At 43.4% G+C, this 70,997-nt stretch overlaps 3 protein-coding genes across 5 annotated transcripts in view; 2 read left to right on the top strand and 1 right to left on the bottom strand.

Moving 5' to 3' along the window:
* The window catches only part of LOC147214298 (adenylate cyclase type 6-like), a 30,382-nt gene extending 1,303 nt beyond the window's left edge, over positions 1–29,079 (bottom strand). Inside the window, exons 1-25 of one of the 2 annotated variants that reach the window (XM_086141390.1) lie at positions 28,864–29,079; positions 28,509–28,687; positions 26,781–26,901; positions 25,773–26,661; positions 11,010–11,159; positions 10,485–10,606; positions 8,831–8,942; positions 8,433–8,560; positions 8,157–8,315; positions 7,923–8,064; positions 7,622–7,750; positions 6,121–6,149; positions 5,741–5,888; positions 5,546–5,643; positions 5,333–5,420; positions 5,092–5,208; positions 4,036–4,185; positions 3,740–3,915; positions 3,535–3,567; positions 3,418–3,447; positions 3,192–3,324; positions 2,834–3,097; positions 2,403–2,607; positions 2,107–2,231; positions 1–566 (exon numbers count right to left, since the gene is read on the bottom strand). The exon at positions 1–566 is cut by the window's left edge and continues 1,303 nt beyond it. In XM_086141390.1, coding sequence (XP_085997516.1) covers positions 438–566; positions 2,107–2,231; positions 2,403–2,607; positions 2,834–3,097; positions 3,192–3,324; positions 3,418–3,447; positions 3,535–3,567; positions 3,740–3,915; positions 4,036–4,185; positions 5,092–5,208; positions 5,333–5,420; positions 5,546–5,643; positions 5,741–5,888; positions 6,121–6,149; positions 7,622–7,750; positions 7,923–8,064; positions 8,157–8,315; positions 8,433–8,560; positions 8,831–8,942; positions 10,485–10,606; positions 11,010–11,159; positions 25,773–26,660 — 3,555 coding nt within the window. In that variant the 5' untranslated portion in view covers position 26,661; positions 26,781–26,901; positions 28,509–28,687; positions 28,864–29,079 and the 3' untranslated portion in view covers positions 1–437. The remainder of the gene's footprint in view (positions 567–2,106; positions 2,232–2,402; positions 2,608–2,833; positions 3,098–3,191; positions 3,325–3,417; positions 3,448–3,534; positions 3,568–3,739; positions 3,916–4,035; positions 4,186–5,091; positions 5,209–5,332; positions 5,421–5,545; positions 5,644–5,740; positions 5,889–6,120; positions 6,150–7,621; positions 7,751–7,922; positions 8,065–8,156; positions 8,316–8,432; positions 8,561–8,830; positions 8,943–10,484; positions 10,607–11,009; positions 11,160–25,772; positions 26,662–26,780; positions 26,902–28,508; positions 28,688–28,863) is intronic. The other variant, XM_086141391.1, reaches the window with a different exon arrangement.
* A 6,751-nt stretch (positions 29,080–35,830) lies between these two features.
* On the top strand, positions 35,831–54,511 carry cacnb3b (calcium channel, voltage-dependent, beta 3b). 2 transcript variants are annotated; one of them, XM_086141181.1, is made up of 14 exons: positions 35,831–35,951; positions 49,120–49,239; positions 49,377–49,499; positions 49,857–49,978; positions 50,224–50,276; positions 50,587–50,606; positions 50,785–50,865; positions 52,180–52,238; positions 52,375–52,475; positions 52,629–52,780; positions 53,166–53,261; positions 53,961–54,131; positions 54,213–54,260; positions 54,358–54,511. In XM_086141181.1, exons 1-13 carry the CDS (start codon positions 35,913–35,915, stop codon positions 54,240–54,242), a joined length of 1,167 nt encoding a protein of 388 aa, XP_085997307.1. In that variant the 5' UTR covers positions 35,831–35,912; the 3' UTR covers positions 54,243–54,260; positions 54,358–54,511. The 2 variants fall into 2 exon arrangements, with proteins under 2 accessions (XP_085997307.1, XP_085997306.1); XM_086141180.1 differs by lacking the exon at positions 35,831–35,951 and adding an exon at positions 45,294–45,360.
* Positions 54,512–60,841: 6,330 nt separating this feature from the next.
* rnd1b (Rho family GTPase 1b) lies at positions 60,842–69,255 on the top strand. Its single transcript, XM_086141179.1, has 5 exons — positions 60,842–61,100; positions 61,693–61,780; positions 68,298–68,407; positions 68,540–68,674; positions 68,970–69,255. Exons 1-5 carry the CDS (start codon positions 60,981–60,983, stop codon positions 69,213–69,215), a joined length of 699 nt encoding a protein of 232 aa, XP_085997305.1. The 5' UTR covers positions 60,842–60,980; the 3' UTR covers positions 69,216–69,255.
* Positions 69,256–70,997: the final 1,742 nt, after the last annotated feature.

The raw sequence follows: 70,997 nt of genomic DNA, 5'->3' as shown, positions 1-70,997 counted from the left end.
GTCCTTGCATATTTTCTTTTAAGTAAGACAGTTTTGTGTTTTCCTTCTTTATATCTCGATTTTTTTTTTTTTGCAAAGTTCAATGCAAAACTCCGATGCAAAACTCCATCTTCGTAAAATAAATAACAACTCCAGATAAAATACTTGTACTATTGCTCATAACCACAAGCAGAGCTACTTCCGTTCTAAGGCATCTGGGCTTCGTGACCTCTCCAACAGCTTGGGAAGAGCCTTCCGACACCAGCGATGTCTTACATGTGTGCGTCTGACTGTGTGACACGGTACAGACAGAGTGAGCTCTTCTCTGCTGGCCACCTCCGGTACCCCGTGTGTTTGCACCGAGCTTCAGTGTTCACAGCTGAGCTGACACCTCAGTCTCTCTGTATTCTCCATCCTCTCGGTGCGGTGGGAGCGAGCTGCGGTTGGCCGGTGTGTCGTTAGCTGATTGAGGGACCGCTGGTGAGGAAGTAAGTGGTCATTTCCCCCTTCCCCTTCACCTTGACAACACCTCGACAGGCCAGCTCATATCCGTTGTTGACCAGCACGTGATATAAGTCCGTTGTGACCTGAGAGGGAGACGCGGAAATCGAACAACACTTTCACTCAACTTGCTCTTGAATAAACATGGCATTAAAACACCTTTCTGGGTGTAAAATCCTATGAAACGGAGAGGTAGATATTCAAATGATTAAATATAGAACATCTGTATATCCAAGTGATTGATTATGCTCATTTAGGTTATTATTTATTACCCCCCAAAAAATGAATGACCATTTTAACTGTTATGTTCATATCATAAATCAAACTATAATTAGTTACTTCAAATAAATCCTCAGTTCAACTAATAAGCAATAAAATTTAGTATTGTTTAAATGAAATCAAAAAAAATGTTAATTCTGTCGCAGGTCTATTTGTCATAGGTATTGCGGCACCATGAGCTGCAGTAACATAAACTATGCAGCAGATGGCAGCAATATTCTACAATTTAATCTTGTGGTGAAAAACAGGACTTGCAGTTTACGAGCCTCTCCAAAGAACACTGTGGTTTCGATCTCCCTCTCGAAGATGATAATAATGTAGCGGTGCAATGGCCTCTGAAGGGAATTCAAATTAGACCTCTGCCTCTCCGGGGACATTAGCGCACCATTTATAGAACAGCGTGTCCTGTGCTGACAGGGATTCTTGCTCAAGGGTACAAGGGCAGAGTAAACGGATGAACCTCGGATACTCCAGCCGAGGGAAAATATCCTGACTCACTGTGCCACTTTGCAGCCCAATTAACCCTGGCATAAACTGCGATACTCTCATATCCAGCGCAGGCTTTGTCTCTACCGGCAGCCGTACTTTCGGCTCCAAAATGAAGCTTTAGTGACCAAAAAGATGCTAAAAATACAGTTACGGTGGTAGGAATGGATGTAAGCCGCTGTTGATAATCAGTGACATTTTGAAATGTAAATCGACAGGAGAGATTATCATTTCTTTGTAAAAACAGCGAACACCATGACATTCCTGGAATAAGCTGACTCCTGTTTATTTGGAGCACGAGATGAGAAGTTCTAGCTGTTGCAGATGTTCGGATCCGATTCCCCTTAAGGGATGACTTATGGAGTGATTGTTTGACGAGAAGAATATTGCAGGAATAACTCCAGCTAACCGGACTTAAAATGAACAAATATTTCAAGCAGAGAGAGACAGAATTTTCATCCAGTTGGTGTAAATGAGGATTTACTGTCTTTGCTGTTTGTTTAACTGCTCTGTGTTTTTTGGGATTCGAGGAAATAATAATGGACCTGACAATAAATCCATAAATCAGTAAAGTTCAGTAGTAGTAGTAGAAATTTTCTGAAAAAATAATAATGTTTTATTTTTTCATTAAATTCCTTTTTTTTTTTTTTTTTTTTTTTTGGGAAAATTCCTTTTTTTTTCATGAAATTTTCTTCGTACTTCACTAAACCAAGCAGTGTCAAACTGCTTTCTATTAATTCTCTTATCCAGGACACCTGCTATCTTTGCAATCATTTGTCTCCGTTGTATTGTTATTTTCTTCCTTTTTCAACCATCACATATAATCTTATTTAGAGTTCCCAACAATAACGTGCACGCTACCTGGATATAGTCTGGTACTCCTGTGCTGTCCATTCGGCTGGCCACATTAACCGTATTCCCCCAGATATCATACTGGGGTTTCCTGGCTCCAATCACCCCGGCTACCACCGGCCCCATGTTCAGCCCTGCGGACACATCAGCTGGCTGAGTTAACTCACAACAGTTACATGATTTACGCTTGATTATACTGTTGGAATTGAATCGCTTTAGTTCTGCTTTGACCGGGAGATGTTTTCCTCAACAGATGCCGATCCATAGCTATCTTACCAGATATTGTTTTCTTTGTACGGCCTTACCTATTTTCATCTGGAAGTTGTTGAAGGAGTGCTCGTTGATGTATTTCATCTGTTCCCTAAGCCTCATGGCGTAGTCCGCCAAAGCCAGGATGTGAGAGCGACCCTCTCGGTCATAGGTGGAGTCGTTGAGGCCCGAGGCTGCCATGTAGGTGGAACCAATGGTCTTGATTTTCTCCAGCTGACGGAACCTGTCCTCGCTGATGATCTATGGAGGAATAATCAAACGGGTATAAGAAACAGAGATGAAAAACGAAAGCGGGGTTCGGGTCCGTATTGAACAGCTTAATTGAGAGATCAAACGATTCGAACGATCAAGAAAATAGACCGGAGAGATAAAAACAAAAACATGTGGTGGTTTCTTTTTTTTTTTTTTAATTTTTATTATCTCAAAACGGTTTTCATGATGCTGTGATTTCTGAAACCTCTGTCACCTCGTCAAAATCGGCGATGATCTCGTTGAGCAGTCTCAGGCATTCCACTCCCTCGTTGTTTGCCTCCAGCTCCACGTAAAACTCGGAAAAGTTGCTGATGGAAGCAAACATCACGGCAACGCACTCACATGACTGATAGTACAACTCGTCGTTGCGCCGCTCTCGTGCAAGAAAGTGGGCGGCAACATCCTTGGGCAGGATGTTGTGTAGCAGGCGGCGGTTATATGCTTGCAGCTCCTCCATCTCCTCTTTCTCCTCTGTTGCCTGACAACGGACGGAGGGAGAAGTCTGAGAGGTGCCGAGGCGTGTTTTTTGTTCGGCTCATTTGAAAGCTCGGCACGTGAGGCGTTTCGTGTACCTGCAGCTTCCAGAGGAAGTCAAGACGGGCGGTGGACTCCATCTGCTGGCCGTGCAAATAAAGTGCCAGAACGAACACGGTCAAAATTACAGGGGTCATGACCTTTAGGGATACCTTGGTCACGCTCCGCAGGCTGGGGAAAGATGATGCCGACGACAACGGTGAGTGTTTCGTGTGGGAATAAAAATATCTGAGCGCGGTACGAGAGAAAGCGAGACGTACTTACCACTGTTCTGAGGTTTCATTGAAACTAAGCCTGGGAAAAGGGACATCATGTTAATCTATGAGAGCGATTGGAGTCACTGAACAATGTTTGAGTAAAAATAGCATTAGAAAAACTCACTGTTGTAGGGAATCATTAACAGGTGCTAATTGCCTGAGGGGGAAAAAACATATTGAAAATGTAGGACTTAACATGAGAAAGTAGGTCTTTTGTGAAGAATTAGAATTCTCTAACTTGAGAAACTAGAGCATGTCCAGTCTTAAACAGAGAATTGCGACAGAGCCTAACTACCATGTACGAATGTGCGTGATGCGCGGTTACTCACATGGTTTTAGCGATGACCAACAGGTCGGCGTTGTCAAACAGGGCCACATGAGGCAACTCGACCAGCAGAAGGAAAGTAAGCTGGATGAGCAACATCAGGGCCAGTTTCCCAATGCTGCTGATGTGCAGGAACACCGAGCATGCTAGCAGGGTCAGCAGTACGCTGTAGCTGAAATACTGCATCAGAGAGCGGACGGTTACAGAGAAAGAGGGAGGGTTTAGTAAAAAGTCAAACATACTTTGAGTGCAAACAAAGTGCACAATCAGACACGCATGCTTAAATGTTATGAGACTGACCTCAGGGAAATGGCAGGGCTCAGCATGAGTGGAGCACAGAGTCAGGCCGTCTTCTGCTGCTTTAGTAAGGTTATGCAGCAGGCACAGTGTCACTGATGTGTTCATCTTGTCAGATACACAGTCCTGCAGTTTCTCTGTGCTGCAGGTAAACTGGCGGGGAACAACAACAAGGTCAGCCAGCGGTTGGAAGCCCAAACATGTTACAGAGATAAACAGAAAATTTTCATCAATCTGTTTGAAGTATGAGGACACTTCGAGATTTATTTTAAGAGAAGCTTATGAGTCAGGCATTGAAAAAAAAAATGCTGACATTCTCTTGTCACTGCGGGTTGCCAGGCAACCCGCAGAGACTCCTGGAAATCACAAGCTGTATGATGCATTAATCAGTGTGTTGTAAAGGCGCTTGATGGTGGATTGATATCTTTGGACAAAACCATGCCGACATTTTCCCTCAAATACCAGTCTTTTTCCATAGCTCCAAGCAAACTGTCTTCATCCTACATATGCATATGAGTTCCCATCAAACTCTCAGGCAAGAAAGACAGTATGTCCCTGCAATGTCAAGCTCCTCGTTTAACAATACATATGCAAAAAAAAACAAAAAACATTTGGTTTATGTAACATTGGCAAATGTAAACAAAAAATGTTTACATTTTTTGTTTACATTGTTTACATTTTACGTTAAAAATGTTTACATTTTTACATTTACAATGAAAGACAGTATGTCCCTGCAATGTCAAGCTCCTCATTTAACAATACATATACAAAAAAAAAACAAAAACATTTGGTTTATGTAACATTGGCAAATGTGGTTAAAAACAACCAGATGTCTTTAACATGATCTGCCCCAGTATGGGAAATAGCTTACTAACACTAACCAACATGGACTCTAGGGTAAATTTGTCCAAGGTAAAATAATAAATAAATAGATTAAAAAAAGCCAACATAGTGCACGCCATTGAAATCTCATGTTGTGCGCCTATTCCTCATTTTGCCCAGGCAGTGGGTTATGACCGTTACATGATGACTCGAGATAAAGTGAAGAACTGACTGTACCATGTTCGCAAAGGAGGAGACGAAGAGGAGTAGGATGGTGAAGACACCCATCAGCGTGCTGTTTGCACGCGACTGGACTATTTTCTTTGTTATTGTCTGTAAGGCAGCTGGGAAAAACTGAGAACAAGAAGAGGAGAGAGCACAATAAAACAAATTGTAAGTGACGACATGCGATGGGGATTTTAAACAGAGAATGGCTGCAACATGAATCACTGGAATTTTGAAGAGTTTTCTCCCTTACTTTAATGCAGGAATAAATGGCACAAATGAAGAGGATACTGCATAGGATGATTAAGATGCTAATGTAAAGACCAAGCATTAGTATGGTTCTGTGGAGGACAATAAAAGAGGCTCATTAGGATGTTTAACTGTAATAAACAGACTACAGACCGCAGTTGCTGTCCATAACTCAGTAGAACTAATAATATTCAACTCGGTGGCAAAGCATACTTACTTTGGAAAAATGATCATCTGAATGAAACAGATGCAACAGAAAACTAAGAGTGTGCAGGCCACATATCCTCCAAAACGATCGTCGACCTTTTTGGAGTACTGACAATAGAAAATCATTGAGAGGTCAGCTCCATGAAGTCTTCATTTCAGTTAATGTGAAAAAAAAGAAAGAAAAACGGTGAAGGTCAACACTGACCTTTTTCTCCAGGTCCATAGTTTGAAATGTGAGCAGGAATTTCTTGACATAGTCCTTCCTGAGCTGATCGATGCTGCGGGCGTCAATAGCTCGTCCGAGAAACTCGTCCACCTCGTCTTCGGGGTTCAGGGCCTCCTGAGCACAGCGACTGTGGATACAATAGGCGAGTGCTTTGTTTGCATCAGCGTGCACATGTGTGCCAGACTTTGTCTATGCAGTGACAGGTACAATGCTAATGTGCTATTCCAGGCGGTTAAGTGCTGATAGTATAAATCAAACACCAGATATTCAAAATCCGACCGCGACGCTGAGTCATCCGGTCGACCACCAATAACAAATACCCCTCTTATTATTGACATATGACAAAAAAAAACACTCACTTGTCTTTGCTGGATGCTTCATCAATGCCCTGAGGTGAAGCAAAAACAGAGAGATGCAGTGAACGGTAGAGGTAAAAAAAAAAAGAGACGGCACAGGAAAGGGAAAGAACGAAAAAAAGAACACATCGTCATGTAGCCAAAGTACAGCTGAAAAACAGACAAGAGACATCTGCACAGCTAATCCCCTCAGAGCCAGACTGATGTTTTAATTAATGCTTTGAGGCTTCAAATTACACCCACTTTGCCCCCAGGGGTCAAACCCTCTGAGAAGTAGAGGACAAAAGGAAGAGAGGGAAATAATGTGGAAGAGAAAAGTAAATGAGAGTTGTTGGATAAAGACGTGCAGGAAATAAGAAATACCAATGAAGAGCTGTATCTCGAGATGCAGTTTTGTGGTCTTTTCTAGTCAATTATGTGCTGAACGCCCCGCTGTAACTCATTTACCTTGAAATCAAATTGATCGATACTTGTTAATTACAGTCTGAAGGGCTTCGTAACCCAGGTCTTCAAAATAGGATATGTGTTAGACCGGTTCTGCATGAATTGCGTGCAACTTAAAGGATCGTGCACTGCACATCCTCAGTTGCGGGCAGTAGTTTACGAGGAAAGAGAAGCGATTTCTACCACGGCCTGCGGTGATTTAGGATTTTTCGTTCTACAATAAAAGCATCTGTCGGTTCATTCATCCGCTGTCGTTCACCGCTTGTTTAAATTTCAGAGCCGCTCGGCAGCAGTCTGGGTGTGGCTGGCATCGGAGTGCACACAGCGATCTTTGCAACATCACATGACGCACAGAAGTTGCAGAATGCAAGTACCCGCTTTTGGCTGAACGATTTTCTGTTTGATTTCTCCATTTCAGATTCGGCGGCCGCTGTGACACAACACACGAGTGGGTCTTGCGACACACGATCGCCGATACGCTGGTGCCGCGGTAACCGTCTATTATCATTCTTTTCAACCGCGCATGTGCCCGCGAGTACAGCAAAAAAGTAACAAAACCCTAATTCTGCCACTGATTTCCCCACTGAACTGAGATCTCTCTGCTCACAAAAATTACAAACGTGTGGATATGCGTGTTTTTTTCTTTGCCGCTTCCTCATTTCCCTCCTCGATAGAAAAATGCGGCGGATTACATGAGAGACTCGGCTCTGCGATCAACCGATGACCGTCCAAGGGATGCCTGTTGACCTTCCCACCCCTATAACTCACTTTTTAATTCTGTAATATGGCAGTATATAACACGGAAAAGTCTCTGTTTACTTTCATCGAACTAAATGGTAAAAGTCGAATATTCTTTTGTATAGGAAGAAATGGAGCATTGTATCGCGTGTTCCCTGCTGAGCCTCACAACAGGTCCTCGGACTCACGATAGCAAGGACAAATAAGAACAAAAGCAGCGAAGACATAGAAACGAGTAGAGAGAGAGGCTGACACGGAAAACTACTACAAGAACAGGTGACGAATGCTGAGCTTAGTGCTCCTTGGATCCTGTATATCACACCATCTGCCGGAAGACTTTGGAGTCCTTGGTCCTGGAGAAGGATCTATCAGGCACCCAGCGAGGCATCAATCCCTCCGCTGAGTTCGCGCGTGCCCGTTGCATCTTGGCCATCATGGCTTTCTCGTCTTTCTGGAGGTCAAGAAATCAAACCGGGGTGGGTGTTAAGAGTGGAAAAAACATGGTCCGCCGTGTCAGGTGACAAGCTATTATGTTGTTGGTGTGAAGTGCAGGCCTAGTGTGAATTTTGAAGGCGTTCAGAAAGTACTCAAGGACATGTGGATGTGTCTGACCGTGCACTGACCCTCTTCTGGCTGCAGCCCAACACCAGAAAGGTTTCGATGTTGTTCTCCTTCAGGTAAGCGTTTCTCTCACCGCCGAATCCGGGCTCAACCTCGTAGTCCTCGTTCAAATACTGAAGCGTGGCTTTGGTGATGTGGATACGCCTACACACAAGTGGGTAGGGAAAACATATCGGGCCCTGACACAGCGCCGCTGCAGTAGTTTTTTTTATTTTATTTTTCGGTGAGGAACTTACCCTGCCTTCCCTCCAGCTTCCATCTGGTTGGCAAGTGTTACGTCATTGGACCAGACGTCAAACTGCCACTTCCGCAGGCCTAGCACCCCGCAGTGAACGCGCCCGCTGTGGATGCCCACCCGCATGTTCACATTGACGCCTGTCACCTCTCTGACCAGCCTGCGGATGCACAAACACGCGCGTATATGTTCAACTTTGGGGGTCCGGCGAAAATTTGAAGAAATTGGGAGATCCAAAACCGACGGCGAAAGTCGCCGCGCTGCGTTTTTCACTCACGAGATAGCTTCGATCATGTCCACCCCCATCTCCACGCAGCAGTGGGCGTGGTCCGCCCGAGGTTCAGGCAGCCCTGACACACAGTAGTAACAGTCACCAAGGATTTTGATACGCAGGCAATGGTTCTCCTGTGCGGCGAGAACAAAAAGACACACGCATTGTCACACAGCGAAGACACAGCGCGCCCATGTCAAATATGGAGCTTTCTATGCATAATTTAGGTGACTCATCAGGTCGAGTGCCGTCTAATTGAAGTGTTACACAATGCCTAAGTGACCCCCCCCTTTACAAGTACATCATGTTGGCTTTGTCATGGCGCAAAAGTACGAGCTGTATCTTTCTGTAAGTGGATCAAACTTCTTACGGGGTAAGTGGTATCAGCAGGTGACAGCGCTTACCGAGGCTAGCTTATCAAAGCGAGCGAACAGCTCATTCAGCGTCATGACCAGCTCCTGGGCGGTGCACTGAGACGCCAGGCTGGTGAAGCCCTCGATGTCTGCGAACAGAATGCTGTGGGGGGCGGCGGCGGCGGCGTGGGGGGAGAGGGCGTGAGCGCCCAAAATAGACAAAAGGAGGGAAAAAAAAAAGAGGAACAAACAAGAATGAGTTAAGTCATTGAAATACAGAGGTAGTTTGCGTGATCTACCGCCTCGTTCCCTCCTCACTGTCCAGCTGCGTGGCGAGCAGAAGGGAGATAATGAGGCAGACGTTTGTTAAAGATCTGGCTCTCATCAACTGCGCCATTGTAGGTCACCTCCTCCAGCCCTTCCCTCTGAGAACCACCAGGCCCAGGCCCACTGTCTGCATGCCATTCATTGCTAGCTTTTGATAGTATTGAAAGGGGAGAATAAACACAACCACAAGGAAGTTCCGGTTGAGGACGACAGAGGGCGCTTTTGGCCCTGTGAGGTCATCCGGAAGGCTAAAAAGGGGCCCATTATAACAGAAGCCTGGAGCCCATGGTAAGCTGTGAGTCACTCGCGGTGCATCGAACCTTCTGCAAAAATGCTAAATAGCTTCCGAGCGGGGATTTGCTGCTGAGTAACAGAAAAGACAACTCCAAGTCGTTGTTAAAGTCCACTCAATTCATCGGCAAATATTGGAATCGAAGGAGTGACAGAGGCGTTCATTTCTGATTTCTCTGTAAACTTTGGACAATGATTTTTAAGTACTGAATTACTCAAAGCTGGCCTGAAGATCTGTAGGTGTTCAAGATTGTACTTAATAGTCCGACAATACCTACCCTAACTGGTGCTGGCTCGACCGAAATAATGTGATTTGATAGGCCCGTGCATGTGGGCTGGGTATATGACTTGGCATGTATGCATGACATAACACTTATAATTTATGAATTCATTTACTAATCAAATTCCTGTTAAAACAACTTCAGTTGCTGACAGTAGAACTGACCGAGACAAAACATCAAATCTAACCAAAACTATCCGCGAGGCCAGATGCGAGTGGGAATAAAATGAGAAGATATGCTTTTGTATGCTACACCTTGGCAGTTGTGGTCATCCCATTGCTTTTGCAAAAATGTTTTTTCGGATCAGGACTCTTCGCCTTTCACGAACCCCATCCCACGGTAGAGAAAGAAGATTACAACGGGCCGTGCATCACCTGCAACTATCCGTGTCACCTCTGAGAGTGATCTCCGCCGCACTGTCATTTCAGTGTCACGTATCGCCACCTCCATCACAACCTGAACCTGTCCCAGGGGGAGTTGAAAACAGACCGACGGATAAAGAGTCCGGATCACCCGTTACGAACGAGTTACATCCGTCCGTAGGTCGGATTCTGTGGCAAAGGCTGAAACAGGGGGCCTTGAATTCTGCCTCCTATCATTTGCTACAGAAAGCACAGCAGTGTGCCTTAGTCAATATTGTTACTGCAGCCGGTGCTGTCAGTGTCAATAAACAACAGCATGCATAATACATGCTGTCAGGGAAATAGCTCTTTGAGTGACTGTGTAACTGACACATCAGTCAGTAGAGTCAGGTCAAAGCCACTGGTGCCGTACGGAGGCACGTATGATTATTTGTCTGTGTTTACCTAACATTGTCGTGTTTTTGGATGTAGATCTTATGGAACATCATATCTTCTTTCTTGGCATTGATATCAGCCTTCATCTCCATGGCAACGTGCCTTGGCAGCACTGACAGCAGTAGGCGCTCCTAAGAAAAGGAGGGAGAGGGTGAGTGTGAGGGAGAGAGAGAGAGAGAGAGAGAGAGAAAAGAGGGAGTGGGAAATTAAAGAAAGACAGAGAGAGGGAGCCCATTTATGTTCATCAGTTTCCACCGTTAGAATGCTCAGTGAGTCACCCTGCCTCACTGGCATCTGCGTGGGAATGTGTTAGTCAAATACAGGCGAGCAGGGATGCGTGTTATTCTCTAAAACATATTGTTCTCCACACAAACTGAGACAAACAAATTAGAAAATAAAAACTGAGACACCCACTTGTAGATATTTTGCATTTGGGTGCGTGTGTTTTTCCTAACGAACTCAAGTACAGCTGGTGCTCCATCTCATTTGCCTGAATATGCACGTGTTTTTGTGCATATGAGCGCATGCATGCACCTGCTGCTGGTTCTCCCTCTGCAGGTGCAGTCTGGCTTGGATGTATCCCCTCGTCTCCTGAAAGGCTTGTCTCTGGGAAACCTCGGCGGGGTAGTGGGTGCAGATCCCGATCATATTGGTGCACAGGAAGATCAGTATGTTGGCACTCATCTGGAAACACACGAGTTCAGCGACACAACGGGAAAATTGAAAAAAAGACACCATTGCGGTACAAACACGTCACATTTATGGAAATGGCAACTCGACCTGACTTGGGTAAGATTACAATCTAACCTGTCGTGCAATTTTTCTGAAAGCAAAAAGTTTCAAATATCTGCCATGCCTGGAGAATGTGAACACAGAACTGTGGTCGCTCTGAAGGAGGACATTTCCCTGCTGGCGCTCTTTTGAAACACCAGAGATAAAACTTGAGAGGGCTATACATGATGTCTAGCCGAGTAGTTGGACTCCTCTATTCGATCCACTTCGACTAGTTATTTGCAGTTTTCGCCGCGTCCGTGCACACGGACATAAAGATTCAAAACCGTTTTTCTAAAAATCAAGTGCTTCGGTATACTTCTTTTTTTTTTAAAACTGCAAATGATGATCCCAAAACAGAAACGCAATAGCCTTAATAAACTCCGCTTTACGGCTCTGACCTCTTCACCAAAGCTGCAGCCACATTCTTCTATGGCCCGTTCCACCATATGCTAAGCTCTCAAAGACGGCGCCACACCAGCAACGATGTAATCCTTTACATTTTGTGTCTATAATGCATCAAACCCAAAAACACATCACTTTCCCTCGAACTTAAGGCTTCGACGTGAACTTCCATATTTACCGAGTGACATAAGAACTATATAAAGGGGAGCTGTGTTGAGTCTCACCAGAACAGACTAGAAAAAAATGTTGAGCGAAGTTCAGGTTTTGCAGTTAAACCAAAGTTGGACCTTGTGTTTTTACTACAACGAGATAAAAGTTGCCTTAAACCAAACAAAAGAGATGGGACTGATTCCATGTGGTTTTATCAGAGTCTGTATTTTTAGGACATCTGTGTCGTAAATGAACAAAAAGAAAATACAAGCGGCAGTGATCTAACACGCGAAGCCTGCGGTGTAAACTCGGACATGCGGTTCGTACTGTAGCTCAGTCCCGACTGCATTACGGTACAGTGATGCATGAGAAAGCAGAGGCAGAAAAATGTATAACAGCATTATCTGAGGCTTGAGTAAATGAAGTCAAGATATAGTGTACAGTTAGCTTTGTGGGGTCATCGACCTTAAAAGCGTTCCTCTGCACTGCAGCAGCTGCTTTCTATGTGAGCCTGTAATTTTGGATGTGTGTTGGTAACCCTGTGCAAGTCTGTTAGTGATTTCTCCTCTCACTGCTTTATAGCCAAGACTGAACATCCCAAGCAGAGGCCTTAAGCTCTGGGCTTCCCCTCCCCTCCGTAACACACACGTCCTCTCCACGCTCTGCTCGCAAACACACTCCAACCTGGAAAAGTCACTTGATCCATGACCAGAGCGCTGAGAGTTTCCTACGTCGGTGATATCAATCGCCAATAAGGAGAAAAAGATACATGCGAGCGTGTTCATATACGTAAAAGTTGATTTTAAAACAGCCTCGATTTCCGCATTGTGATTACACCGGCAGATTTCAGAAGAAAAATCTCACCATCAGCACCAGCATTTCTAAAGAATGACTGGTATGTTGCCAAACCCGTGTTTGTGTGTATTTGTATTTATGTTTATGGCTGAGATAGCGGACGAGACACAAAACAGATTGAGGATCATTATCTACGTACATGCATAAACTGCATATTTCCTTACAAGCGTGCATTCTTCTTTTTTTTTTTAATGTCTATAAAAAAACTCTGCCGAAAGTCAATTTCACAGGTGCAAGAAGCGTCGAACGATCGCAGGTCTCCTACCGTACTGGAGGTTTATACTGTATACACCAGAAGTCACTATTTGTTGTCACAACAAGACAGGACGCCATTCGCATGGGACAGTAGCGAGTAAATTTCACTGTTGTCAAGGGGGGCACTGGTGACCTCCTTTTCGTCATCTGAAAACAAATATCTAACGTTAATTAGAGCAAATCACCGAGCAATAACAAACGTACTGATGGTTAACAGGTGCAGAGGCACACGGGCCTTTCATGTGCCGGATCGAAAACACGTCCCAGATGTCAGCTATGTGGCGAGGATGTTTAGGAATTACAACAAAGCGGTGAAGTAGTACCCTTTTTTTTTTTTTCCCAGCGATTCTACTTGACAAAGCTTTTAAGAGAAGTAAGATGTGCCTCTTTGTGAGAATCCTTGATATCATTTGAAGGTCTTTTTTTTCATTGTATAAAATGAAAATCAGCCAGAAACAACCTAAAATTTACAGAAAGTCCACCGACTTTATAAAGGATTAGCATTAGAGTGAATATTTCACAATTGTTACAGAAGATGAATTTTCACAAGGGAAGATAAAATACTTGAATCGGTTTGACTCTGGCACTTACAGAGGATAATGCGGACCATGAGTCTCTGGAGCCTTCGTTTTGGGTTCGTAACCAAAACGTGCGAGAACAATCGCAATCAAAGTATGAATTTGTGTCGCGGTGTTTCTCAAGTACACCATCGGGGTCGCGTGACCGATAGGGCAGGGCTTCTCGATAGTCCGACCTGTCTCCGTTGTCTTGAAGGGCTCGGATATGGTCCGACCGTATTAATCCCGAACAGATGGCTCTGAGCAGAATGAGTCCAATAACGTTGTTAAGTGGTCTGTCTGAGATACGCGGCCACCTGCAGTTCCCAGGGCCGTGCTTCTCGGCGTCGCACTCGTTTTAAATTTAGCTAATTCAGCATCACCTGCAAAATGTGATCAGATTTCAATCCGAGCCGAGACTCTCCAATCAAAGTGATTTTGGCAGTCTGGCGACCGGTGGAGCGCGCACTTAAAGTGGCTTAGCGGGTCCCACATCGGGGATTCGGCGGATCTTTGTCAAACAAGGACGCGTATTTGTTTTCAAAAGCAAAATGTAGATGCAAGAAGCAGCTCACTGAAAAGTAGAACATGGACTGCGACCAGGTTCGGCGTTTTAATAGCTGAACAACAGCTGACTGACTACATGTGGGATTCTGGCTGAACAGATAAAGACGGATAAAGTGAGAATTAATTGTAAGGAAGAAAGCTGCTCAAAACCAAGTTATTTGCCTGTTGGTCAGATTAGAAACAGACTCACTGACATAAGCTTCCGAATGAAGCGCGTGTGTCGGAAATGTATTTCCGTGCCTCCTTTACTGTCCGTCAGCCTTTTGTTCCACAGCCGTGTTGTATCGGCCGTTGCACCTGCACCACCCCGACCAGCAGATCCAGCACGGAGCCATTATTTTTCCCTACGGCCCAATCTTTAAACACCGAATCAAAGGCAGCAGCTATTCGTTAGCACCGAAGGACTCTTTAAAACACCTATTCTACACATTTGAGTATCTTCCCCATGATGCCTCCATTCATCCTGCAGACTTCACACTCTCAAAAGGCGAGTCTCAAGCTCAACATTTACTCAAGAAGAAAAACTTTTGGCATTGAAGTTAAAAGGAGTCCAAACATTGGCTTATAAGGTGCGGCTCCTGGTAAGGTGCTTTACAAAGCGAGGCAGGCGGAGAGAGCGTGTTGAACGACGAATGAACGAAAGGACCGGATCGCATTTTTACTTGGCAAACACACATCAAATCCACTCTGTTTTTGATAATATCCTACAAGACAATTCCCTTCTGCACAGGCCCAGTTTTCACTGGAAGGTCATAATCCACTTAGACAAAAGCTTTGCGCCACTCAATATGGCCAACTGACCAAGGCGTATTAACGTGAAATTTGGGACCGCTGTGCTGCAGTCACTATCCTTATCCTCCGGTTAGCTACGCTCGGCACGGAGCGTCGGGGAGCAGATCTCATATTGGTCTTGAATTGTTGATCGCTAGACAAACTAACTTCCTTTGCAATACGGTGAGAGCTATTTAAACGGAGAGCTGATAAACACATGTACGACATACAGTCACGTTTTGAATAAAGCCATTGTCCAGGTAATCAATGTTTTATCCTGGATTATTTAAAAAGGGCTGCAAAAGAAAAGATAAGTTTAGATAAGCCAGCAACCCTGAGCGCCACCGAAGCCCAAGTTTAAACTTCCAAAGGCCAAAGCGTTACAACCAATAAATCAACGCACTCCAGGGAGTGACGCCGACGAGGGGGATACTGTCCAGCAAATGACCTTTGATAGGCATCCAGAGGTTTAAAAATGTCTCATAACGAGGAATGTTAAAGTGTGGCCACAGACTGCTGAAATGATAACATGTGGTCTCGGAGCGGTAAAAATAGACAATATTATGAGACGGTGTCGCGCTGGTTTCGGATCTTATCGCGGGTTACTATAAAGCTTAATTTCAGACATGGAAAAGAAGCCATTCCTTATAAAGATAAATGTTGCAGCGAAGTGGCGGTAGCTGTCTTTGGCATCTTGATTTCCTGAGAGCTGTGCTTATGTCAAAGATTGGGCCAAGCCAAAATTGGTCTCAGGCGACCGGAAAAGCCGCAAAGTAATCTTTGTGAATTTCTGAGCGAAACGGCTAAATAGAACCGGACCACGGCCCCACATAAGTCAGAAAAAACAGATCGCACAGGTTGTAATTGTACAACGTTTACACCGTATCTTTGGGCGACTGTGAAGATGACAGTGAAAATGATGTATACCAAAAACAGGGAACTTGGTTGGCCGTTGGAGAGGATATAGTTTTAACTTTAGATGTACATTTTCTTTGCTGACGCTGCAATGGTCTGAAGAGCCTAAAACAGTGAAGGCTTCGGACCCCATTAGTCTCTTCAAAGACAGTCGCGCAGAAAAGTGTGCAACCCTTTTCAAAACAGCAGCGATCGTTCCTTTAAATGTATTCCCGAGTTTCCAAAATCAAATTGAAAGCAGCTCCCCACCAGGTCTGCCGGTTTCCCTGACCTCCAGTCAGATTTCTTAAAGCTGATTTCTTAAGGCTGATTTACACGAAACTTGGCTGACGAGACGAGTCTGGAACCAGGAAGTACATTCGGTCTTTGTGGCAGATCCGGATAACTTAGTAGATCAGGATCAGGATTCAGATCACAAGGTAGGTGCTTTACTTAAAAGTTTCAACATTGTGACACTTAACTTTTTCACTATTTCCACTGGAAATATTATGCAGAACCTCAGGAACAAAAACATAAGGTGTCATGTATGACATGTAGTCGTTATAATATAAAGGATATTATATATAATATAATATCCTTGGATATAATATAAAGAAAGGGCGTCTGGCTTTAGAAAATGATATTCATTTGCTGTATCCTGCACGTGTTTATTTTTTTCAGGGGAGTTTGGCGCTTACTTTCATAAAAAAAAAAAAAAAAAAAAAAAATTGTATTTAGGTTTTCAAAAATTCCATCATCTGTGATGTTATCTGTGATGCAGCAACGGCACGTCTTAGTGTAAACATTTGATACACATTTGATATTCAAATGGTACTAGAAGAATCTCGTGACCGTTGCGAGAGCAGAAGTAGAACGAGCACAGCAGCGATGCCTCCCTTTTGTTCTCCCTATTCAATACTGGATTTTATTGCGCAAAAGGTGAAAATGTAACAATCGATACAAGGGGCAGAAAATTGTGTTGATTTAGCTTGAAATGTGAGCTACTCCAGGGTCTGTTTGTCAGCGGTCTTTGCTGCTCGGTGGTCCAGGGTCAGTGTTTTGCTGTTCACAAACAGAGAATTGGGGGGTGAGGGTGGGTGGGGGGGAGTGGACAAAACACTCCTCCCAGCTGTGTCCTCAGTCACCCTTCATTTCCTGCCCACTCACACCCTCACAAGCGCAGCTGCAATTACAATGCGGTGGCTGCAAGAACACAAGATTTGGTTAATTAGCCTAACCAACCAAGCACACCCATTCAGTACTCTCTCAGCTCCTTGCTTGGATTTGAGCTATGTGAGGGAGTCCAGACTCTTAACTGTGTGACCATGAGCTAAACATCTAGGAATTCCCTTTTAAGCTTCTATTGCCTTCATCTCCTTTTAAGCACAATGTGCAATATCGAACCCCTGGCCGCATTTCATTTTGACAGAGAACAAATGTAGCATTGCAAGATAACATGTCTGTTTGGCCCGGGGTAACTTTTTCAACTAAACTGAAACTCATTTAAGCCAGGCATTGGTTTATCACTTAGCAGGTTCATATTCTCTTGGGAAAACGTATGGAGAGTAAAAGAGTGGGAGGATGTGTGGTGTGTGTGGTCCAAGCGGCTCCCGCACAAAACACAGAGGAGTTTAGTTTCACCGTTCATTTAGATACATTTCCTCGACAAGCCACCTCTGCTTTACCGTTTTCAGCACGATCATACCCTGTTCTATCTACCTACCTACGCTATATTTAATATTGACTTTTACTACAAAGCATACAAATCAATCATGTGACAAGAACAGCAGGTTCTAGTTTAAACAGTTGAAACGTGTGAGCAGTTTGATAACTGCATCAACTGGTTGGCGTTCTTCGACGGTTATGCTGAACTCAAGCGAAGACGACATATACCTTCAGGGTCATTTTCAAGAAACGTCAAGAAATATTTGTGAGGCCCGATTCGTCAGTGACATTTCACAGAAATAAAGGCTGGCTGAAGAAATTTTGCGTACGGCCGACAGGCCGAACCGCTCCTGTGTGCATCTCATTGTTATTTATGATGACCCGTCCTCACTGCTCAGCTCTCTGATACTTTCAATTACGAATGCATAATGCATTAAAAATGTGTGTCAGACACATTACATGGTAAACTAATGCAGACTTATTATTATAACTCCTCTTTCTTTCGCCGCTGCTCTTTCTTTTTCGTATAATGACAAAGTAGATGGTGGCCTTTTTGAAAAGGTGTCACTGTTAACTTTTATGTACAGACAGAGAAGTGACAGTTAATAAAAAACAACATGCTTGTAAAGCATGCTGCACTCTTGAGTCAGAGGATAGTGTAAAGGCAAAAGAGTGTAGATTCACTTTGATTTACACTGAATGTATGAAATGGCGTCATAGTTTTTGTATCTGACATCACTCACTGAAAAAGGAGCTGGTAGTGAAATGGTAAGGCTCTGCCCTTTAAATTCACAACTATCGAGAAAAGTGTATGACTGGCCATAAACATGTATTATTAATAGTAGCTTATATATCACTGATAATACTAATAATAAAATAGCGTGAGTATTGTATTGCAAATTTCCGAAGCAAACTGTCCTTTTACTCCCGTTCTTATACCGGACCCACTTGTCAATTCCGGCTTTGTTTAAGAAGCGTCTTCCTGCTGCATCCAGACAAACAGTGTGTCATTCCAGTTTTAACAGAGCAATTGTAAAGAGATAGTGGAATGACAAGGTAGTTGGCTGGTGTACAAGTGACCTTTGGCAAAGCTATTCACCACCCAGTCACTAGAGCTACGACAGGGTACACTACTCTCCATGGGATCCAGAGTAAACTGGGCCTTAACAGCCTGGGGGCTTGCATACCACACCGATCAACATTTAACACCACTAATGGATTCCCCATACATATATATATATATATATATATATATATATATGTGTGTGTGTGTGTATAAATTTGTTGGCAGAAGAGTAAAGTTGTTTGTAAACCGTGAGCTTTTATTAGACGTCTGCACTTCCTCATCCCCGACTTGCCGTGTTATTATTATCTTGGCCGTGATTTCCCTTTTCATTGGTTTAAGAACAATATTTAATTTATCACTAATTGTAATTGCTTCCACCCATGGTGGTGGAAATTATCTGGGCTTATATCATTGCCTCTAGTTGTAATATAATATCTGGGTGAGTCACAAGCCCTCTGCTTCTCTGAAAGAGGGGGATTTATTATTTGAGACGGTGCATTGTTTAGCACCCACAGTACGCGATCATTAGGTTATCACTATTTCATAAAAGTCAAGTTAAGCTCTGTGTCACACAGTTTTGCGCAACGGACCACAGAGTCCACATCTTGTACCCTTTGTGCGTGTTTTTCAGTAGGTGTACATGTGTGCCCTTAACATATGCATGCTGGACAGAATGGCAGATTTTCTTGACATAACTGGAAATGAAATGAAAATAGCAGGAAATTGAGGCGGTGTCTGTGACATTAAAATTTAACGACTGTTATAGGTTGGCAAATAAAGCAGGAGAAAATTTACACTATGTATATATATATATAAATCAATTGCATTTTATTCAAGCAGCAATTTGTGCTGGTGCTAATGCCCTACATATGCACTACCGTGCTATACTAAAGGCCAATTAAATCTATGAATCATCACCTGAGTCGGGGAGCTCAAAAGATCAAGAGATGATTTAGATCGGCACTTTTGAATTAGACAGTAGACAGTATTAGCTTCTTTGCAGGCAATTATGAATAATTGCATAAAGGTTAAGGTTAACAGTGAGGTAGCGCTCGGGTCTTTCCTTATGCAACTCCTGTTCTCTGGCCTAAATGCATTATACACGCCTCTGTCATGACAGCGACATTTCATCGATTGGTATCTTTTTCACCGGTGTTAAGCAGAGAGATCAGTATCTTTCCATGAGTCCCACATTCGTTGACCCCATAACAATTCACCAAAGGAACAGGTTTTTCCTCTAACGCTGGAACAGCATACAATAACAAAAGACTGGATGTACCTTTGAGACATCGCTCAGTTCTTGACCCACCTGTCACAAGGTCCTCTTTAGAAGACTCCATTTGGGATTTGGTTATCCAAATATATCCTGCTGCACACAAAAGCCCAACTTGCGTTTCGGATCCAGTTAATCCATGTATGACATATTTCATGCTGGCAAGTTATAAATTCTTGGAGCACAACAATGGTTCAGTAAGGCACATAATCCCCTATAAGACATACTGTATAAGCATATGGATAAGCAGCTGTTCATACTTAAGTTATAGAAATACATATTGCACTGCAAAGAGTTCCCACTCGGGCCCAAATGCCCGATGTAAATTTACTTGGTGCCGCATCGACCCATGAGAGAGGATGACATAAAAACAAAGGGACAGGTGGTCTCTCAAGGGAAGCACTGGGAGGGCCAAATGAATCTGGTTTGAACCATGTGATGTATGTTTCTGTGTGCATCTGTGCGTTTCTGCATCCCTCTCTCAAGCTCGCTTATGTGTTTAATGTGTGCGTGTGTGTGTGTGTGTGTGTACCGAGAGCATAGCCTGTCACATGCTTGACTCCAAACTGCAGTCTGAACACTCGCGTCATGTTGTAAAATCAAATAGCGGCTGGCTGGAACAACGTAGAGCCACGCGGCACCATCGCCCATCCTCTCCACTGAGGACGGCTTTTAGTCTGGCTACATCTGCACAATCACACCTGACTGTGTGCCCCTTTCCAGACAATGATTAAGACACATTGTGTGATAAATAGGTCATCAGTTTGGAGTATTGCGGGCACAGACCAAAGGCTACAAATTAGACCACATGCAGCGACTGGAATACAAAATGCTCTGCGCCCTGATCTCTGAGTGGTGCGTTCATGTGCCTCAGTGAGAATCAGAGACGAAGTCGGTCAAATTTGCTAACAAAGAAATAAACCCGTTTCCACAACCCAAATTTTTGTAAAGACAGCCTAAATGTTGATATTCTTAGAAGTAGTCATTACTTACATGGGCTGGACATGCCTATTATCAAATTTTAACTTTGCAACTGTCAAGTGCACTCTTGAAAAGCTATCATGGACACAGAGTTTGCCCAAAAACAAAAAAAAAAAGGGATATAACCTCCAAAATAGTCTCAGCCACCTCTGCAGTACTTCCTGCTGCAGTACTGAACTACACACAAACCCATATTCGATCAAAGCTTGTAAACAGTGACATCATCTCGGATTGTAGGAGTCTATGGAATTATTTGAATTAAAAAGACAAATGGCATAAATTGGAAGTAAACCGCCAGCACTCGAGGTCAGACTGGTCTCTTTAGATCAAATGAAGCTCAAAAGACAAGGCAGGCAAAGTCCAAGTAAACAAAGATGAAGGCGCCGAAACTGTGAACTGATCGTCCGCTCTGACCCGTCATTATTCTCGTTTCACATACTATCTTATAATTCAGAATCTTTTTTGGGCCGATGAAAGATAAAGTACATTTTTGGATGTGTAGTTGTAAAGCTACCTTTTGTATAGATTAATTTCCTAAGGACAAGTATGAAATGTTACTTGTTTAAGTTTGCAGTCAGTGAAATCAATGGGGGGTGATGACCGCTATTAGCAAAGGCTGATGCAACTGGAAATTATATCTGCCTGCTGCTTAGGGTCAAACCGGGAGCCTCGTGAGCGGAGGGGACGGGGGGATGACACAAAAATAAATGGAAATGCAGCAAAACCCACTTACGACCTTGGCTCGACTGAACTACAGCTAGTGTCAGTTAACTTTTAAATTCCACTTTCAGTGGTGGTGACATTCATGCACTGCCCCTTCAAAAAATACTATGTCATTTGTCGTCACTTGCCCACGACCCTTCACGTACCGATGAAACGAGCGCAAATAATGAGCATCCAGCCATGGCCTGACCATCATTAGGACAATGTTTGGTTTCAGAAAGGATGATGCCAAACGAAATATAGGTCAATTTAAACATTTTTGGGAAGAGTATAAGGAGAAATGTTCCAAAGTGTTGAATAATAATGTTTACTAGATTCAAATTAGGGTAATTTTTGAAAAAAAAAAAAAAAAAAAGTGAGATAAGTCATATCATCTTGCCCTGTATGCTACTTAGTTTATCTTGACTTTTGGAGCTTTGTACAGGAAACCATTGTGGCACTAATTAAAGTGCTAGTTTGTTTTTACCAGTTTGAATCAATTATTGGCCAATAGCAATTCAATTTCATTTGATCCACCATCATTTCGTCAAGTCGAGGACACCACTCCGTGGTTCACTTCCATCATCTCACATGCAATGTCCCGAGGATACCCGCAGAATGGTCGGAACTTGATTGTATTCATGTGAACAGCAGCAGAGCGTCTTTCTTAGAGCAGTTGCCGTGCTGTCAGAACAAGTTCCTCAATGCTAGGTAATGAAACATGGAAATCTACATCAATCCCCATGAATCCTGCAATCTCCATCTCAGCTTGCTGTGAAATAAAAGGTCACTCCATCTGATGGGGATCTTGTGAGAAAAGAAGTATGACTCAGAGGAGGAAAAAAAAAAGCGTAAAAAGGAGGGAGAAAGAAGAGAGTAGACTGGCAGTCCTTTTACAGTTGGATGCGTCAGCTCAGCTCCACATTATTTCACCCTGCCGATGCATGGACACCCACTTGTCACCACTGTACCCCTCCCCACTCGCCTCCTGCTTCATCGTGGAGGTCTTTCACAAAGACCCTTTTGTCCTTGCAATCATCGCTCTCATATCTTCTCTTCTCCGATTCTTCACGGACTTCTCCACGGGGAAAATACAAATAGGGAAAAACAGAGGAGGCTGGAGGACGATGAAGTCCCAGAAGAAGAAACCCAGCTTTCTCAGATCGGGGAGCTGGGCCATGCGACGCCAGGAGCGGCTACGTTTGAATGAGCAAACATGTGCGATATAACGGTCGTGAAAGACTGAAGGGAGTCCTTCTGCGATCGCAATAACGCATGACGATTGTGGCTTAACTGAGGGAGAACGACTCGTAAAAACCGAGAGCTACTTCTGCTTCCTTCAGACTACATAAAATTTGAAAAAAAACAAAGATATGAAGAGATTACTGTTGATATTCACAATAAATGCAACAAAAAACCTCAAGAAATGTTGATTTATGAAAGGGTGTAAGAAATCACGCAGGACAGGCTCCCGGACCATCATTGATCGCTCAGAGACCTGGAACGCAGTGGGCCGAGGGCCCGGGCCCTCAGGGTCCGTAGCGGTCCATCAGCAGAGCAATGCAAGTGACTCAACTTGAGCTTAAAACAAATATGTATGCCGCCAGGTTGTCCCTTCTCATGCATGGGTGTGAAAATCATAAACTGATCAGGCCCATTGACTTGTGTCAATATTGCCCTCGTCAAAGCGTCTCCTCATTCTGTCAACTGATAGCTTGATATTGACGGTTAGTAGAGAATGCGATGGCTGTTTGTTCACCTCGCGCATATAGCCAGGTCGCTTCGCGAGAGAAGCAGGCCCATGTCATAGGGCTTGATGATACGGGAATAAATCATGATATCCAGAAGCCCTTTGGCTTCAAATATCTCTGTAACAGCATTTCCATTACGGCGGGACACAAAACACATTCATATACATACACTGTAATATGCAAGAGGCGCCGATTTAATGGCAGGGTATTTTTAGAGAACGCCGCAACCCGTAAAGCGGGAACCTCGCTAGCACTGAAAAACTCTGTTTACTCCTATCAAAATAAACAGCAGAATGTAACACTTGCCGCCCGAAAACACCCGCATAAAACTTGTTTCCAACAAGTGACCCTCAGCTTCAGTAAATTTAAAAAAGGCAATGCACCGTCTGATGACTGTCTTGAAAATAACTTGGGACCAAGAAAACAGGATATTTTTTCTTCACAACGAGTACACCCTTCCCCCTCCCCCCGTTATTTTCTCACAAGAAAACGTGTTTTGTTTTATCAATCCAAAGGACTTTGTAGCACTTGGACGCAGCCTGATTGTTCCCATGCCAGTATTTCAGTTTGAAAGTACTTTAGCGGTCAGATTAAAAAATGACAGTGAAGTGTGTTTTTTAGTTTGTTTCGTTTTCATCCCTCCCAAGTGCCACGGAGTGGCTTTTTCACTGGGCTGTTAATTCTGTCACACTTGTAAAACATGCGTGACGTATTACGTCATGAAAATAAACTAAAGTCCAGTGGGAAAACAAAAGGGTCTGGTTGACTGTGAGGTCAGAAGATTGGCCATTTTGAACAAATCCTATACAAAGGTATATATAATTGTACAGCGGGACAATGTTGAAAGGGATTTCTTTTTTAAAACTTCATTGGGTTCTTTTTATCTATTTTAAACAAATGAAAGAAAAAAAAAACAGTTTATAACGTTGTTTGAAGATGTGCGACATATCAAAAAAATATTATTATTGCAGATTTTAAAGTGCTGCAACGCAATAGTGGGCTTGTCTCCTTCGGTCAGAGCACAGTGTTCTAAATGTATAATTGAAGTTTTCCAGATAAGTGATAAAGAATGTCTGCAATTGCATATAAACAAAGATCTAACCTTGAATTTGTTGCTTCACATTTGCCGTAGCCATTATTACTTTCATCTTAGCTGAGAGAGCTGGAGGTTGAGCGGATTATTATTCCACGTCTGTTACTATTAAAAGGAACGATCAACATGTAAAATTCTGCACTCAGATGCTTGATGTCTCTCTATCTTTTATGGCATTTCTAAACGGTGTTCGTGTTCCATATCCATGCTATGTTTTATTAAAATGAACATGCTTACCATCAGACCGACTGTCAGGATGTACAAGAACTGTAGAAGGAATGAATAATCCCCCCCCCCCCCCCCCCCCCCCCCCCCCGCTTGTATCGGTTAATATGTATCTCCCTTTTTTTTTTTTTTTTATATTTCAGGAAACCTTAAATGAAGAAGTAAAAGTCGGATTTTCACACCTAATTCATTGCATGGTTCCATTATCCAACCCCACCCTGTTTCGTTTGACTACAATAGCTTCCTTGTTTTAGGGAATTGAGGTCTGACTGGCACCATGCTACATTATCATGATATTCCTCCACAATGCAACTAAACGGGCTCATTCAACCCAGATGACCTTCACAAACCCCAACAGAGTTGACAATGGCTGCCCTACAGCACAAAACATAGGCTCATTAAAAATCTCATTTGAAAAGCTGACGAGATCCACAGCACCATCTACTTTTAGTATGTCACCTTTGACATGGAAAAGCGACTGAAGAGTCAGTGCAATGTTTGTCCTATATTGATGGGAAGGGAAAGTAGGCCGTTTCCACTTGTGAGTATAGAAACAACACTGTGTTCAAATGCAAGGTGAGCTAAAAGTGTGAGAAATATCTATATATTCCCTCATAGATTTGAATGTAAACAAAAGCCTGATCAAGAATTAAAAGGGGAGAAAAAATCCAGTTATGAGAGATTTTGATTTATAAGCAATAAATGTCAAAAATAACCATTCATTATATTTCTTCTTTGGCAATGTTATAATTGCAGCAAATCCGCACCGATACATTGACTCACAAGAAAGCTGATATAAATTGCATCTTCTCCTTATAATTTTTCCTTTTTTATAGAGCAGTGAGATAATTTACATGATGATATAAATAGTACTTTCATATCATAATAAAACTATCCGCCATTATGAAGGAATGTCTGTATCACTTTCCGCCATAAATTCACGGACATCTCACTTTTACCCTCCGCCCCCTTAATTTTGTTGTATTTTCACCACCAGCGAAATAATGTTTACACTCGGCACTTCTGGGTTTGTTTGTTTATCTGTCAGCAGAGGTAAAAAGAAACAAAAAAAAAAAAAAACAAGAGGAAATTAAATTGAAGTTCTCTAAAAAGAGACACTGTAGATATGACCCATTGAGTAAGTCTGGGTACATCTACATATTTTCTTTTCACTTACACTAATGTTGCAAGGTAAAGCGCATTGTTTGTCAGATATATATATGTATACATAATATTTTGTAAGACATTTTTCTGTTTCATACAGCACCCCGGCCTCCCGATCCCCAAGTTCCCCATCCATTTCTGCAGCAACTTACCTGTCTGAAAATGAACTTGTCCTCTTGATTGCGCTGCCAGGCAATAACTATGTGTACGGTGGAGAGTACAGCTCCACTGAGCACAGCGGCTCTCATTCTGACTGGCAGCAGTGTGTAGATAATGTAGATGAAGAAGACCGTCCACCAAATACCCTCTGAAGCGCTGCGAGGATGCACCATCAGCACCCCGAAAACTTGCACAAAGACCAGCACCCCGATCACCAGGTAGCTCACGATCCACATGTAGTCCTGATGGAAGCCATTGCGATTGCACACCACCATCATGGCCAGGAACAGAGCCATGGCAACAGAGAGCACTGAGATGTAGAACACATCGGGAGTCGTGTGGATGCAGTGGAAGGTCAGCATGATCCCACACACCAGTACCAGCACCCCCATTAGCATAGTCAGAGAGCTTTGGTTGAGCCCGAAGAAGTAGCGCTGGTACAGGCGCTCGAGCTTGGCTGACTGAAATTTCTTGGACTGGAAAACCCACATGACGTGCATCCAGCAGTCCGCTGCGGTCATGGTCTTGCCCTCTACGAGTTCCCCCGGCTCTTCCCCTTTTCTGTCCTTCAGTTCACCATCCTCGATGCCAAGGTCCACGGCCTTCAGACCCAGATCGCCGCCGTCGCCCATTCTTTTCCCATAGTGGTCCTCCTGCCATCCGCAGCGCAAGCCAAAGCTGCCCCCACTTGTTCCTGATCCACAGTGGTAATGCTGAGGGGCCAGATTAGGGGGCTCATGGTCCTCTGGGTCCCTAAGGCAGCTCATGTAGCGTGGGCTGCACAGGGACGAGCTGTTCTTCCTCTTTTTGCCATTCCGCTCTCCCCATGCTGTCTTTCGTTCATCCACTCTGCCAGCGAAGAGGCCCCTGGCCCACGACATCCTGAACACACACACACACACACACACAGACCATGTAGGGCTGACCCTCGAGAATTTAATCGCGACATTTCGCACAGGTCGGCTTTGGGAACGCGGGAATAGCGGGGTAGCGTCGCTTACCTGTGTGGGCGTCACTGTGTGTAAGAACACTTTGCTCTTCAGCCTGCAAGCTAATTTGTCCCGGTGAGTCTGCAACATGGGCTCCGAGGGGTCAGAGGCATCAGGGGAGCGTCCAGCTGCCCTGCTTTGTGGAAACAGTCGGCGTGTCAGCCCTGTGCACCGTCAAGTACCTCCACAGACATTCTGTGCTCCCAGGAGAACACACAAACAACCTCTACAGTGTTGTGGAGATAACATGGCTTGAGGACCCGCAAACACCGCTACATAGCACAGAAAGATAGAAAGTGTTTATTTGTGGGACGGGTTGTGTTTTTCTGTTCTCCATCAAGGAGTGTGACTATCAGCGGGACGGGCGTAATAATAATAATCTCATCACCTTCTCCCACCTGACAGGGAGGGAGAACTTCCATTAAAAAAAAATAAATAAATAATGCTGTTTATATAACATTTTGCTGAAACAAAAACATCTCCCTCAATCATCGCCTCAATCGGCGCTGCCGTTCAATTTATCGCAATCCAAGAAGTTGAAAACTATTCTTGCAAAAAAAAAAAAAAAAAAAAAGGAGAAGAGCCGACTTTAAAAAAAATCGAAGACGATAATGAATCCTGGAGCGTTTACCGGACGGATCGCCGGAGCAGACAGCCGGCTCCTCTTGGGTTGGACAACGCTCTGCTTTCAGCACAATCTGCGCCCAACATCTTGAGTGGGCAGGGGTGGGCGCGCTTTACTTGACAACAAAGGCCTACAAAGTGGCCACCAATCACAGATCAAGAGCTCTCCGGTCCGCATTAAATGGCCCATGCTTCCCCCATTAGCTCCGATGACTGTGCTCCGCTTCTGGCAGACTCATGTCAAGGACACTTCCGATATCTAAACTTAATAAGCAAATCTTTCCCGAGGGCCGACCCCGGGGGGGCAAATGCGACGTGTATTGGACACACGATCACAAGTTTGTCGGTGGACTTTCTCTCTCACACCTTCTGTGGGAGTTTTCATTCGGGGAGGATGGATGGATAAAAATGGTTTGAATGTTTTCCTTTGAGCATGTGAATATTGCTTCAGATGCTTGATGCCCAATTGAAGTTCCTCAAAGCTCAGGATGCAGGATCTCCATGTGAGCATCCATCCCCCTTTTATGTCACCATGTGGAGGATTCACCTTGATCCAGCGGCGACCCCCCCTTTTTTTCTCCCCCCCCCTGCAGGGATCAAACCCCCACTGGTCCCCCGCGCTCACCTTTATGACAGGTCAATCCACGGCACAGATTGCACGACATCTTTCCACGCACGGATCCGGATCAGGCGATTTTTAATTCATACGCCATGTACACCTCAGCAACCCCATCCACCCACCCGCTTTAAAATAGGGCGATGCTTTCCGACACGTCGCTGCGGAGCAGCCGACAATCTCCGTCCGGTACACCGACGCACGGCACCGAGGAGCGGCGGGACACCGAATGTCACACTCGGTACAACCGAGGCCCTTGTGTATTCTTCTTTTTTTTTCCACGGACATCTCCGGGATCCCCCGGGTTGAGCGGTTGCGGGCGGCCGGCTGAGGCGCGTTACATAACAGGACGCTTCCAAGTCCCCCCCCCCTCCCCCCCCAACCCCCCCGGAGGCGAAGTCGACCACCTCATCACGGTTATTTAAAAAATAAACGCATGAATAAATAACGCAGCTCGCTCCGGAAAGTGCGAGGTGATGGGTCCCGACGGTTAAACTCACCGGGGAGCGGGACGCTAGTCCGTCCGAGTGACCGAAGCTCAGCCGTCCCTTCGCGGCGGGGGATGTGCGGCCGGCCGCTCTTCATTCGGCACTAGAGAACGGGGGCGACATCGCGCGGAGTCGGATCCGCTCCCTGCAGATCACTCCGACCGGAGGCACCGGCCGAACGCCGGATCAAACTAGTAGAACACACACACCATAATGTTTGTAAAAAAGTATAACCCCGCCGTGTTTAGTGTGTTTTCGCCGTCTTGGTCAGCTGTTAGAATCCGCCCCCGCCGCATTTCAGCTCAGCCCGCGACGAATTCACGCTGTGCTTTGAGGGGGGGGAGAGGAAGAAGAGCGCCGTACTCACCATCTCAACCCCCCCGGGAGGGACCGTGGCGGAGCGGCGGGGGCTCCGCTTCGGGCTTCGGACGACGGAGGCGGCGGCGGCGGCGCCCGAGAGGGAGGGAGGCGGCAGGGGGAGGGGGGAACACCGGGGAACAGCGCGGATAACCTTCGCTCTCACCCCCAGCCGGAGCTACAGTGTTACACCGCTACGCACACACCCCCGCCCCCCCCTCCCTTGTTTTACACACACACACACACACACACACACACACATGCACACGCATACGCACAGTCACACACACGCCGGATCGCCATTCGTTTGCTCACGACGCCCTCTAGCGGTGATTGTGGTGCAAACCTGCTCTGCACACTAAAATCCGACAAGCATCGTCCGCTCCGTTTTAATTTTTTTTTAAATTGCATTTAATTGCGTCGATCTTGCATTTTCAATGCGTGAAATAAAAGTTTTTTTGATGAAAGGTAGAAAACTCTTACGAGCGTGTCAACACAGCGCCATCTAGTGGAATAGGTTCTTAGTGACCTGCCTCTTCTTTCAATTATTAAAAACATTTTTTTCCTTTCTAGGCGTTGCATCAAAAGTGTCCACCAAACTCCTGCAATCTTGACGAAACGTATGCACAGAAACCGTTATTGTTTCTACGAATATAAAGCTATTAACGTATCATTTCACCAATTACCATTTAATTGTCAGCGCTAGTATTATTACTGGAAAGAGATCATTTGTGCTTATTCCTCCCAACCCCACACAATCCCTTTGTCTCAACCACACCATTGCTTTCTACCCGTCTTATTTGTGCTTATTTATTCCTATTTGTGATTATTTATCCATTTTTATATTGTGTCCTTACTGAACTACCCATGTATTTTCTGTCTTACTAACACCTTGACAAACTTAATTGGCTTCACTGTGGACAGCAAAGTAAGAAATTTCATTCAAACATTTATTTTCTGTTTTTCCTATTTTCCAAATGCATTAATTCTAGATGGTTGAATGAATACATTGGAATAAATAAAATAATAAAAATGAATACAATAACAAATTGATTGATAGTTAGAGACAAGAGGAAGAATATAAAATTCAAACCCATTTATACTTTTCTACAATTTACTAGAACAATTAAAAGAAAATTGAGAGAATCCTATTACTGAGCCTTTCAGTAACTGCTTCCTCCTGACACTGTGATCTTCAGCAAAAATGCAGGTCAAGAAGATTTCCTGCGCACCGTGACTTTGAAAGCAATGTCTTCCTGCCAGGACTTCAGTGCTACATGTTTCGTTTGGATGCAAGGAACATATGTATTTCATTTGTATGCCACAGAGCCTCAGCCATTACATCACAGGTGAATATTGTCAAATATGATCACTTGTCTCAGAGAATGGAAAAAGAGGCAGAGCAGAAATCTTTTTTTTTTTCCCATGGTTGGATACATGAAAAAAATATTGAAACACCTGGTGTGGAAATAGCCAAAACTAAGATTGTTAAAAGTATACCTGTAGCATATTGTTTATACTTTTCTGTCACAGAATAGTTGAGTCAAGCAGTCTGAGTCACCGATCACATGCCTCCTCCAAAATACTTCTCTCTGGAGAGAAAAACACACACACACACACCTTGTGTCCAAACTATCAAATGATTATTTTCCTTTTTTTGGAACACACTCTTTCCATGTTACCACCCTGTTGTCAGGAGCAGCTTGCATAATGTCTTCAGAATAAAAGCCTCATGATAAATATTATTTTTAAAAGACTTATCTGAAAAATGTTTTAAAATGCCTTTTGTCGTAATGTATATCAAAAACATTTGAAGACTATATATCCCACCTGCTAAATATACGGAAGGGAGAGGCCCAAATTCAGCGTTGTGACACAGGATCTGACGACAGGATCTGCCGAAACAGAAATACTTACTATCGCAAGTTCCACTTTGTTCACTCTATATTCAAATTCTGCCAAAATACATTCAAAAAAGATGAATCCCTGAATAGTGGGCTGCCAAGCTATGGGAGGTTGTGAGCCCACGCCGGGTAAGCTTTGTGAAAATGCAGGATAAACTGGAAAATGTTCCATAAAGTTGATGTTTTACATTAGGTGCAAATGGTACATCATCTGTTAGGTGTACAAATGAGGCCTGCAGAGGCTCTCGCTGATGCTCTGACTTCTACTACCCCTGGTAATCATAGTGACCAAATACAGAATTGCATTGGTTTTGATCGAAGACAAAGTGCGGAGGCGAAAATGTGTCTTTTTTCTCTAAAATTGTGTTTCTTACCTAAAAAGACAGTAGTTGATAACACATACACATCAACAATCCTTCTCTCATGATTGGGAGACTTACCTAAGTACTATTACTACAACAGGTTGAAGTGGCTTCTAATGTTTTGATTATAAGACCCCTATTCATCTTGCAATCAATTACCCTCTACAGTAGCGTTTGTAGTGCGACAGAATCAGGCTTCCTCCAAAAGAATCAAAAAGACAAACACACTGAAAGCCCAGGATGCAACACAAAATCTAGTGGATTAAAACAATGTTAGTGATCCAGTCTCTCCATTCATGTCTCTTATTAGTGTTGACACGCTGATTGTAAAATCAGGCCAAAATGCATGAAGTGGTCTACACTAAGTACCACACTAGTTTAGTAACCCTAGGTAGCTATTCTCTATAGTAAGCTATTTATGTACTATTTAATGTGCATTTGAACATTATTTATGCTATAGCATAACTTATCATCTGCATATTTCCTCTTGTAAATTATGTGCACAGTTCCTACCCATCTGTAAAATACATACATAGCTCCCAATCTGTAATCACCTGTATATTATTAACATAATATGGCATGTTAGACTGTTTATTACATCTGCACCTGCTCCTTTTTTGCACTCCTAGTTAGATGCCTAATTGCATTTTGTTGCTCTGTACTTGAACATATGCAAAGATAAATCTCATCTAATCTAATTCAATCTGTATTCCGCTTTGTGTCAATAAGATTAACCTTGTTTAAGGTCGCCGCAGTGCTGTGAGGGGAATGCGCCAGTTCGCAAGACCCTTGATGGAGAAATCGTCTCCACCGGCCAACGGGATAGGCTTTTCCGCAGCGGTTTGCTGACCCTCCCACAAACATGCAAATACAAGCGACTCGGGCCTTCGGTGGTTTAATTGAACACAAATTTTGACTCATTGTTTTGATGTTCACCACCTCAGGGAGGAAAAACAGATTTGGCCAAAGGGCCTTCCTCTCAGAATTCCAACATGGGCTCTTACTGCTCAGTGACTGTGTGTAACACACTGATCTGGTGAGTAAAAAGGAATGAATTCCCAGCTGGATGTCGGGTCTGTTTGTGAGTAATATCTACAATGATTTTCACACATCACCTTTGAGTAAAAAGACTGAAGCCAGCACAGAAAAGTCACTAGTCTATATCATCCTGGTGAAGTCTGGAAAACGAAGCGGCAGCAGGAACACCTCAGTCCACACGCAGGCAAGAATTATTGTTACGAGGTCACTATCCAACCAGTAGCCCAGCAGAATAACATCAGCTTTTTTGGCTAGAAGGTAATAGTGAATGGAAAACAGGAGAAGGCTCTCAGGAAGGCGTAGCCTGCTGCCAAAATAAAAGTCTGAATAAATAAAGAAATAAGCTGTTGTTTTTCTGAAGTGTGTTTTTGTTATTCTTATTTTTGAGACTTCTTGGCAAGCCCACATTTATACGCTTCCACATGCTTTGATATAATGAATATCATATTATTACGCTATTATACTTCCTCTGTTTTGGGATCTAAAAGGTACATTCTATTCTATTGACTTAGATAGCATGCATACTCAAAAAAGGGGATGCCAATAAATTATGGTTATCTTTATTATTATCACAATAGCAACGACAAATTAAAATCAACAATACCAACAACAATAAAAGATATTACCTTCTTCCTCTTCTTCTTCTCCTTCTTTCAGCTTTTCCCTTCAGGGTTCACCACAGCAAATCAACCTTCTCCATCCAACCCTCTTCTCTGTATCCCCCTCTCGCACACCAACTACGTTCATATCCTTTCTCACAACGTCCATTAAACTAATTCCAGCATTCGTCTACCAAAATACAGGGCTGTCTCAGAAAATTAGAATATTGTGATCAAGTTCTTAATCTTCTGTAATCCAATTACAAGTACAAAAAATGTCATACATTCTGGATTCATTACAAATCAACTGACATATTTCAAGCCTTTTATTATATTAATATTGCTGATTATAGCTTACCTCTTAAGAAAACTCCAAAATCCTATCTCAAAATATTAGAATATCATGAAAAAGTATTTTTTGTTTTTTTAAGTGCATTACAGAAGATAAAGAACTTTATCACAATACTCTAATTTTCTGAGACAGTCCTGTATATTGGTAGACGGATGCTGGAATTAGTTTAATGGACGTTGTGAGAAAGGATATGAACGTAGTTGGTGTGCGAGAGGAGGACACAGAGAAGAGGGTTAGATGGAGAGGGTTGATTTGCTGTGGTGAACCCTGAAGGGAAAAGCCGAAAGGAGAAGAAGAAGAAGGTAATATCTTTTATTGTTGGTGGTATTGTTAATTTCAATATTGTTGTTGCTATTGTGGTAATAATAATGATAACCATCATTTATTGGCTCCCCCCTTTTGAGTATGCATGCTATCTAAGTCAATAGAATAGAATGTACCTTTTAGATCCCAAAACAGAGGAAATATAATAGCATAATAATATGATATCCTGTATTTACAATCCGTCCTCTGTAAATGACCGAACCATCTCAGTCTGGCTTCTCCGACCTTCTCTCCAAAACATTTAACATGTGCTTTTCCTCTGATAGACTCATTCCTGATCCTATCCATCCTGGTCACTCCCAAAGAGGACCTTAGCATCTTCATCTCTGCGACCTCCAGCTCTGCCTCCTGTCTTTTGGTCAATGTAGCTCTTTCTAGTCCGTACAGCATCGCTGGTCTCATCACTGTCTTGTACACCTTTCCTTTCATTCTGGCTGATAGTCTTCGATCTCTTCGTACCCCTGACGCTTTTCTCCACCCATTCCGACCTGCTTGGACCCGTCTCTTCACCTCTTTTCCACACTCTCTACGCTTTGGACTGTTCACCCCCAAAGTACCTGAAATCCTACAACTTCTTGATCTCAACTTCCTGTAGCCTCACTGTTCCACCTGAGTTCCTCTCATTCACACACATATACTCTGTCTTTCTGCGACTAACTTTCATTCCTCTCCTTTCCAGAGCATACCTCCACCTCTCTAGATTTTCCTCTACCTGTTCCCTGCTCTCACTACAGATCACAATGTCATCTGCAAACATCATGGTCCATGGAGATTCCTGTCATTGTTAACTTGACCAATCCAGTATGAGATTATTAAGTTTGATTCGCATGTCTGGTTTTGGCAAAAGTTTTACACCGGATGCCCTTCCTGATGCAACCCTTGCCATGTATCCAGGCTTGGCACGGGCTCAGGGAGACACTGGCCTGTGCCCCTGAGGCTGCATTCATAGATATTATTATTATTATTATTATTATTATTATTATTATTATTATTATTATTATTGTTATTGATGATAATAATATCTATATCTATTAAATCTATATATCTAATAATATCTATTAATGATAATAATATCTACATTTCATGTGTGTGATGTCTGTATTTTCTAATTCTTACTACCTGGGGGGGACCAAAACATTTCAATCCATTGAATAAAGTCCCAATTTTTTTCTCTAGCTTTGCCATGCATATTTTTCTCGGAGTAGTTAATGTTTTGAGGTGTTATGAAGAGGGTCTCAAATAGCATTTCGGCTCATCAAGGGGTCGGAGTCAAGCATTTTGCTGTGACAGCTGAGTAATTGGAAAGGGTATGATGTCAATGTGTGTGAGCTGTGTGTGTGTGTGTGTGTGTGTGTGTGTGTGTGTGTGTGTGTGTGTGTGTGTGTGTGTTCTATTCCACTATTCCACAGTGGCTTTCTCTTGCCTTTTGAGATCACCAGCAGCTGCCCCGAACTGGTCGATTGACCTTGTGTGGACGGGTGGTGTTTACAGGATGGGAACAGGCCAAAGTGCTGGATCAGTAAAAAAATGAGAAGACCCACCCCTTCCATTACCGCCTGGCCCCAACTTCAGCCAGGGACACACATCTTTTTTTTTTTTTTTTTTTAAACAAGTGACCTGCTCTAAAGCAGAAAATGCAAAAAAGGACAGATACCCTTGTATACATCAGCTCTTTTCACCCCATCTCTGCTGATGGAGGGTGGCGCAGCTGTGTCTCTGCAGGGATGTGCAGGTCCAGGCCTCCTGACTGCCACCACGCTTGGGTGTGGCTACAGATGCAAAGAGGGCACTTTTTTTTTTTTCGCCTGCTGTGTGAAAACTCTCAACCAGAGAGGGCAGCAAAACCCCGCGTTTCTGAGCGGTCCCCACTTACTTTTCCGTTTACTTTTGCACGTTTGCTCCGAGAAAATGCTCGGATGCTGAATCCAAAATGAACGCACGACTAATAATAATAATAATAACAATAAAGAAAAACACTCATCGTTGGGGTTGTGAGAGCTGATGCAAAACACGCAGACGAGCATCACATTGTGTTTAAAAATAGGATTTCTTCAAGTGGTTGCGTAAATCCCCCGGCGTCTAGGTCATATTTGAAAAGTGCAGGTCTTGCATAATTGATTAAAAGGGCTGTAATCCATCCAGCCCTGCACCGCCTGGAGCCCCGGGGCTGAGTCCACGCAGCCTTCATGCCCCGCATCCACTCCACAAACTCCCTGATCCCAGACTTGCATCCATACGAGAGCGTCCAGTCTGCAGCCGAGTGGGGTTTATTCTTTTTTTCTTTCTTTCTTTCTTTCTTTCCCTCTTCTGAGAATGTTTGAACCAGACGCACCGCTTTCTGCCTCCAGGTGATGCCTCTGCTGTGATCACTGTGTGCTCCTTTCTCACCCACCACACACACACACACACACACACACACACACACACACACACACACACACAAGTTGGGCTGACGTGACCGAAATCCACGTTAACTGCGGATGTCCCTGACCAATTCAAGCGTCTTTCTGCTCAACGAGGTGGGTTCCTTTTTATTTATTATTATTATTATTATTATTTTATGTTATTTTGGTCCCTCTCCCTTGTCAGGAGAGTGTCTGGGATTGCGATCTGTGTGTCATGGTTGGACTAAAAAGCAATGAAGAAGTAGGTCCTCGGCGGGACAGCGGAAGGATAATTAAATGGGAGCGGCTGACCTCGGTGCCAGTCCTGGACCTGGGGAGGAGAGGGAGGAAAGGGGGGAAAGGGAGGACAGGAACCCGGGCTTGCGTCGCCTCCGGGACCCGGATGCATCCCTGGGAGCCGGTGAACATCTTTCTCACAAAAAAGAAAAAAAAAAAAACAATAAAATGCATTAAATCATCTGGAGCAACAGATGAAAACCACTGTCCTGTCTGCTTCTGGGCCAATCTGGTTTATGAAATTACAAAGGCAGATTTTATTATATATCAATTTTGCTTCTAAATTCATTTTACGATCATTTGAACGTATCTTTTTATTTATTCATGTATCTTCTGCATCGTTGATAACCCCTTCGAGGGGCAAGAAATTGATTTTCTGTTACTATAATAATTTTGTCATAACATAACACGACAAATTCACACCTTTCCACGGTGTCTGTGCTTTTGACACAAAATGCTAGGAGTATGGAGGCTTCCAAAGCGTAAAGTAAAATTGCAGAGTAGGTTTCTGCTCTGACAATCGCTATTTCAGCATCCAGTGATGAGATTCTTGTCAGTATTGTTGGTTTAATGTAAATTAATGTAAAATTTTCATGTTCCTATGTTGATTAAGTCACACTCTCTCAGAAGAATATCGCTAACCTATATATATTACACTATTAAAAAGCACAGTGGTGCGTAGTGTTCGATATTAGTCTATTTTCACCATCCCCGATCAAATCGGAAAGTTCTCTGTGTCCGGTGTAGTCTACTGCCCGGCAATGACATTAGACATAGAATATGTAATTGCGATTTATTGTGTCTGAATTCATGTTTAAAGCATATGCGCACTCACTTGTGTTTCTGTTAAATACCATTTAAAACTTCTAATCCATGACGTATTGGGCGGGGGAGTGCTTTCCCCCTCACAGATATGATGGCGTTGAATATTTAAACACTCATCAAAAATTCACCTTCACGTTTGAATTTTTTAAAGTTCATTTTCTCAAATGAAAATATGAAACAATGGATGGACGCTCGCTGCGGCGGTAAATCCATGATCCCGGAAAAACCGTCGGTGGCCGTCTCACTTTCTTTCCCACCCGGAGGGCCCGGATTTTGTTCAAGGTTGTTGAAAAGTCGAAACACATGATAGCGACCGTGCCGCAAGACTCATCCGGCTGGGAAAAGGTCCTCGAGAGAGGGAAGATGATTGCATCACTTGCTTCAGTGTGTCTCTTGTAGGCAAACTGCAGGGGGTCGGCTCGGCGTCTCAGAACCGTTAAAAAAAAAGATGGTGCCGCTACACAGTTTCGTCTCGAGAGCTAGAGTGGTAAAAGACTCACCGTCGCTGACAGGTTATAACCCGCTAAGGTACAAAAGGAAGATAACTTGTGTTTTTTTTTGTGCCATGTAGTTTGAACACCTTAGTATTTCGAGGCGTATGACAAATATCTTGTATTTTTACATTGAAAAAAAAAGAGTCTTGTCCATTTGTCATAAGGAAATCAAACACAAGCCGGTCGCATTTTAAAACATTTAACTTCCCCACATCTAGCTCATAATTATGTTTCATCAATTTTATTAATGGTACTGTTGCGCACGGGGAGGATTTACAACACCTATTTCCGAGCGGTGACTCACCGGATTATTATTATCTTTCTTATGTTTCACCGGAAACATTTTCAGTCACGGTTTTCACGAGCTTTTAGCCAGATGTCGCGCGTGAACTTCTGGTGATCTCACCTAAAATGCTATCAAACATTATGATACATATCCTGACGAGACTGCGCGGCGCTCTGGCTGGCGTCTCTCTCGCTGCATCTCGCATCTAGTCTGTTATCCTCATCCTCCTCTTGGTGTGCGTGCTTCAAACAAGAATCTGGGGGGGGGGGGCACGCGCTGTACCTGCATGTCTGAACCCATCAGGTACCATGCGAACCTCACGACAGGATTTGGCAGCTACCGGGTGTCATGTCCCTCCGCTCGAAAATCAAAACACAGCATCCCGGGTGCCTTAAAATAGCTGCTCATCTATAATGCACCAGCAGCTCTGCCCACAGAGGCGCTTCAAGTGGGACAGACTGACAGACATCTGCACTCACTGCTTGGGTGCAAAGATGCTTTTTCTACCTCTCTCTCTCTTTCTTTCTCTCTCTCTCTCTCTCTCTCTCTCTCAGCGCAAAGCACCACAGAGTTAAACTTCCCAACCTTCTTTCATTCATGTTTTATTCACATTTATTACTGATACAGAATTCAAATGGATGCCTTTTCCTTCTGTCTCCTTCTTTTCTCTCTCCTTTCTCTTCTCTCCGCCTCACTGTTTCCTGCAACCCATTCTATAAATTATGAATCTCAACTTTGCTGGGGATTTTCTCAACACCAGTAGTCGTGGTTTTATGGCATCAACCCGGCTTCTCTTTAGATAAATATTGTTGATTATAACATACATCTCATGTGAGACGCTGCGGTGTACAAATTCCTCAGTGTAGAAAAGGTACGCCCTCATCCACGTGGGACATTTTTATTTTTATTTTTTTTTCATTTTCATTTCAGTGTCTTGCACGCCTGTACATACCAATAACATACACTTAGCAGCGGAGCAGCTGTCAGAGATCAGCCAGCCATGGCATCAGCAGAAAACACTCCGAACAGAAGGCCTCGCTGGGACATCTCCATGTGTCGAACAGAGACAACTAACATGAACCCCGAATCCCCACGGTACCGCGAGACCTTTTTTTTTTCCCCCTGTCTAAACTTTAGGATTTTATCGACGGGCCGAAAAGACGTGATGTGACGGGACAGCCGATCCGTTGTCTCTGCCTTTATGAATTCGAATGCCATCGGTAGTTATTTTTCACCCTGACCTTTTTTGATGACGTGAGACATTATATTAAATGGAGGGAGGTCTTGACGCGAAGTCTTCGGAGGCGGTCGTTCGTATGGATCGTTATTGAAACTGATTTTCAGAGAGATTTTCATAATGCTTGCGTAGCAGTTAGCGCTTCCGCCTCACAGCGAGAAGGTCGTTGGTTAGATTCTGACCGGAGTTTGCATGCTCTCCTCGTGCCTGGGTGGGTTTATTCTAGGTTATCCGCCGGGTCCTCCCACAGTTATAACGCAATTTCACCTAAATTGCCTAGAAGTGTGAACGGTTGATTGTCTCTATGTGTGAGCCCCGTCCGTCGCCCAATGGCAGCGAGGATAGGATCCAGTGTGAATAAATGAATGATTAGAAATTGTAATTACTCATGGTTTTAGATCTATACATGCCGGGTGTCCACATAGCCACGGTCATGATCTGTTGGGATCGGAAAAGAAGATTTAGTCAAGAATGCGATGATTTCAATTTTTTTTCCCCCTTTTGAGAAAGGATGAGGTGAAAAATGTGTATTGATTTTGAAGCGTAAGCAGTGGGCGGATATCGTGAACCTCATAAATCCCGATAGCGTAACATCACCTTACTATCTTGTTCGTCACGGTTCTTTCTCTCCGTGACAGTCTTGAATGAACTTACCTTGCAGTCCTATTGGACAGTGGAGGTGGAGATGACGAGCAGAGAGGGTGGGAAGGATGATATGCAGAGCAGATAGAGACTCACTGACGTAGCAACGGGCTGTGTACCGAGAGTGGTCGGGAATAAGAGGGGGGGGTGTGAGGAGAAAGAAAGAGGGATAGACCGCTTACAAGCACGCTACAGTACACTTCAGTGTTACCCAGGAGAGAGAGTGCATCATGACTGCCTAGCAGAGGGTGCGAGCGAGAGAGACGGGGAGTGTGTTCTCCCACCTCCAATTGAGTAAGTAAGCTCCTGTCTGTTTTCAGATTTTGTTGACAGCTCTGAATCCATCCTTAGATCTGTAAAATGCTTTTGGCATAATGCCCAATCAGATTAATTCCAAAGATACTGAAACAGAGTAAAACCATCCTTCATCATCTCTAATACTGACTGAAAGTTGGAGAAATTGGGGCGGTGACTGTGGCTGCCAAAGTGGGGCATACCAGAATTTCATCCACAGGGGTGTTTGGAGCAAATTTGATGAAAACTCTTCACCCTCAGCATTTTGTGGAAAGTCAGAGTTGCAATAAAGCAGAAAATGGCATTTAGTGCAGTTGTGTGACAGAGGAGCAGCAGGAGATGCTGTGGGCATACTTGCAGGCGTTCATGCTCTCTCTATTGGTTGGGGGAAGGAGTGCATTTGGGACCGCTAGGCTTCCTGTGTGGGGTCAATTAAATACTGCATGAGACCGAGCACTAAAAGCCTGACGTGAGGAGCAAAGTGCTTTGTGTGTGTGCATGCATGCATGTGTGTGTGTGTGTGCGTGCGTGTGTGTGTGTGCGTGTGTTTTGATGCATCAGTGTGCAATGTCTTGATTAAATTTGATGAACCAGCAATGTTGAGAGGGCCAAAGAATTCAGTCCCAGCTTCACTTCAAGTTCCTGTAAAGGAACCCTGCCTTGCTTTTTCTCCAGCTGTCGTCTAAAAAAAAAGGAAAGTAAGGACCGTAAAGAATCAAATTTCTTGGTTTGTACAATTTAAGATTAGTCTATCCAGAACACCTCTCTCCTTTGTCTATAATATCGCAGATATGATTTTTTTCATCCGCTCTCCCGGCTTTAACGTGCGTACATATACACGTACCAAGAGATTCTGCGTTAAACGTGAAGCCGGATCGCGCACGTAAGTGGGCCACCATTACATATTGATAAGTCTGACATTCCCACAGTTAGCTCGGCTGAACTAGGCAAGACGCACCCATCAGGCCTAACTCAAGCCAGGAGCCCTAAATCAGGTCAGCTACCAACAAACACATCTGACTTAATGAAGGATGCAGCACTGTGCTATCGTGCGCCGCACCGTAGGTATACAGCCTTATGTGGGTTAGCCCCATTCTCTCTGCACTTTGAAGCAGTTCGGAAAAGTCAGGTTGAGGGTCCCCTGGAGGGATGAAAGCATAAGTATGCACAGTGTATTCGGCGAGGCCGAGCCGACGGCGTGGATGAAAGACAGAGATTCTCTGCGGAGGGGCTCATCGCTCCCCGCTCCTTCCACCGCCGAATGTCAGCTCCCCGGTCGCGCCGATCCTCGATGATTCACATCGCCACATTGTCCTTATTGTATCAGTGGCGCTTCTCTTCGCAGTCGGCTAATACAAGATGTCGGGACGAGCGCGTGGACTCGATGAGAAAGCGGTCGTGCGGTGTGCTTTGAAATGACTTGGAAGTGCATATTTATAGGCTGCAGGGTCTGCTAATAGCTCATTACAGGCAGGGGGAAAGTATCCTGAGGTAACATTAGAGCTGGAGGAGGATGGAGCTCCTCAGGACAGGAAGGAGTATCAATCTGTGTGGCTCTTCTATTGATTCACTCTGCCCTTCTCCAGTTGCACTGTCAGAAGACCTTCTCTTTGGCCCTTGATGATCCACTCATGCCTGTAATGCTGCCTCAGCTCCCGCCGCTCGCAGATAAGCAAGGTGCCTCTTTGCTGGTCAAAAGCCAGGAAATTGCATCTTAAGGTCCGAGATTAATGCCGCCACAGTTTTGGCAAAATATGGAACCCTTGACTCGCCCCTGACAGATCAAACCGCACGCTTCCTGGTAGGTGCAGATGGTCTGACCTTCTCACTCCAGAAAAGTGTGGCGGCAGAATGCAGCAAATACAAAAGTTGCTTGGAAAAATGCAGATAGATAGATAGATAGATAGATAGATAGATAGATAGATAGATAGATAGATAGATAGATAGATAGATAGATAGATAGATAGATAGATAGATAGATAGATAGATAGATAGATAGATAGATAGATAGATAGATAGATTGAAATTGTAATTTAGTTTATGTACATCAAAGAATGGGAAAAGGGAAAAAAACCCTATAGAATATATGAGTGTATTACAAATGGATAAGCACTAAATATAAATATAAATTGTAATGTGCAAGTGTTTACCTTGAATATTAGTTTACCTAAACTAGTAGCCTTCTGGAATACATGTAAAATACAAATTATTTTATATGATCAGTTAACCAAAAGATCTATTGCTTATCAGTAATTATTTTTGCTTTTCAGGAATTTTTAAGTAATTTCTCAACAAATGACAACTCATTAAAATAGTTCATTTCTACAAAGGGTACTGTTGGCATTAGCCATATCCATGTCTCAGAAAGCCTAGATGTGTGAAGTTGAGTTGAAATAACTGCGTGTTTTTATCTGAACTATCTACTACAGATTCTTGACTTAAAAGTACAGAGTGCATGTGCCGTCTCACAAGTTCAACTGCAGAAGCTGGTCTCAATGATGACTTTCAAGTCAAATTAACATGTTGGGAGTCCTGAAATTCCTTTCTTTTATTAAGTTTCAATGGGCGGATACCATTCTTTACAGCTGTCATGGATTAAACACAATTTATCAAAATCGGAGTAAGCTAGCAGTGACGGAATATTCCTTAAAATGTAAATACATAGATATCTTGTGTTGTGTGGAAATATTAGGGAAAGGTGGATTGTATTTTAAAGCATTATGAAAAAAACTGGAAAAAAACTTGAATTAAAAAAGTATAGGATTTGATCAAATAATGTATAGGATGTTGCATTATTTATAAATAACATCATTCCCTGATGCAATTATTTAGGTCGATTTCTCCTCCTTAATTCCGCCTCTGGTGTATTAACTTGAATAATAATGCATATTTTTGTTTCATTTAATTTTCTTACACTCTTCAAACGTGAATATTTACATTTATTTACTCTACATTTATCTACTTGTCGGCGTTCTTCCCGCCAGATTGAACACGTATTGCATTCGAGCGCTGGCCGTAGCAGGAGTCGCCTCTGCAATCGAAAGTTTGGCGGTTCGATTCCCGGCTCAGGCTTTCTGCAAGTGCCCTTGGGCAAAGCACCAACCACCCAGTTGCTCGCGGTGTGTCTGTTAAGCGCCGTGCACGGCTGTGCCGCCGCCATCGTTGTGTGAATGGCTGAACGCAAACTCCAGTGTGAGGCGCTTTGAAACCAAGGTGATGAAAGCGCTATGTAAGTGAAGACCATAGATTGCAGCGCTCGCCGAGACGTGGTGACGTCCTGGTTCAAGAGAATGCAGCGCCGATACTCGCATATTTCTGTCTCATTTTCGTTGAAATACTTTATATTATCACAAAAAAAATGGGAGGATCCTAATGTCTTGTATGTTATGTTTCGTGATCCAAGGTCTGTTGTTAATAAAGGTTGTGAAGAAACATCTAGTCTGTTGAAGGGCACTGAGAAAGTGTTGTCCTGGTGTCAGTCCCAGAATCGAGGTATAAATCTAGCATCGAAATGTGTCAAGCTGTGCTGAAAATCAAACCGTGCTACTGATCTAATTATAGATATAAAACACCTTTTATGCTGCCTTGTTAGACATTTTTCACATTTCACATCATGCTTGCGTCTCACAGTAGTCACATTTCCCGTTCTCGTGTTTCGTTTTGTTCCTTTGGCTCCGTGGTGAGGTCTTTTGCAAACTTTGAAGAAAACTGCTAAAAAAAGAAACCGTCATATACATTCATATGCCGCCACCCTGAGGATTGAACAGCGGCGGATGTAATATTGCACTTTTGCGATGACAATGCGGTCGGTGCAGTGAGACTGTGTTGCTGGAGCAGAGGCGAGCCTCAGTGCCTGTTTTCTCCGCCTCGTTCACATTCAGATGGGCTATCTGGCATCAGTGAATGTAGCTGAGCCGGTCTCAAATCTGCTTTGCTCTTTCTTGAGGGAATTCATCAAAACTCAGTGAACTTTGACAATCCTCTGCTGGAGGAGAGGAGCGGAGAAGAGAGGAGAAAGGAGAGGAGAAGGGATGAGAGGGGAACAGAGGAGACAAGAGCTATATTTAGATTTCGAGTGTTAAAAAAAATACCCCCCTCCCCAAAAAAAAAGGAACGATTCCCGTGTTCATCCCCCCCCGTCTTTTTGTTCTACCAGCTGCCTCCATGTTGCGCTGTCTTCATTCACCTTTATCACTCTTTTAGCAAGTGTTGTTGTCCGACTGTCTGGCAAACACAGACCAATAGGAAGCGTTTATAAGTCCATCCGTGTTTAATCGTGTTAAAATGGTTAAGTTCTCCCCGTCTGCAGGGATGCTGGTGTTCACGCCCCTCTCCATCTCTTGGCATTCATCTTCCACTCTTTGAAAGACTGTCCCTCAAAGGCTGCCGCAGCTCTAACGACCAAAATGGTCACCCTATATTCTCTGCTCCGCGGGCCATTGTGGGAGCTACAGAATGTGTGTGTGTATGTACGCGTGCTTGCATCACTTTTATTTAAAAAATAAAAAAAAAGCGCCGGTGAAATATAGCCCGGAGACATTTTTCTGCTAAAAGCTCTGGCAGAGTGCATTTAAGTCTCAGGGTGAAAGAGCGCAGCCTGCCAGCAGAGTGGACACCGGATTGGGGGTCCCGATCGCCGGGGGCAACCTGGCGAGCAGGCTTTGCCGTCTCCCGGCTTATTAAGCCCATCCGATGGACTCTAGATGGCTGCTTGCTGACTCACCGCTGCATTTCTGTTCTCTAGGCTTGTGCATCACCTTCCTGTCAGGGGGATGGTGCGGGCTTCGCCAGACGAACACCGCCCAGCCCTCTTCTTCTACTTCCACTCTGCCCAGACCTTCATTCATGTATTTCTACTCCTCTGCGTACCTTCATCCCTACCCGTGTCGGCCTAGATCGCCGCCGAAAAGATCTCGCCTCGCACATCATCGCTGCATGTCGGAGGAATGACAAATTCAGACTCGGTTCTCTCGTCTTCCCCTCGCTTAATTATTGTTATGGCTTACATAACTGCCGCCCGGTCTTTGTTCTGTCTTATTTATAGTGCTCTCTCTGTGCCAGCGAGGGTAAAGAAAAGAGCAACCTGTCCCCGGAACCGGCTGCTTCCTTTTGAGCGCTTTAAACTGGAATTGACGTGAGAAAAGTGGGAATATACGGGACAACTGGCACGATGCCGTAAAGGGCAGGGGACTCGTTGAAGAAGCCCGCGGTAGCGACGTGCGGGGATTTACACACCAGTGCTGCAGTCAGGGCATCAATTTTGTAAAGGAATAGCTGTTGAGGCAACGCAGCAATGTCAGCTGTGAAGCACTTAGGTTGAGCGTGCTTCCCCCTCTCCCTCTCTTTCTCTCCTCTCAAACCACGTGCACCGGAGGGTTCCGCCTTCTCTGTGCGATGGGGGTATTGAGCGCTGGCAACAGAATCATGTCTGCCTCAGACTCAAGCGCGACAGGACTCATCTGTAACAAGGTACCCCGGTGATGTTGCCTTTTATTTGTCGAATCACTTGGCATGCAAACCGAGCTTCTTCATCACGCGTCGTCCGTGTGTTCGCAGCGAGACCTTTTTATGTCTTCGTCTTTTCCCCTTCCCCTCCGACTCCTTTTCCGAGCTGAAGTCTATTCTGGTCCCCCCTCAGTTTGCCGGCATCTTTCCACTTCTTCTTGCTTCTCCTCCCTCCATCCCCTCATCACCCTTGGACATGTTATTAAATATGTAGTTAAGCTGTGACTAGTTTTCTGCTCTGCTTTGAACCTGTGCTTCAATAGGATGCCCCATCTGTTGAATGTTATTCTTTTTCTGTTGCATAGTTTAATCCGCTGTCCTCTCTGCTTTGGACTATTTAAGTTCATGATTATTTTGCTCAGCTGATTTCATGGTGTTCAACAGCCAATTTTATTTAATTTTATTTTATATCATTTTATTTTATTTTATTTTATTTTATTTTATTTTATTTTATTTTATTTTATTTTATTTTTTCAAAAATGGGATGAGTGAGCTCTGTTGCCAGGCTAAGATAATTATTATAATAATTTACCGGAGCATTTTTTTTGAAACAGGCATTAGAAAAACTGTCCTTTGAAGCAGTGTGTTGTTTATCACATTCATGCTTCCCTCTGCTGGTGAGAATCTTTCACTGCTCGTGTTAGAAAAGCAGTTATCACTTTAAAACAACATCTATAGTCATTTGTACCAGTTCTTCAATTTCTTACAATAGCAGCAAATGTAGTGTTTTGTTTGATGTTGTCATTTAAAAAAAAAAGTCAAGATTGCCTGGAAACAAATGCTCTAATTGCTCAAACACTGAGACAGGCGTTTCTTTGAAGAGGTTAGATTCCTGAATTGATCCCGGTGAAATGAAGATGGCGGATTTAGAATGAATTCATTGTGAAAAAGCAGGGCGAGTGTGTTCGAATCAGTGCCGAGAGCAGGATTTTCTTCATTGCTCAAAATAAATATGAGGTCGGGTGCTAAATAAACATCCTAAAGTAATTTCATTATGGTTTGGGAGATGAATGAAATGGATTTAAAATAAAACACATGCTCATACACATACACAGATTTGGCATAGCCACAAACACACACACACACACACACACACACACACATATATATATATATATATATATATGTATATATATGTATATATGAGACACACAGAATGATAGACTACATCTACAGAATCTACATGATGACAAAATAAAGGGATGTCAGGCCTTTATCACACAGCTGGGAGGCCTTTTGGTAGGGGCGGGCAGCGACATTAAACCAAATTTTTTAAATGAGACCCCCACGAATAGACATACATTTTGCTTTTTTTTTTTCAATTCCGTTCCCATTCAGCAAAGCTCCTGCAACAAAACTTGTAGACATTTAACTGAACGTCCTGGCTGAACATTTCATCAAATAATAGTAAAATGATAATAAAATTCGCAAATGGCAAAGGCTTGCCATTTGCAGTCAAACAGACCGCTCCTGCCAAAACCACTTAAAAAAACAGAAGCTGCCAAAAATTTGATTTGTTTGTAATAACAGAGAAAATTGTGGTGAAATAGATTTGTCTGCATTGATTCCATTGCTGATTATATCACAACGGGATCTCTTCAAATTTTCATAAATTCTGGAGGATTATCATACAGCACATCAGATAAATTATTCTTTTAATTCTGGTAGGTTTTTTGAACGAATTCAAGAAAATATTTTTGTCTTTATTGAAAGGCAACCATTTTCCAGCTTGCTAACTGCATTTTCCCCTGACTCTGTGAAATTGTCTAGCCATTCAATAATGATGATGATGATGAATAAAATAAAAATGATAATAAAAAAATCAATAACTCTTTTTATTATTTGATAATAAAGATAATTGCGGTTGTTGTTATCATTATTATATTATCATTTTTATTATGTTATTATTAGCATTTTTATTAATTTCTTATCATCATCGTTATTAAATGGCCAGACAATTTCATGGGAAAATGCAATTAGCAAGCTGGAAAGTGGATGCCTTTCAATATCTACAAAAATATTCTCTTGAATTTGTTCAAAATGTATGTAAACCTACCAGAATCAAAAGAACAATCAATCTGATGTGCTGTATGATAATCCTTCAAAATGTATGAAAATCTGAAGAAATCACGTTGTGATATGTTCAAATCTATTTCACCACAAACACATCAAATTTTTTTGAATATCCTATTATTATTAACCGATCATTATTTTCATTATATTCATACTAATGGCAGCCATAATAACAACAATCTTAATTTATTATTATTATTATTATTATTATTATTATTATAACTGAATAGTCAATATCAGTTAAAAAAAAAAAACTACAAGTTTGATCTAACGATCTGAGAGCATTCAATATTTATCAATATTGCCACAGCTTTACTTCCTCCCGACATTTTCATGTGGGAATTTGAGGTTTCACGTGTTTTTTCCTTTGTGCTATACGCCGTAGTCTTCCTCCGTCAAGCCGGTAAGCAGTAAGTATAAAACATCAAGCCCTCTGCAGCTGCAGACAGACTACATACTCCCTGTGCCTTAATTAGGTTTTTTTTTTTTTCCCTTTGCTGCTGGTAGACTTCAGATTCAGCTCCACCTCTGGCAGGCTTTGATATTCAAATGATATCCACAAACTCTTCTCCGGATTCGGCTGAAACTGTTTTCGGGGGCCTGCGGAAAAAAAAAGGAAAGGAAAGGAAAGGAAAGGATGGCTGAAGCCGGTTAGGAGGTTGGTGGGCGGGGGACAGGTGGGGAAAAAGTAATGGAAGGATGACGTTGATAGTGAGCTATATTTGGCATGTGTGGGTGCTCCTGTCGGGTGTGTTAGGACTCTCGGTCTCGTACCCAGCAGGGACCGCAGCCACCGGGGAAGCTGCTGATCAAATGAGAGGATGAATGTAAAATCCTGGGGGGGCCGAATTTCACGGGGTTTGATCGGGTCAAGAATAGGACAGGCTCATCCTCCAGATCCATCATGCTGACTAACTGAGCTTAATGTGGAAATGTGCAAGTTCCAATAAAGCAAATGTTCACACTCGTGCAAACTTTATTCGAGTGCGTGAGTCATGACTTAACATGAAATGTTTAGTACAAACATTTAACCCTCATATTATGTTAAGGGTCAATTTGACCCATTTCACCCATTGACCCAATGGGTCAAATTGACCCTTAACATAATATGAGGGTTAAACTGGTCGATCAACAATGTGCAGTCCAATACAGCACTTCTGCCATATGGTGAACTTTAAATTTATAATTGATTGTACACGGTACGGCTGATTCCCAGTGCCGCACCCATTGCGTCCCAAATTTCGCGTCTATTTTTTGCTTTTGTTCTAAAAGGTTTGATGGCCGCCAAATGAGCGTGTTCATGTTGTTGCTGTTGTAGCGTGCCCTCACCCCCTGCAGCTGTAGAGGCGCAGCGGGGATTCACTTTACAAGACGACATTTGAGTGAGCGGTTTTCCCTTGATGGTCCGATTCCTGACACTTCCTGTCCTCGGACAAGACACCGAACCCAGAGTTGCTGCCAGTGGCCTGGTTAGCTCTGGTGCTATCGGTGTGTGAATGCTATCTAGTGTAAACCATATAAGCCATATAAATCGGGGGGGGGGGGATTTTGAAGCTGCGTGGAGTTATAGTTTTGCTCTTGTAAACTCATTTGTAGATAAATCATCTCTCCTCGCTGTCTGACTTCCCTCTTCTCCACTCGCCCCTTCAGGGTTCAGCCGATTCCTACACTAGTCGACCCTCGGATTCCGACCTGTCCCTGGAGGAGGACCAGGAGGCGTCTCGGCGTGACGCCGAGCGCCAGGCTCAGCTGCTGCTGGAGAGAGCCAAGGTGAGGACAAAAGATCGCGTTCGCTGTCAAGGAGGAGCGTAATACCGAAAACACAATTTATCATTTTTAAGAGTATTATCGTTCATCTTTCTGGGTGTAACATGTGGCCGTCATGCTGTTTTTTTGTCCTCTAACAGTCTAAACCGGTGGCATTTGCAGTAAAAACTAATGTGAGTTACTGTGGAGCCCTTGATGAAGATTGTCCGGTCCAAGGTGCTGCAATTAACTTTGAAACCAAAGACTTTCTGCACATAAAAGAGGTGAGGCTGCTCAGACTGTCCTTCGTCATGACTGTCTTTGTTAATCATATCTTATGAGCAAACAGCACGTCTTCCTCGCCTCCGATGCTAGACTGTTTCTTTTCAGAGATCGGCCATCGGGACTGCCGAAAAAAGAAAGGAATTCCTCTCGTGGTGGTCGCCTTGTGTATAGATACATTTCTAAAATTCCAAATTTGACAATAGTTGACGGCTTTGTCACCAACGGGTGGACTGAGAACGTTGACTTTATATCAGATTGTAGGTTTGTAGTAGAGGGACATAGGCGGGCATCTCGGTGGCTGGTCTCTTACATGAAAATGAGTGTCACGCACAAAAACAAACATGTGATACATGCAGAAATTTAGCAATGACTGGTGGATTGGTCGGCTGGTGAAGGAGGGAGCGGACATCACTTTCATCCCGAGCCCAGTCAAACTGGAAGCCATGAGGATCAAGCAAGAGCAGAAGGCCGCTGCAAGGTCAGAGGTCACGAAGATCTTACACGTTTCTATGTTTGCTAACACAACTTCGCTTGTCTCTGCTTCTCCGACTGCCTTTTTCTGCTTCCCTAAATCCACCGTCTTTGAAAACTTTTTTTTTTTTTTTTCCCGTAGACATAAGTAGTTCTTGCACATCTGTTGCTTTGCTTTAGAAGTCCTTTTCTCTAAATTGCCTCCTGAGGGGATTCAGACCCAATGACGCTTTGCATTATGTTGCTCTGCAGGAAAGGAGGGAACGCTTCATCTAGCGGATGGAGGTCCACCCCGCCATCTGCAGGTAAGCGAGGCCTGAGGAGTCTTGTGGATTTGTCTGACGCGTGAACCCACGGGCCGGTTCCCCGAGCCTAACTTTAGCTCATCACTGCGACCTGCTCGAATGTAATGTTTTTTTTAAGGAAGCGTCCTCTTAACATACATCTGAATAATTAGAAATAAACTGCAATACGCTGCAATCCCGCCGTTTCACAGTTTAAACACCTTTTTCATCATCCCGGCATGGCACGAATTTGCAAAATGACTGAATGATTCATACCAGAGCCTTCTTAATAGATTTTCTTATTAGGTATTTGTTGTGTTTATTCTGAAAGCCAAACAGAAGCAGAAACAGGTATGTTTGTCATCATCTTATAAATTTTACCTATTTACCTGAAAGCATCCTCCAATTCACCGCCGCTCTTGGCGCGTCTCCGTGCACTGTGCACATCTGTAGCGAGGTTAAAGAACATTATTTCAAGAGTGTCAGTTATGGTGTTGCTGTTTTTCCATGTTTTTATGTGCATATTCAGACTGAGCACGTTCCTCCGTACGATGTGGTTCCCTCCATGCGGCCGGTGGTGCTGGTGGGACCGTCTCTGAAAGGCTACGAGGTGAGGCGGCCGCCACGTTCTTCAAGAAACACGGTTCGGCTCTTTCCACTGCAGATCATCCGTCGTATTTCAGTGGCGGCCTGGATGTGGCAGGACACCGACCTCGTGCTATAACTAATCATTTCTATTATAGGAGCGGTTCGACTCGGCTAAAATTTGAAACATTTAAATGAAATAGGACTCTCTTTATTGTCGCAGTTGCTTTTTAAAGGTAACACCGGAGGGGGCCAAAGTCTTAAATCCCTGCAAGCGACTCCATTATCAAATAAAAACATGTCTTCTGTTATAATTTCTGACATTCTGTTGTTTATAGGCTGTTGTTCATCATCTAGTGTTATTTCTTTTATTGATTATGACAGTAAGAAAGGATTACACGCTATAGAACAGAGTCAAGACAGCTTATTGATATCAAATTACATCATTTGCACATTTTGTGGATACTTTTCATACATTTCTTCATTCGCCCGTGTTTATTTTTTCAGCCTTCTCTTGTCTCATCTCCAGCACAGGACAGATTGGATATAAAGGGTATTAAACTGGCCTCCGTTTACGCTGATAATAAACAACACTCTTCAAAGTTTGGATCGTAGATTCTGTATACACAAGCCTTCAAATGTTTCAAATATAGCTTAGCCTACCTTTTTGGTTTGTATGTCTAGCACATAGTTTCTATCGCTCCCCTCTGTTCTCCTCATTTTCACCCATTTGTCTCTTGCTGTGACAGACCAATGCCAAATCACAAGCCATCTGTTTTTCAGGACATCAATTTTTTTTTTTTTTTTAAAAAGATAGCGCACTTCATTTTATTCTCACTGTGTACCTGTAAATACACACATATACACGCACCATCAGTATCAATCTATCAATATCAATCATCTGCCCATGTCATCTGTCATCTGTGATGCACTTTTCCTCTCCCATTACGGGATGTTCATTTTTTTGTGCCTTTTATTTTCTTATCAAATTTGCTACGCTAAAAAATGAGTGTGATGAGACAGAGATTATATACATTTACAGCTTATCAAAACTGAAGAAAAACCCCAGGGGGGAAATTCCTTTCTCACAGCAGCGTAACAGCTATGTCAAAAATAAATATGAATATAAATATAAATAGAGAGTCAGTTAGAAGATGGATGACAGCAAAGAAATCCACAAATAAATAGACAGCAGGGAGAACAATTTTGAACATATTTGTATACACATGTGTTTTTGTCCATGTTATGAATTTCAAATGCAATAAGAATGCCGCACCGAATTTGAATTCAATGAATTTCATGATGCATCACTCCCAAGTCCTCCTTATCTGTCTCCTAGGTAACAGACATGATGCAGAAAGCCTTGTTTGACTTCCTAAAGCACAGATTCGATGGAAGGTGGGTACAGCTATGCAGCAAGTGCAGATCGCAGCGACGTTGAGGAGGATTTATGTCGGCGTGACAGAAAACATCCGTCACCTCCTCCGAGATGGAACAGTTGTGGATATGATGTGACGGGACGCTTCTCTTGCAGGATCTCCATCACGCGGGTGACCGCTGATCTGTCACTGGCGAAACGCTCAGTGCTGAACAAGAAGGCAATCATGGAGAGATCCAACACACGCTCCAGTCTGGGTGAGGGGTGAAATCGTTTTCTTTGTGTTACCAAATAAAGACAAGTGGCTGCTAAGAATAGATTCTGAATGAGCTTCTCTGAACGTACGTCTGCCTTGTTGCTCCGACCGGCTCGTCTCATTCAACGCCCTCTGTCTCTTTGATCGTTCAAAGCTGAAGTCCAGAGTGAGATTGAAAGGATCTTTGAGCTCGCCAAGTCTCTTCAGCTGGTCGTGCTGGATGCGGACACCATCAATCACCCGGCTCAGCTCCTCAAAACTTCTCTGGCTCCCATCATTGTCTACGTCAAAGTTTCCTCGCCAAAAGTAGAGCAAAACCTACTTTAATTCATTCTTTGCATTCCTTTCTTCAAATCGTGATTTGACGTAAATATATAACGACTCACAGTTATCGGAGGCGATAAAGCCAGCTCTCTTTTGCTGTTCCTCTTACAAAAACAAGGGATTTTTGAATGTTCATTTGGACTCTCTAAAAAACAGAACCACAAATAGTGATTATCTATTTGATTTGAAAAAAGAAAAGCCTTTCAACTTTCTAGTATGTTTCAGCATTGATTGACATCCTGGAGGGAAAATGGGATCACATGCTTTTGCTAAATAACACTTGTTAAAGGTCATAAATAAGTGTTTGGAGCAATTTTTATGAATATACTTTAACCAGATTGCTTGTGTGTTGTGCGTTATCATACAGGTTCTTCAGAGGCTGATCAAATCTCGAGGGAAGTCACAGAGCAAACATCTCAACGTCCAGATGATGGCAGGCGACAAGCTGGCTCAGTGTCCTCCTGTATGTCCTTCCATTGAAAGAACCGGTAGTCAGTGAAGATCTTCACATTTGGGTCATCTATTTTTTTCTGGGCATGTGAAAGAAAGGATAGAACTGCGTTTTTTGATTTTGTATTTCAGTAGATTTCAATTGCGATATCTGAAAGCTCAGAAAAAAAAAAAATTAGCATTGCAACGGCAGACACTGTAAGTAAATAAATTAAGATTACTTAATTACTGTTAAGGCATGGTACAAAAATCTCAAACGATAATCTAATCTTTAATTATCCCAAAAATGAATTACTTTACATACTGAATGTTATGAACAAGTCGATGGGATGTTTAACCCCAACACTGGATTGAAAATCTGACAACTGATGATCCTTAAAAGAACAAGACAGCGGGATCTCAATTGTTAATGTTTTTTTTTTTTCTGAAAATAGAGAAAAACTCAGTTGTTGTTAGTGTTCTCCATCAGATTGGCAGTAGATGTTTCCCTTGTGTTAAATTTTATGTCTCCTGACACAATTATCAAAATTGATCCAAATATGGCCGGTGTCCAGCTGGGCGCCCAATTATTTATTGCATTGTAATATTTTATTAGGACGTATACGCCCACGTGCCGATATTTCTGAAAAGCTGTTGGACGATAGAAAATTGTTTTAGGCCATAAATCTAAGGGTCCAACTTCTTACCCCCGGTGTTTTCATCGCCTCGATAGGAAATGTTTGACGTCATTTTGGACGAGAACCAGTTGGAAGATGCGTGTGAACACCTCGCGGAGTACCTGGACATTTATTGGCGTGCTACACATCTCCCTTGTTCTGCCCCTGTCAACCCTGTTTTGGACCAAAGCGTGATCACCCCACCCTCAGCTAACTCAAGCCAACAGGTAAAACAAACCCAACCGATGATCACCCGATCGGTTTTATTCCTGCGCTGTCGTTAACATCTTCTTATATCCTTTCGCTAGTTTTCCGAAACTCAAGAATTGATAGAGTGATCAGCACAACTGTCAAAGGTGACTACACGTTTTTTTTTTTTGTTTTGTTTTAATACCTTGCGAAAGTTGTAATTGTTGCTATTTCTCTGGAATTGAGTTTGCCGATCCTTTGCAGGAGCGGCCCGAGCTGTCGGCCGAGATTAGACTTGGAGGTCATATAGCACAGGGACCAGGGCACCACCAGGGGGCAGCAGTGGCCCTCTTCTCTCCATCGCCAGCCGACACCTTAGCTGGCCAAGCCGGGGCCAAAGACGGAAAAAAAAAAAAGAGTCCTAATAGAGAAAGAGCGAGGGGGCTGGTGAGCTTGGAAGGAAGAGCACAAAAACAGGGACGGTGGGGTGGGAGAAGAAGAGTTTACCGGCGCCGCGACTGGCCGAGGACCCGCCACCTATCTGCTGCCCCCTTGCCAAGAGCTCCCTGCTCCCCCCCAACCCCACCCCAACACGTGACAACTCAGGGTCGCCTTATACAGCTGCACAATACTGGTGAAAACAACCGGTTCAGCCGTGCAGACACTGCACACCACTTCCCCTCACCTTGACCTCCCTCCGTGCTTTCATAGGGAAAGTCACATCCACCCCGTCTGGCAGAGCTGAGCCAGTTCGTGTGTGTTCAGACACCCAGAGGTCGCAGTTGTAGACAAAGATAAGTCAATCCGGCACTTATCATAGATAAATAAAACTTGTGTACGATCAATGTCTGTTAGCATACAGTACTGTAGCAAAGCTGTCAGTGTAACACACGGCACATCCATGAAAGGTTGCCCAGAGGAAGGTTTTTCCCTGCCCTTTTCCAAAAAGAGCAGAGAGTGACAGAAAACCCTTTCCGTATGTCTTCCATTTTTGCAGCCTCCTGTGAGCTGCCGTTCCAGATTAACCAAATTTATCCTGAGAGGCAGAATATTTTCCAGCAGATGGCACGGTGTCATTGGTGTTAAAAACAAAATTGAAAATACCCCCCTCCCCCCATCGCCACCCTGTTTAATCTTTAATCTTTTTTTCATATTCACTTTAATTCCTTATTTATGTGCTAGGTTTTGAATTGCTACCAAATTTATATTTTTAGTGAATATCCCATCATATCTAGTTCATATCTTGGCTCCCAATATAGCTCTGCGGATCCCATGCATGACAAGCACAAACACATGTCAACAAACTATATGCATCATTTCTCACAGCTAGGAATGTAACGACATCATCATAAATCTTCAATTTTCAATTCATTTAAAAAAAGAGTAATGATGATTATAAATAAATACATACATACATAACTGAAACCATCATGTGTTCTATGTACAGTATGAATTAGATATTTAGTAAATAAATACAAGTCCATCCTTGTATACACCCTTTGCTGCACTAGTGGTCTACAGAACTGAGCAGATGATATTTTCTGTGATAAACTATTCAGTTATTGAATCATCAACATATTTACATACGATATTTGCAGTAATCGTAAATAGTATATTATTTTCAACTCAAGATACTTTATTTATGGCTGGAGACACAATTAAAGCAGACATGTTAGCCCTTATTATTCATCCCTTGAGGGATGAATAATAGAGTAATGACGCTGATTCGATTTGAAAATAATATACTAAGCCTACTCGCTCGCATCCCTTATTTTATCTCGAAATAAACAATGAGCAGAGCAGGATTGTAGGAACACGCAGGGTGACCTCTGGTGGTTTACTCTTGTTATTAGAAATATTATCAGCTGCCGACATCTCTGCCTGTGCAAACAAACTTGAGGATATCTATTAAATATGCATCCACATAGATTTAGCTAATAACCAATTTCCAGGAATAAGATCGGTGACATGTCTTGATGCAAATCCATCCAAAGCATCATACAAACTTTACAAACCATTACCATTTGTTCTGTTTTTTTGACGGCACCATGCATTTTGCCACCACGCAGGCCTGCGGTGTGATTGACGGATTACAATAAGCACTCAAGTTTGCACGTGAGCACACCTGCTTTCGCTGTGCAAAAACCATGCGATTCAGCCGACATGCCACACTTGTAAATAATCGACTGCGTTTGCATGAAATACTTGTAATCCCGTTTCATCAGAAGGGCTTTCTGGGACCATCTTCACATCACTGACATGACCTGCGTCAACAGTCGTTTGCTTTCGTTATCAGGGCCTCATTGTACATACTGTATGTTCATTATGCAGATATTACCACTGCACATAGTACCAAATGCTGAATGTACGTAGAAAGGTTTTAGTCACGGCACAGAATTCTATATTCAGCACTACAAAGAGCATGTGTTTATATGTATTCCTCTCTTTATAAAATGATGCACTGCAGTAACACGAGACCACTGTAAAGATTGCTTCCACTGCACCCGCATTCATTTCTGAAGGACCAGGTTTGAGATTCATAATTTTCCTCTTGATGAAACAGAAATCATTGAACCTTGTCAAAGAAAGAAAAAATAGATTAGCGCCTCCTTCTCTTTGTTTGATGTTTAGTTTAAAACATTTCTAAATCTTTGGCTATCCAAAGCACAATTTTTTATAATTAAGATCTCCTGTTGTGTTTTACCTGCCGAAATTCTGTATGCAATACAAAGTCTAGCATTGACAAGACACTAGCAGAGACTATCAAGGTATCTCCTCAGTTGTGATGGGGTATAATTGCACTACTATCATTTCTATGTATGCTTTATGATGCAATAAATGCACTAAACGTTATGCTGTACCCATCTCCAGTACTGAACAAGTTGTCTGATTGAATGATGTCAATATTTCCCACGGTTTCAGAGAAGTGACAAGATAAATGATATCCAACGGTGTCTGATGACGATGTGTACAGGGTGCGTCTTTGTCAATAGCACATTTGAAAAAAAAAAGGGAATTAAAAAAAAAGACATTTAAGTAACACTTGTGTAGTTTCTGCTTTTTCTCCTCGCCAACATCCGATAACAGGTTGCCGTTTGGCCTCGGTGAAAGTAATGCATTGATGAAAAACATGACTTTTTTTTCTACACGCAATGTTTTCTTAATCATGCTGTATTGAACATTATTCATTAAACTTGTTCCGCCGCTAATGAATTACTCTGTAATTCTCTTTCTATATGGATTAGCAGCAAATCAGCCCGAGTCCTTCATCCAGTGAGCAGGACAAACAAACTCATTCATAAAATAATTAATCCAACCTGACAGCAAGGTGTTGAAAACCCCCCCAAACAGCAAACAAATGCTGTGTATGGCAGATTTATTTCCAAACGGTATTTTAACTTATGACGCCGGTATCCCTAACATTCCGAGGGTATGAATTACTTTGCCTGACAATTTTAAATGAAAGGCTTATGAGAAGGCATGTTTGATCATTTTTTCATTTAGCGATCATTATGTCACTGTCAGCAAAGAGGGATAGTGAACATCTGTGCGGAAGGATGCTGATATTGGAACTGCCAGGCAGGAGGCCAAGAGGAAGACCGAAGAGGAGACTGATGGATGGAGTGAAAGGGGACACGGCGTAAGTTGGTGTGAAAGAAGAGAAGGCAGAGGAGAGGGCCCGATGATTCGCTGCGCCATCTCTCTACACTTACCTTTATATTGCTTACTGAGCAGAAAAGATAGAGCTAATATCATTGCTTTTTATAGAGAGCGGATTACGGCTCAGGATGTGACATCACTCCGACGTGATGCTGCCACTCGTGCTCAAACTCCCGACTTCAGTCTCCCGCAAAGCCTGCGCGTTGAAGCGCTTTGACTTCAAAAACGGGCTCATCGCCCCACTTCTGTGCCTGCGAATTGAATGAATTTATTATAGGATTGGAGCAGCTCCGAAACCATGCAGGCATCGTGTGCGGGAGACTTTGAGCTTTTTAAAACCAAATTATTTGCCAGAATTTTGGACGACATAGCCAGATAAATATCATATTCGACTTACACTTTGAAATTTCACCAAGAAAACTGTGTTGTTATTCAATGTAAAATGTACCACCTCTCTTGCATGTGTGATTAGATCGGTCTTACACGTCTTCTTTATCCCAAATTCAAAGATATCATGTGTGAAGCATGTGCTGGAAATCCCTGGATATAACGCCATCTGCTGTTGGGTTCTTGCAGGGATATAAAGTAGGTCCTGCTGTTTAAATACAGACTCTTGTTAGGAACGCCACAGTTGGCTGCGTTGTCGTACAGACGGCTGTTTGTTGGCGCAAATGATCAAAACGCCGCCGCGATCACCGGAATCAGCGGTGCAGAGTTTCAGCGCTGATCCGTGCTCGGCAATTGTGATCCCATATCCTCGTATCAGCCATATTCCAGTGTGTCACTTTCCGTCTGATGACTATTCATAGCCTCCTGTCTCTCCTTCCACCAGAGGAGACCCTGGCCTTTACCTCGGGAGGGTCAGAAAGAGTTCATGGTCTTTCACTTTTCCTCGAATGATATCTCTAATAATAATGTGTCATATGTGCATAATTTGTACATGAGACTTTGAAAATACATGACATTGTAATCATTCAAAATGGGAAGAATGCATGTGTGGAATCGGACAGGAGACCCGGCATGCAGGGGGACCTGCTTCACCCGCCAGGGCGGAAACCGTAAACACAACACTAAGTGAATTAGCCAACTGGCCGCCAGACATTTGGGAGGAGGGTTAATTGACTTCTATCTATCTTTTAATTCTCCCTTTCTTTACAATGGCATGCCATTTCCATAGAGTAGTCATTTTCCAGGGTGTGAAAGTCACTGTTTGTGTGTCGGGGGGGGGTTCACGTGAGAAGAATGAACCCCGACTCGACCCCGGCTGTAGCTGCTGGCCTATCAGGGGGCCTCACACGTCCCGCCGGGCCGCTCTGCCTTTTGATCATCAAACAGTCACCCGGAGAGAACTCCAGTCTTATCTGTGTTGATGTCCGAGCGCGAGGATCTGGGAGGGGGGCAACATCCTGTACGAAGGCAAACGTCACTGTTCAATCAGAGCCGGTTATTCGAATTCACGCTGCTGGTATTTCCCTTCAAACTTTTCAACTTGTTTGGGAACTGACGCTTCATCGTTTGGTCGTTTTGTTCACTTACCGCTGCGGTTTAAGGACTAATCCGTCCACCGTGGTGGATTGGTCCTCGTGTCATTGTCCTCCATCAATAGCACGCTATTGATCCAGCAAGCCGAGTCTATCAGATCAGTCAGGTCGCAGTCTGGCCTTTGACAGGAGGCGAGACGGTGTCTGCAGTCTACAAACTGCTGCACAGCCCTGAAGTCTGCAAGTGCAATACTATTCATTCATTCAGTCATTGCCTTTAGTGCTTATTGGGCAGCGAGGGGCGCGGTGGGAACTGATCAAAGGCCACATAAAGATAACATACAAGCATTCGTCCAACCATTCAAAAGTCTGGGTAATTTAGGATCTCCAGTGAACCACCTGCATGTTTTCACACAGTTTCGGAGGAAATTGGAGAACCCAAGGGAAACCCATGCATGGTCCCTGTCGGAATCTAACCAGGAACTTTTTTAATTTGAGGCGAACGCGCCAAACACAACACCTGTATTTCATATTATGTGACTCAGAATTCCTGATATTTTATTTTGCAATTTACATTCAGTACTCATCAGTTTCTTGTATGTATTTTCCATGCTGGTCTTTCCCTTTTTATGTCCTATATTTTATATCGAGCTCAGTTATAATTCAAATTTTATCCATCCATCCATCCATCCATCCACCCATCCATCCATCTTCTACAGCTTATCCTGCACTCAGGGATGCCAGAGCTTATCCCAGCTGTCATCGGGCGCAAGCTGGGACTGGGGATTGACTGGTTGCCAGTCAATGGCAGGGTTATTTAAATGTTATATTTCTTGTTTTAAATATGTAGAGTGGTCTTTTAGGGTCATGGTGAATTCTTGTCAAAATCTGCTGAACTGAAGAAGCCTCACAGATGAGGGGTGAAACATCTTCAAGTGAAGACATTCATGTCACAACAAGGAGATTTCAACATTGTTCTTCAGGTAACTCCCATTTCTATTCCCATATGAATAGTATGTTCCTAGTGCTCTGCCTAGTTTAGTGTATGCTGTGTTACTGCTGCCCTTATCATTTCTTATTCTATCTATCTATCTATCTATCTATCTATCTATCTATCTATCTATCTATCTATCTATCTATCTATCTATCTATCTATCTATCTATCTATCTATCTATCTATCTATCTATCTATCATCTTTTCATCCATCCATCTTTTCATCTATCTATCTATCTATCTATCTATCTATCTATCTATCTATCTATCTATCTATCTATCTATCTATCTCCATGTGAACCATGTTTGACACAACTGAACACAATGTCCAGTAAATCCAGTGGGGGTTAACAAATGAACTCTCTACTTTCAAATAAATTAAAATAAAAACAAGTTTAAGTAATATGAAATCAAATTAAATTAACATATGTTTATTTTTATTTTTATTTGTATTTTATTTTATTTTATTTTATTTTATTTTATTTTATTTTATTTTATTTTATTTTATTTTATTAAAATGCAGGCAGTGTGGTGTGCAGTGAAGGCTGTGGGATGCAGCGCTGCCATTGGCTGCCTCCCGCCTGTATAAAGAGCCGCAGTGGCAAATTCAATCAGTTCAACTGCGGGCATCCTTGTAGCGCGCGGCACCGGGACGCACGGAAACGCGTGGACCTTCCCCCTCCCCTCTCTTTTTCTTCTTCTTCCAACTCGTGCTTTTTTTTGAGCGATTTCTGGAGTTTTTTTCTGGCATCATGAAGGAAAGGAGAAACGCTCAGCCGCTGGTGGTGAGGTGTAAACTGGTTCTGGTGGGAGACGTTCAATGCGGAAAAACGGCGATGTTGCAAGTCCTGGCGAAGGATTGTTACCCCGAGGTGAGGTGTGATGAGGATTTTATTTTTAATTTTATTCATACAGCTATACATATATATATATTTAAAAAATAAAGCATAAATGTGTGAATCCTGTTCAGATCGATGTGTTGTCATGAAGTCTCTGAATGTTTCAAGGAGGGAAGGGGGACGCCCCCCCCCCCACACCCTCCACCGCCTCCCTTGCAGCTAGTTACAGTTTTCATGCGAAAAAAAAAAAAAAAGAAAAAAATACTTCTTCTAAATTGCATCGGCTTCTACTGTTTTATTTTCAAAAAAAAAAAAAAAGCAAACGGCTCATTTAGAAGCAACCCCTTCCCCTTTCCCCTGCACATCACACCCCCCTAGCCTGCACTGTAGTGTTTCCCTCGGGCTGCAGCGATTAAAATGATTAATTGATCCGCATTCCCTCGCTGTTTGTACTCGGTTTATTATTCAAAATCAACAGATATTTCCCGTTGCGGTAAAAAAAAGAAAAAAAAAAAACAATGGATAGCTTTCTTTCCAGCTATTTATTGGCAGACACCTCTCCTCTGATGGCAGCATGTTGCTGGTTGTGTGTGTGTGTGTGTGTGTGTGTGTCCACCTCTTGCAGACCTACGTGCCCACTGTGTTTGAAAACTACACAGCATGTCTGGAGCTGGAGGAGCAGAGAGTGGAGCTGAGTCTGTGGGACACTTCAGGTGAGCGCTCACCTTTTTCACCCTGACACTTTCCATGCGAGGGGATGTGCTTTGAATGTGACGTGCAAACAAGATATGCACCATTTGTTCCCTGGAAATTCCTCCCGTAGATTCAAATGTCCATATTTTCCTTCAGGTAATGACTGTCGATGGCGGCGTCAAGTTACATAAACCCTGAAAGGTGGAGGGGTGGGGGTGGGGGCTTATTTAAAGCGCCTGTTGCTGTAAAAAAAGATATTTAAAATGAGCATTTTGCAGTTATCTTTGGAGTTGCCCAAATGTCAGCTGATGAATTTCTACGCTTGCATGTGGCAGGAATTGATGGATCTCAAACGCATCCACTGCAGCATTCCTGTATCTGATGTTAAATCCAGCCTGAGAGGGAGTGATTATTACGCATCGCTGCTTGAATTTTTTTTTTATTGTTTTTTTTTTTTTTTTTTTTCCCCCCCTGACGTGGAGCATCATATGTTCATTTACGCCGAGCGTGAAAAAGAGGGTCAATGTGTCAGGGTGTGTATCCCTGGGGATCTGCCACTCACTGGCTTGACCTGAATATTATGAACACGGGTCTGCAGCACCTGTTTGATTCCTCCCTCGCTCGCCGCACGCCGGTCCTTTCACTCGGCCCGCGACGCCGTCCGTTCAAATGAGCACCGGGTCACGGTGGCGGAGAAACAACGGCAGGTGTGTGTGTGTTTGCCTGTGCAACAGCCTTTATGTAACACACCCGCCGGTGCCAGATGATGCACTTTCTTGTCTGATATTTTTCTCTTATTATTGAAAAGCATCAATAGGAATGTGGTCCGTTAATTCCCTTCTCAGACCAAAATCCTGGGGTTTTAATCCCAGACTATGGACCTTTGGCAAGGCCAGCAGGAGTGGGACCGGTGCCGGGCGATGGAGGGTGCTGCACAGATAGGAAGGTTTGGGGTTTTTTTGTTTTTTTTTTAATTTTTTTTCTTGGCACAGACAGACACATGGCAGCTCAGAAACTCCAGTGACCTGCATTTGCCTCCATATGCTGCCTCAGGTCAGCCACTCTAACAACATGATGCAGGGGATTAAGACTGAATAGGAGCACCGAGCCGCCCCTTTCTCACTTAACCAGTGACTCTGACGGGTTTCTTCTTTACTCTCTGTTACTTTTTGAGCTCTTTTCACCTTTGAATCCGTCAGCGTCGCTGCTCGGCTCCGTATTTGTATCCCTAAGTGCCGTACATTCGCCATTACTGACACACCCCTTCCTTTCATCAGTCTCCTGCTGATTTGGCTCAGTTGGGTTTTTATCAGGAGGAGCCAAAACATGCTGGGATAGAGGAAAAAATAAGGAGCGGGGTTAAATAAATGTGTAGCGCTTTTTTTTCCAGATAGCATTGATCTCAAAGTAATCAATTGCATTTTATTTTAAACAGGTTCAGAAGTTACATAACAGCCCCCCGCCCACACACACACACACACACACACACACACAGACAGAGGTTTTCCTCACTAATGGCTCTCAAAGAATCGTCCCCAGCTTTCTGGCGATGGGCTGCAGCCCAGCAGGCACAAGAGTTATTCATATGTCATAGCTTCACCTGTTCTTATTGTTTTTTTATTTCTAATTTTGAGGAGTTGTGTCACTGCAGCTCCTCTTCACTGAAGGGTTCTCCTCATTATCAAGACTTCCCTCCATTGATTTGTCTGACCTGATCTCCAGCTCCTCGCTGCAGGCGCCTCCTTCTCCGAGCCCTGCCATGGATTCACAGACAAAAATCAATCCTTTGCTTTAATCAGCCCGGTTTGATCGCGGATATGGGGAAGAGGGGGGGCGAATATCCACCGCCTATAACTCATGAATAGTGACTTAAGAATCTTGTTATTGTGTAAGTCGGTAATTTATTTGAGGTTGAAGGATATTGCTGATAAAGCCTTTGAGTATGAGATGATACTGTATATATTATCTCTTGTCTGACCCATGAATGGGATGGATCTGGAACAAATTCAGTATCCATCTATGCTAATAGGAAACTCAGTGTAAGACAGGCAGGATTAATAGACAATAATGATATTAACATTTTACCACTTGTTTTGAATTGTTTCTCTTAAGCGAGATGTAATAATGTGGCATTTTTCCATAAAGTGGCCTTATATGGTTTCGGAGCACCAGGTGAAGTGGCTATATAGCTATACATGTACATTGACATATATAGTATATATATGTGTTTGTGTAAATGAGGCCTTATATGGTTTCGGAGCACCAGGTGAAGTGGCTATGTACATTGACATATATAGTATATATATATATAGATGTGTTTTTGTGTAAATGAGGCTTTGGTTTCTGTGACAAATTTTTAGATGCTAAAAATACTTTACACTTAATTACTTTACTCCCATGCTGTTAATAGTCGTTAGGGTTAAAATCCATTCCTTAACCCTAGTTTTATTTTCATGCCTTCTTTTTTTCAAGATTTTAGTCCCATGCAAAACTTTAATTAAACATATGCTGATGTGCAATAAATTATGGTTTCTAACATTCATCGAATTGGCTCATCAGCATTCTGTCAACGATGGCTCGCAGACAGATGGTCCATTACGAGAGATTTCGAAAATTACGATTAGTCTCCTCCGTGCCGCGTGTCACTCTGAGGCGCAGTGTGTTGGCTTGACCGGCGTAGAAACGCCCTCATGCGTACCAGCGGACACGTTTCCGGCGTCGTACAGTTTATATAACTATATTATCTCCCAATCCGTGACTGCAGTGAAGGCAGCGCCGCTCCCAGCTGGCTGAGCGTGGGTGGAGGGGCAGGGCTGCTCTCCTCCCCAAATCTGTGAATCATCCCATCTTTCGATCATTAATCTGTCTGACCCCTACATTTTTGCTGTCAGAGAGGAGTCTGCGCGCTAATGATGAAGAGGAACCCACTTTTTGCAGACATGCGCAGAAAATACACCCACACTCTCACCCCCGTGCACGTTATTTCCCCCCCATCCCCCACCTGTACGCGCCGCTGTAGTCCCGTTGTCTCGGGAAGGCGAGGCCTACTTCTCCATTGGCCCAATTTCCACGCCGGCACTTCGCTTCAGGCGCCGCACCAACGAGACGGCTTGGAATCGTGCTCCACCGCAGGAATTTTGGTTATGATGGTTTATTTCCTCCCGTTCCCCGTTTAGTCGGGCTCGTTCTCCGCATTTCATGCCTCAGAAACTCTCCATCTGTTGTGGAGGGATGCCGTTGTGGCAAAGAAAGACGGAGACGGGCCTCATTTGCTGACCGCGTGTGCGTTTGTCAGCCGAACCCCTCCGTCTCGTTACGGCGGGGAAAGCAGGTGACGTTCACGCTTTCACTCCTCTTCGCTTCCACGATTTTTTTTTTTTTTTTTTTTTTTTTTTTCGCGCCATAACATAAACAGCTAAAGGCAGAATCCTGATGGGCTTGTTCTGCCCGAGCCAAATAGAGTGTAGTACTCGAAAATAGCATCTCTTTGTTTGGTTGGTTTTGTGCATTAAATATATATCAGAATATTTAGAAGCTGCTTTTTTTTTTTTCAATTCTGACCATTTTAGACTGAAGAAAAATTTACTTCCCTTTGAATTTACCTGTTTGTCAAACAGTTACAAGTTGATGCGTTTTCAGTTGACAGAAAACGACAAGATATTCATTTCCCAGCTCTGTCAATTTTCTAGTTTTCATTTTAAGGCCATTTCTTTCTCATTTCCCTGCGGCTCCTTGACAATTTTAGCAATCCACTAGTCGATCTACGCTTATTCCACCGTCATTCATTTGTTATCTATATTATTCAACGGAGGGGAACTAGTAGCTCGTTGGGTTCACCTCGGAAGGCAAACAACCATTTATTCCCTGAGTCACACATCTGGGTCACGTAGGGTCTCGTGTGGCCTTCCTGCGTGTTTTTGGACTGCTTATGTGTGAGGAAAACCCTGTGGAAACTGAAGAACTTGGAGGAAACCCATGCAGACACGGGGAGAACGTGCAAATCGCACCAGGCAAATCGCAAATCTTGCTGTGAGGCTCCAGCGTTAACCACTGCGCTGCCTTGCCACACCTTTTTTCTGTCACTTTGAACAATTCTTTTGATACATTCATGCAGATTTTGTGGTAATTTCTTGATTTAAGTACATTTCTCCAATAGTTTGGGTTCACAAAAATTGCCCCTCATAAATGGCATCTTGCTCTGATATCATATTCGGCGGTACAAACACTGGTGGAATTGTGCATGATAATTTTTACTGAAATAAGAATCCAAAGTTGCTTTGTCTTTGTTATACATGGAGGTGTTGCCTCCCCCAAGTAGAGGGATACAAAAAGGGAACCTGAGATAGATGTCCCTCTATTCTCCTCTCCTCCTGGCGGATAAAGTAATTTGTCACCTTTAATTGCGGGAGCTCTCGGACCCCCCGTGTCGCCTTCCATCGATCCGTGCATTCACATCAGTGGTCATTTAATGCGAACTCACACCCGGGTTTCCCGGCCGTGCGATTACCCCTTGCAGGAGAATTAAAGAGCGGTCTGTGTCTGACCTTCCTATGAGATACCTCGCTGCTGTGAAAACACAAACACGCACGCACACACACACACACACAGTCACTCGAGCAGACTCATCATCCCAACGGTGCTAATTGTTTTGAATTTAATGTGTGTCAGTTTTCACAGTAAGCAAACACAGAGTCGTCTCGCGGATGAGTGTCGTCTTTTTTTTTTCTACTCGGGTCCCAGGTGTAAATGGAGTTAAAAGCAATAATTTAATATGCGTTCCTGAGGCGTCGGCATCTGATGTCACTGTAAAAACATAGACATACAAATCGTACTTAATCCATGTTATTACTAGTTAACAGAAGACAAATGTGATTTTTTTTTTTTTTTTTTTTTTTTACTCAAAATACACACAAGCAGAGTTAAGATATAACAAGTGTTAGTCTTTGTTCTTCAACAGCAATGTTTACTCTCCTCAGGACATTGAGCCCGGAGGAATTTCATCACAGCTTGTCATTATTCTACTCACAGAGCCCGGCAGCTGGCAAATTTAGTTTTACCCTTTGATAATGCGGAAAAATCATTAAGTATTCATGAAAGTGATCTATATGCACACATTCGCGTGGTGTGTGCTTTCTTTTTTTTTGCGCGCGCGTTTTCTCCCTATGCACGGGCTCTCGACAGTGCAAATCAATTAGGATGATTGTGTATCGTCTAATGAGCGATTACATAGATTGGTTTTGTTATCTGCGGCTTTGCGAAGGGAAGACCGAGTCCCCTCTCAGATTCGCGCGGAGCCCGAGGTAAACATGTTAATCCCGTTGAGTTGTTCCTCTTCTCTTTCAACTCGTGATACATTGTGTTCACCTCCTGGCTGTTGCCACATTTAAAAAAAAAAAAAAAAAAAAAAAAAAAGGTGCAGTGTTTGTTTGTTGCAGAACAGAGGAATATCCCCAACAGTGAGTGGGTGGGCAGTGTGTGGTGTAAAATGATTGATTGGCAGTTAAGGAAAGTCGAGGTGGGAGGAGTGCCTGATGTAGATGGTGGGTTCCAAGGCTGTTGCTGTGGTAACAGAAAGACTGGAAGTATTGCGCGCCGAGCGGAGGATTTTTGGGGGGGTGGGTGGCTTACTTAAGGATTCTGAGCATGAGTGGGAGCGTCTGCCAACCCCACCATTCCACTTGCGTAATCTACTGCAAGAGAAGATCAATGAGGATTTAGTTCTTGATTGTCATCTTCTCTCCCTCTGAAATGCCACCAAAAGATATAGGAGTAGGAAAGGGGCAGTTTCAGGGACAGCAATGTGAGGCTCAGCGGGGGAAGTGATACCCATTTCACATAATCCCTGCAGCTGTATCCTCCTGCGATGCAATTCTACTGCCTGTTCACCATTTCTCCCCCCCGACCAACCGCCTGCTGGATAAAAAGAATACCTCACCGCACTTTCGCTTGAAATCAAATTGTGACAAGCCTGAATCACAAAGGCAAAAACATTTTTCGATGCAAATTCCTACTTTGGGAAAAAAAAGAAGCTCTTCTTTCATCATGCCTCACCAGAGACATTTTTTGAGTATCTATTCAGTGTTTTAAAATTGCGACCGGATTCCTATTAAATGTTTGTATCGGCACCTGACTGCTCTATTGCTAGTCACACTTAACACTTAATAAGTTAATAGATGGAAATCCAGTTATGTAATAACCTTGCCGTAAATGTCCAAGCGCTAAGTAGTTAATTATTTTAAACATGTAACATCTATGGAGCTACTTTATCATTTTAAATTAAGTTCTTAAATTGACCTGTAGAGGCGGACAACGATTAAATCCAGCATAAACTCAATGATAAATACAGGATTTTTTTTTTGTCCTGGCTGCAAAAAAAAAAATTATTAAACGGCTTTTTATGTTGTTTTTTTTTTTTTCTTGTTAGGCAAAAATTAGACAGCTTCACACGCCACCCAGCAGTTCATGATGGAGACACACAACCAAAAGTTACTTGTGTCAGATCCTTGTAAGTAATTGTTGTTTTTCTGCTGTCTAAAGGTTCTCCGTACTACGACAATGTGAGGCCCCTGTGCTACAGTGACTCTGATGCGGTTTTGCTGTGTTTTGACATCAGTCGCCCGGATACCGTCGACAGCAGCTTGAAAAAGGTAATTGTTTATGATTTCGCGTGAGTCACACACCTATTGTGTCACATTGTTGATCTCAGCCGTTCTTTCGAATCCCGCTTGCTGATTTCAGGAAATCGCGCTGATGGAAATATTGTGACTTTTCATCCGCAGTGGAAAACCGAGATCCTGGACTTCTGCCCGAGCACGCGCATCCTTCTCATAGGTTGTAAGACCGACCTGCGCACCGACGTCTGCACGCTGATGGAATTGTCCAATCAGAAACAGACTCCGATCACTTACGAGCAGGTGGGTGATAGCGATTTCATGTAAAAAGGTAACGCATCATTTAAAAATGTCTTTTTTTTTCTCATATGGACGAGTCCAAACCACGGGAAACGGCTATTCTATATTTCGCACAGACCATCAGAATGCTTAGTGTTGTTTAATGAAGCAGAATTATGAGTCATTTTTTTTGGGAATCATCAGATAAGAATCCCACAAAGTGAATGAGTTTCCCTTCCATAACCAGGAAAAGAGGGTTTCATTCCCCTAATTTTTAAACTGAAGGAAAGCCCTGTTCACCGTGTGATTTATATTCCAGGGTTCTGCCATGGCCAAGCAGCTGGGTGCAGAAGCGTACCTGGAGTGCTCGGCGTTCACCTCGGAGAAGAGCATCCACAGCGTGTTCCGCACTGCAGCGATGGCCTGCATCAACAAGTTGCAGCCTCTCCCGAAGCCCAGCCCCACCCGCCGCCTCTCTAAAAGACTCCTCCACCTGCCCAGCAAATCGGATTTGCTCTCCTCCACCTTCAAGAAGGAGAAGACCAAGAGCTGCTCGGTCATGTGAGTGGAGATCCCGTGGGTTACAGTCTTCACACGCGACCCCCAGCCCCTGCCTCTTTGGCCTCAGGGGAGGGGGGGTGAGCATTGATGGTTTTATCAGGGCTTCCTGCTGAATCCTTCCCTCACCCCCCTGGAAACCAAACGCCCCTCAGAAGAGGTGGACACCACGCTGTCCACTTGCTCCTGATCCTTTTAGTGCACATCCATCGTCTTCAACAACCGTATCTCTCGCTTTCCGACAAAACAATATCAGTCAAGGTTCGATCACTAACTGCGGTACGGCCGTTTCCGGGCACATGTTGATTTCCGTCCAAAAATTTGAAAATGCGCCACATGTGACGTTTAATCTCGTGATGTTAATGCCTCTCGGACGACTCAATGGATATTTTTCTAAATGCAAAAAAATAAACCTAGCATGAAACCGCCTGGAATTAGCTAACTCCTGCATTTCCCCCCCTCTGTAAAGGTGTGAAATAGCTTGTCGCCGGTGGTCCCGTTTCAGTCCGGGATGTTAGAGGAAGTGGCGGGACAAACTACAGCGAGAGCTATTGCACCGAGAGTTTTGCCCAGCGGCTCGGTGATGAGAAAAGGGGATGTGAGCCGTGAGCGCCGGCGACTGTTTACCCCCCTCCGCGGACGGCCGATGTGCGGCTGTCTTGCCCTGAGTGGGTGGGGAACGGATGACATGCTGCGCGCACGCAAACAATAACGGCAAAAAGCAAAAAAATTCGGTCGCAGGTATCAGCCTTAAGAGTATTCCGGCAGTATTCGGAGCGGACACTTTCAAATTGATGGGAGACAAAAAAAAAACAAAAAAAACGTGCTTGCGTTGTGATCCAGAGCGAGGAAAGGAGAACTACGGAGTGATACTGATGCGGCCGGCTGTTTGGCGGCGTCAGTTTTTAATGTCGTGAGACAAAAGACAAAAAAGAAAAGAACAAAAATCGAGCCGCGAAGGCCTGCTACCGCGGAAGCCGGGGTTTGCAGTTTCAGATGTTCCTCTGAAGATTTGTAGCATCCCGTTGTTGACAGTTTCTCAACAATATTCGAACGGTATTATGCAGTTTTGAGAAATGCCTTTCATAACCCGTACCCAGAAGTCATTGTGATGTTTGACTCCTGTAATACGCCTGCGGATTTCTCTCGTTTTCCAATATTCAATGTAGCACTCCTGATCCGACTCCACTCTTCCGAAACCATCTGTAGGTTTGTGTTTCACACTCTCTCGTTTATCTATTGACCTTAATAAGCAGCGCTTGCCGTAGAATCGAATGTCTACGGGGGCAAAAGTGCAAACCCTTTCCCGAGCTTGAATCTTAAATGGCTTCATGGTTATCCGCGTGTGCAGCATCGATCTCTGTGCTTCTAACCATAAAGCAATAATGATTTAAATGCTTGTGCAAGGTTACCCACGTGGCAATAAAGACACAGCTTAATTATTATTGTCTTGCCGTCGTGCTCCACTGACGTTCCCAAGTAATAGAGCCGAACCATCTTCGCTGTACAAAGAGGCTGCTAATCTGTGTTTTCCCTTCCCTCCTCCACGCAAGTAGGCGCCAGTATATAGAATCGAGCTATCAAAAGATCAGAATAAGGGGAGCGACGACGCCTTCGAGGCGGAGATGCTCGACTTGTCCGTTTTACATCATCTTGATCAAAAGTGGGCGGTTTCATTGAAACGATAACATGTCCGAGGAAGTTGACGGCGAGTTCATTTGTAAAAACGATACATTTTGAAATGTGGAAACAGCAAACGCGGTATAGGATTTGATTTGCAATGTGAGAG

Source organism: Fistularia commersonii, chromosome 34 (genome assembly GCF_037954325.1).
Source record: "Fistularia commersonii isolate RoL2024-O1a breed Wild chromosome 34, RoL_Fcom_v1.0, whole genome shotgun sequence".
In the NCBI taxonomy this organism is placed as follows: Eukaryota; Metazoa; Chordata; class Actinopteri; order Syngnathiformes; family Fistulariidae; genus Fistularia; species Fistularia commersonii.
Note: the sequence above shows the minus strand (reverse complement) of the source record. Positions and strands in the feature narration are given on the sequence as shown.

Excerpts from the sequence above, each read along its gene's own strand:
- cacnb3b (XM_086141180.1), top strand. The coding sequence starts at position 45,316 with ATGTCTGCCTCAGACTCAAGCGCGACAGGACTCATCTGTAACAAG. Across the intron at positions 52,476-52,628 it reads CAACACACGCTCCAGTCTGG|CTGAAGTCCAGAGTGAGATT; the intron begins GTGAGGGGTGAA and ends GATCGTTCAAAG. Across the intron at positions 53,262-53,960 it reads AGCTGGCTCAGTGTCCTCCT|GAAATGTTTGACGTCATTTT; the intron begins GTATGTCCTTCC and ends TCGCCTCGATAG.
- rnd1b (XM_086141179.1), top strand. The coding sequence starts at position 60,981 with ATGAAGGAAAGGAGAAACGCTCAGCCGCTGGTGGTGAGGTGTAAACTG. Across the intron at positions 68,408-68,539 it reads TCGACAGCAGCTTGAAAAAG|TGGAAAACCGAGATCCTGGA; the intron begins GTAATTGTTTAT and ends TTTCATCCGCAG. Across the intron at positions 68,675-68,969 it reads CTCCGATCACTTACGAGCAG|GGTTCTGCCATGGCCAAGCA; the intron begins GTGGGTGATAGC and ends TTTATATTCCAG.